The 72,089-nt window shown below is 38.7% G+C and overlaps 1 protein-coding gene across 1 annotated transcript; it reads left to right on the top strand.

Annotated features, from left to right (window-relative positions):
* The first annotated feature begins 20,170 nt into the window (after positions 1-20,170).
* On the top strand, positions 20,171-42,248 carry LOC122793377 (cyclin-dependent kinase 4 inhibitor B-like). The gene is made up of 2 exons (XM_044061330.1): positions 20,171-20,662; positions 39,800-42,248. The coding sequence occupies exons 1-2, from the start codon at positions 20,516-20,518 to the stop codon at positions 40,055-40,057; spliced, it is 405 nt and encodes a 134-aa protein (XP_043917265.1). The 5' UTR covers positions 20,171-20,515; the 3' UTR covers positions 40,058-42,248.
* The last annotated feature ends 29,841 nt before the right edge of the window (positions 42,249-72,089 follow it).

Below are 72,089 nucleotides of genomic sequence, written 5' to 3'. Positions count from 1 at the left end.
CAACCCAGCTCTCACTCTCATTATTGCTTTTATCAGCCTTTTCTTTAGTTTACCTCCTGTCCTTCTATGAGAAATCACTTTATGTCCAAACTTTCCGTCCACACAAACACACTACAACATTTCTTAACCCACTTAAATCACATCCATATATTTCTACTTCCCCTAACTATCAACAAGCTAAATTCCATAGACTCACACATCTCAACTATGTCTTGCCTTCTGATAACAAAGCTAAAATACTAACCCTTCTTAAATGTAAACTCATAAACAAACCCAGTAATCCTACCCTACAAGATGGTGATATTCACCCCAACCCTGGTCCAACTTTCACTTCTCCCCTAGTGTCTATACCCAAACTCAATAACACCTTACTAATAGGACATCTTAACACTCAAAGCATAAACAACAAAGTACCTTACCTGCATGCCCTCCTTCACACACACTCATTTGATATTCTCTGTCTCTCAGAGACCTGGCTAAAACCTATCACTAAAGACACTGAGATTATTCCCCAAGGGTACAATATAGTAAGACTCGACCGTCCCAACCGCAAAGGAGGTGGAGTTGCAACCCTCTTTAAAAATCATCTGAATATCACTACCCTCCCAGCCTCTCCAACTCAAGATAGCAAGGTAGAAGCCATCATTACCAAACTCCAATTAAATTCCAAAAAATCCCTTTATATGATCTGTATGTACCTGCCACCTGGTAACAATATACCTATACTAGAAAATTATCTTAGTTGGGTATCTGCCACTTACCCCCAAGAAACTATTATACTAGGTGATCTGAACATAGACTGGAATACCATTAATACGGAAAATCCATCTTCCCATATTAACCTGCATGGTTTTACCCAAACCATTACCTCAACTACTAGGCTCAACAAACATAGTAATAGAGAAAGCATATTAGACTGGATACTTATAAACAAAGTCAAAAATACTTACAAAGTAGGAACCTTACCAGATGATGTTAGTGATCACTCCCTAACATTCATAACAAGGGAAAAGGCTGATTGTATAAATCCAGGCATTATAAGAAAAATACGCACCATCAAACATTTTAATGTGGAACTGTTTCAGTCTGAACTTAATGCATGTAACTGGAACCCCTTAAAAACACTTCCTCTTGAAGATGCAGTATTTTACTTTAACACAACTTTTTTATCCATTCTTGACATACATGCCCCTGAACATACTATTAGAATGAAATCTAACACAGCCCCTTGACTCTCCCATAAAACACTTATCCTCAATAGAAATAAAGTCTGGGCCACTTGGAGAGCCCATAGAAAGAACCCTGATCTACTACAATTCCGCCAGCTTAGAAATCTAGCTAAAAAGGCAATAATAACTGACAAAAAAAAATTCTACTGCGAATTACAACAAACTCATCTTAACAATTCTAAACTTTTCTGGTCATCAGTTAATAGACTCCTCTCCCCAGGAACCTCCGAAACACCTCCCCCACTTAATGCTGACCCTGACACCCCTCAACAAACTGCAGATGCTTTTAACTCCTTCTTCACGGAAACTATACAAGCCCTAGCTAAACAACTTAATGCCAACAACTTCCACCCAGCAAGTAACCTAACAAACTCTGCCTTTAAATTCTCTCTACAACCTATCTCTACATCTTACATATACAGACTCCTTCTCAAACTAAAACCTTGTACCCCCTCTTCTGATAAGCTCCCTTCACTTTTTCTTCAAAAGGCTGCCAAGGTTATCGCATACCCCATATCTACTCTCATAAATCGGACAATCAAAGAAGGAACCATCTCAGATATTTGGAAGGTCTCTCACATTATCCCACTTCATAAAGGTGGAAACTCCATTGACTACTCGAACTATAGACATATTGCTCTCCTCTCTCCTCTAGCTAAAATTATGGAGAAATGTATCCATCATCAACTTGTACAACACCTCTCTCTTCACAACATAATTGCAAACTGTCAACATGGCTTTAGACCACATCACAGTACTACTACTGCCCTGCTGTCCTTTGTAGACACCATCAATCATAACCATAACAACAACCTACTCTTTTCTGCCCTCTTCATTGACCTCTCTAAAGCATTCGATATGGTCAACCACTCTTTATTAATTAATACTCTTGAATCCCTCTCTTTTGATACTCCTGCCACTAAATGGTTTACTTCCTGTCTTACAAACAGAAAACAGGCAGTTCTCTGGGATAACCATATTTCTTCTCTTTTGCCTGTTTCTATCGGAGTTCCACAAGGCTCTATTCTTGGCCCACTTCTCTTTTCCCTCTTCATTAATGATCTCCAAACTATAATCCCTCAAGCAACCTGCATTCAATATGCAGATGATTCTAAACTAATCTGCTCAGCATCCTCCACCCCAGAACTTATCTCTCTTACTCAAAAAACCTTTAACACTGTGGAAACATGGTTCTCCAGCTGATTCCTCCTACTAAATGCTAAAAAAAACAAACTTCTCCTCTTCACCCCCACTTCCAGGAAGTCCCCCTTCACCATCTCTTCTAACAGTACCACCGTCATCTCACCTGACTCCACAACTAAACTTTTAGGAATTACCATTGACAACAATCTCTCTTTCAACCAACACATTAACAACACCATAAAACTAGTCAACAGAAAAATAGGGTCCTTATATCGTATTAGACCATTTCTTACACCTACAACTAGAACTAAGATTGCTTACTCCCGTCTTATATCTACCCTCCTTTATGCTTCACCCATTTTCACCAACCTCAAGAAAACCAGCCTTAACAAACTGGCAACCTGTTATAATAACATTGCCCGTTTTGCTACCGGTAACCCCTACAGAACCCATCACTGTCTCAACCTGAAACAACTAGGCTGGCTAGAGCTTCAGAACTTTCTTGCAATCCCTCAACTCATTATTGCCCATAAAATACTGTACCAACCAAACAACACCCCTATACTCTCTCAACTCATAACCCTTTATAACAATCTTAACTCTCTCCGCTCTTCCAATAAACTCTTGGCTAGTTCTGTAAAAGCAAATAACACTGCTGGTGACTCTCTATTCACCAATTCAGTAGGTACAAAATGGAATTTGTTACCTATGAACATAACAATGATCACATCATTGCCTCTCTTCAACAGAAATATCAAACTGCACTTCCAAAATCACTGGCTTTGCCCCTGCAGTAAACCTGACTAACCTTTCACTTGTATAACACATCTTTAATCCTCCTCTCACTCTTGTGTGACTCTTTCCTCCACTACCTTTCTTTTCTTATCTCACTTCATCTTACCTTAGCTTCTGTATCTGTTAACAGTCTTAACTTGATCTCTTTTTCTAAACTCTTCCCTTCTTAACTTCTCCTTTTCTTAGTACTCTCTTTGTCTTCTCCTTCTTAGCTCCTTTCCTTTGTTACCTCTATCTTACTAGTATTATTATCTTTGGGTGATCTTATTTTGGACTGTAACTGAGTTTAGTAACTAAGTCATGTAGTAATAATTCTAAATTGTAGAGTGTTGTTTTTTAGTTTTTACAAATTTTTTTTTTGTGGAGCTTTTCTCCCCGGGCCTCTACTGAAAATGGAAATATCTCCAGATAGACTAGCCCGGTCAACAAATGTAAAATAAATAAATAAACACTCTGTATCCACAATTTTCTTATCTATGTCAGCTACATATCATAGCAGGCAGTGGGCATCAAATGCACACAGATGCACACAAACACACAAATTGTCACAATATGAGTTCAATAACAAACAATTACACTAACTCCTCTCACAATGTCCCAACAAACATGCAAGCACACAGACAAACATCCACACAAATGCATCGACTTCACCTACAAACGCACACAGGCACACACACACATGCACACAGACAGGTATGCGCAAATATAGTACTACAACACTCTGTATCCACAATTTTATTATCTATGTCAGCTACATATCATAGCAGGCAGTGGGCATAGGTTCATAGGTTAGTACTAGGCTAACTGCCCTTGCGAGTCATTGTAAGCCTAGCCAATTGTCCCTTGTGAGGCTCAAACCTTGCACCTTGTTTTTGTAAGGCAAACACCTTAACCACTAGGCCACCCTCCCATTGTTCATTTTTTTTTTTTTTTTTTTTTTTTGCACACAGATGCACACAAACACACAAATTGTCACGATATGAGTTCAATAAGAAACAATTACACTAACTCCTCTCACAATTTCTCTCACAATGTCCCAACACACATGCGAGCACACAGACAAACATGTACACAAATGCACTGACTTCACCTACAAACGCACGCGTGCACACACACACACACACACACACACACACACACACACACACACACACACACAGAATGCATAAGTGCAATGTGGATTAATGTCATGTGCACCTCTGCACTTTGTGCACTGCTCTGCCTGGGTCTTGCACAGCATAGTCTTCTGTGAATATGAATTGTGTTGTACTGCAGAAACATCTGTGCTGAGCAGTGCCCCATGATGCGCCACTGATGTAAGATGGGGACACCCCCTCACTATCACATTTGCATACACCTTTGAATACACTTCCTGATAAGTGGGGTGGTCTGTAGGAAATGGGAACCTGTGGTCTAGCACACAAAGCCCCCAGCATGGTTTGTATACTATGTAATCTGTTATGAATTTCACCTGAGACTGAAAATGTGTAAAAGTGTTACATTTATTAAGAGAGAAGAAGAGAAAAATGTAAAACTACACAGTAAATTATGGCTTTCATTTAAAACACTTTATATTAATGATGAAAACTACACTGAATAATTCATGGTGTTCTTAAGTGACAATTAGCAAAACAGCACTAATGTATCTAGCAATTTATCATATTTATTAATCATTGTCAGGATTTGCCATTCTGTGTAAGAAAAAAATGCCTATTTTATTATTATTTTTTCTTGTTTATTTGGCTTTGTAATGCTTCTGTAAAACTGTTGAGACAATCTGTACTGATGTCACTTTATTCTTAATAAATTACTGTATTGTTATTTAATTACTGTGCTTTATGTTGGTTTTATTAACAACTGTCTACTTCACTGTGCTTTATGTTGGTTTTATTAACAAATGTATGCATCACTGTATGAATAACATAGATGGCAGGTGCAAAGATGCTACTCTGTCCTAAACATTGTGTTGTGATTGATTTGTCATGCCTGCATCCTGATTTATATGTTGAAGTGGCACATAGAGTTTTTAACAGTTCCCTCCAATCCACTGTACCACTAAACACACACACATATACAAGCAAACATATGTCACTGAATTACCAGCAAGTCCTGCTAATGCATATGTAGAAATTAAAAAAAAAATCCCCATATAATCTTCAACAAATGGAGTAGTTCAGCTTTATCCATGTCCATGATAACCATTAAGTTAGGCATGAGTGAAGCAGTTAATGCCTTCTGATATCATGGGGTTATCTGGATGGCTTATCAAAGAAGTGACGCCCATGAGGATAATACTCAGATAGCTCAGCTGTTTTTGTCAGGTGTATACACGCAAAGCAATGTAATGTGGCAGCCACCTCTGAACTGTACACAAACAACCACTGTGCTGCCTGTTTCTGCACAAATGTTTACTAGACAAGCTGTCCTGCAGCCTGCAAATTAGGAATGCAAAGTGCAGCCTTGGATGTGCCACTTCCTATTTTGCATTAAAAAAAACATGCAGATGGATCAGATGGATTCATTGAGTATGTGTGAAATGCAGCCACTGACTTACAATCCTTATCCCAAATCACTTTCAACAAAGTAGAGAACTGGCTCACTAGTTGCCGTCTACTATTAAACCCGAATAAAACCAAACTATTACTCTTCTGCCCTACTCGCAAAGCCCCCTCACCACCTCTCACTGTAACATCTAACAATGGCACCATAATTTCCCCAGAACCATGTACTAAACTACTAGGCTACTAGGGTTAATCATCGACAACAACCTGAAGTTTGATGCTCACATACACAAAACTATCAAAACAGTTAATAAGAAACTAGGCTTTTTATACAGGATTAATCAATTCCTAACCCCATCTGCCAGAGCGGTTATTGCCCAGACACACCTGCTATCAACCCTTCTTTATGCCTCACCCATCTTCGTAAACCTAAGCAAATCAAACCTTAATACATTTACTAGCTACTGCAATAATATAGCCAGATTTGCTACAGGCTCATCTTATAGAACCCATCACTGTTTAAACCTTCAGTCCCTAGACTGGCTAGAACTACCATATCAACTTCAATATAACCAACTTATAGTCGTTCACAAAATCCTCTTTCAACCAAACAGTACACCCATACTGAAAAATATTATCACCCCCTACAATAACCTAAAAGCCCTCCACTCTTCCAACAGAATGCTAGTTAGTACAAACTACTAAAGCCAACAATTCAACTGGTGAATCACTATTCTCCAACTCTGCTGGCAAAAACTGGAACTTGCTTCCTGCTGAACTTACTACTCTGCCCACCTTATCCCAATTCAAAATTTCTCTAAAGAAATACCTAAAAACGCACTGGCTTTGTCCCTGTACAAACCCTCACTAACCCCACTCAAACAGAAACGATATATGACAATGTTGCTACAAGTATAAAACTCTGATCCTTTAACTGGTCAGAATTAATTTGTCTCTCACCTGCTGATAAGATTTGACATAAAGTTGATATTATATATGTTTGCCACCTTAAGGCTATGTGTTTCCCCTTTTCAGATAAAATCTCTATTTCCTTCTCATCTATTAACTTCCATCCATTTCCTGTCTGTACTTCGGAAAAACATGTATCTGTGTGTATATATCATTAAACAAATATCTATGTTGTTATAATACAATGTAAGAATTTCACTGTATTTACACTTGTTATGTTCATTTGGAGCTTTTCTCCCTGGGCCTCCACTGAAAATGGACATGTATCCAGTCGGACTTTCCCGGTTAACAAATGTAAAATAAATAAATAAATGTGTGCCTATCATGAGTCTGTTTGTATGCTTATATGTCAGTTGGACAATACCTCTACCTCTACAACCATGACAGAGTTGTGTCTACAACCCAACGAGCATTGAGTGCTGTTTTTGAGCTATGGAATGTCCTCACAATAGTCTGATTACTTAACCAAATGGCAGAGCTGGATCTCCCTGCACCCTTTTATTCCCAGATGTCTAATAATGTAATTTTGTGAAGGTCTAAGGTCTTATTCATAGGTTCTTAGGGTCATAGGTGTTTACTAGGCTAACAACCACAAGGTCCTATTTAAGCCTAGCCATGCATTCCAAATCTCTGACAAGTTCTCATACCCTTGATAAACATAAGCAGGGGCCTGGGAGATGAACCAGTTATAGGTTGTCTGTGTCCATTACAGACATGGGTGCCAAACCAGGGATGAATTTCTGGTTCCCCATCCAATTATCCAAGTTGCACTTGAATTGGGTTAGGGAGGGACTCCGCTTCACATGGATGGGGAGCCTGTTCCATAGATGTGGTAGTCTCTGGGATACATACCTGTCTCTGCAGCATGTCCTGCAGTATTTATATCACAGGCAAGTTCTAAGTCTTTAGAATGGGTAATTCTGATGCTGTTTGTTGATATGCATGAAGTCTATCAAGAGTGGGGTCTGACAATGCCCTCCCATGTCCGGCATAGATCTCCCCTCAAAAGCCTCTAGGAGACAGAATACAGGGATAGGGCCTTGAAGTGGTCTGCATAGGACATTTTACTTATTTTTTTAGTGAGGAACCTCTGTTGATATTGCAATTGTTGGATAAGCCTGGTTAATTACTTACCAAAGGGTACACAGTACTCAATGATAGGTCTGATGAATGCAAATACAGTGGAACAATTACTTTTCTGGACTTAGATGCCATACCTTTGTTTATAAGTTGCACAACATAGAATGATTTCCTCACTACTGTAGACATGTGAGGATCAAAGGCTAGATTACTATCAACTCCCTGACTACTGGATCACCTCTAAGGGATGTGTTGTCAATATGATAGCTACCAGGGATGGAGGACTTCCCAAAGGATACAGTTATGCATTTCTTGGCATTTACTTTTAGTCATTCCACACTTCTGGTTAACTTGGCAGTCTGTCTGACTGCTAGCTGGTAGGCATCCCCCCCTTCACCCCACCCACTTACTGCCCCAGGAAAAGCACTGATGTCTCTTAAAACGTCAGCAGTCAGTCAATGCTTAAATGCAGTTTGGTCGGCTGTATTTGTTGTAGTATTTGCTTACTCACATACTATCTTATGTTGATCAGGTTGATCTAAACATGGCCTATTTTTCATGGAAGAACTAAGCTAATATTAATACAGACTAGGGGAATTTTGGTCAGAACACTAGGAAAATTCCCCTCAGTAAGTGCTTCGGGATCATTTACATCTACCTGAGTCCCCATCAGTTCAAGTAAATGTATTGCTAACCTTCTTTTGTATACTGCACCATATGAGTCCTATTCTGAAACAGTGTCATTCTGTGCTGGGCAGATGTGTTTACAAACAGCTGGGGGAATGAAAAGCATTGCAAACTCTATAGTTTATAAGTACAGTAGAAGATTTTACAAGGAATTTGCATTATGTGCTCTTATTTGTTGCAATGGAGTTGAATACTCCATCACCACCATGCATCCAACAATAGTAAATGTCAATATCCATCCACAGTATGCTTACAAGACCTAGAGCTAGGTAAAAATGAATATGTTACTGAAGGAAGGAGCAAAGCAGATGCCACACATATGCCATGACAGACCGTTTTTAAACTAAGTTGTTTATTCTGTACAATGAGATGTTCTAGAATTTAAATTTAAAAAGCCCCAACACATTCACCATGTGTTTTTTTAACATTATGTTTTTGTCAAATGGCTTTTTTCAGAATACTCTATTAGATAAATAAGCTTTTTGCTTAAGCCTGCCATTCAGTGGGGGGTGGGGTTATAGTTCCAGAAATCCTGGCTATGCCCTAATGCGAACACACATTTTTTCTTTTGTATGCTGGCAACAGATGACTAATAGTAGTGGATTATCCACTCTATATGCATGAGTGTAAATTTACACTGCAAGCAGGGAAATGGATTCTGCATTCATTATTTCACATTACAAAGTGATGACCATATGCATGCACCCACTGAGAGTGTGGTATTAGTGCACTGCATAACCGTTGGCTGTAATGTGTCTGCTTTGTTATTTGCACAAACTGTTCTGCATAGATCATACTCACACAACCATCCGCCCACACAATGTACCACACAGTTAATGTGATAGTCTCTGCAACACAGAGTTTTTAGAAACCAGTGTGTCAGAATTTTCTCTTGCAGCCTGATTCTTCCATCTCTTCTCTGACTAGTAGCCCTATATAACCATGCTCCCTTTCCTTCTTTCAAACTAGTCTACTATATCAGTCCATCTTGTAGAAACATAGACCCTTGTGATTTTATTCTCTTTGTGTTAGTGTCCTCTTACCCAACAGTAAGATGGCCGATCACTGTAAAGTTAGGAAAAACATAGTTAGCTGTTGAAAAAGGATGACAATAATAGGACACTACAGGAATTGATAGTCATGACTCTGTGGAATGCCAAAGGTATTGGTTAATTTTAAGCTGAGCTCTGTCAATGAGCATATTGTTATGAGGGGATTATACTTACACTTATGTTTCACAACCTCTACCACAAAAATTGTCAGACATTTTCTGTCATTGTGAAGCCACATATTTGGGTGTCACCATGCTCCATGCAGTGTTTGCAGTGCATAACAAATGGAAATTCTTGTTGTTTTATTGGTCACAACTCATGATCGTGTCCCCATTTAGCATCCTGAGCTGTACTCTTACCATGTCATACAACTTGTTAAGATTTGGAGATGAAAGTAGCCTGTTTAGAAATGCTGTTATTGTTGTTAACAACAAATGACAATCCTCCCTCATGCTTTTCCTGCCTGTAAATGAACATTTTGTAAACCTCACTGTGCGTGCCAATTTGCCATGTATTAATATGTAGTGACTGTATATTTTACTTATTGTAGATTTTTACTATTATACCTGCTTTACAGTTATTGTCTGTCCATATTGTAACTGTAAGCTTTACATTTTTCTGTGTTGTATGAAACTGCTAATTTTGTAAGTGGAGCTTTTCTCCCTGACCTGCTCTGAAAAGGAGCTATCATAGCCCAGTAGACTACCCCAGTCAACAAATGAATAACAGACTCAGGGCAGATCAGGAATATTGACAACAAAAGATTTATGGAAAAAATATGTTTGGGAGGTCTGGTGTGGATCTTATTATTATTTGCCTGAATTTAACTGTTTTATTTCAAGCCATTCTTTCAAAAGTGCTGACCATTGCACTCTGGCTCCTTTTCCTGGGATGGACCAAAGGCCACATTTCTGAATGCCACTACGAGCATGTAGGTACTGGCTCAATGGTAAACATAGCGGACAGTATGCAAGTTTAAGGTTTACTGCTGAATGATGGGTGTTTAGGGGTAACAGTTCAGTGCTTGATACTGTGGGATGTATAGTCAGGACTTTCTTTGGTCTATAGTTATGTGGTCATTGAAGATAATACCAAACCAAGTTTCTATATTTCTAATCTAAAATATTTGTTTAAGCAGATAAATCCAATAGTGCCTCTTTTCACAGATGACCTGGTAGCACTATCTAGACAAGTGTTTGCTCAAAAAATCACACAGTTTACAAACTGAGATTGTGAAAACCAAACCCATGACTAAAGACAGAAGCTCTTTAACAGTTTGTAACCTTAGTCTTCTGAGCTATGCGGAGACAATGCTTATTTAGCAGTTATGTAACACTGTGGAAATATAGAGACAAGCCAGGATTCTTTTCTATAAGGTGAGAACAAGAAAGAGATCAGCAAAAAAGGTGAAAGCATTCTGTCCTTGAACAAGCTGCCATAAACATCCTGTCAAGAAACATGCAGCACAGCTGCTCACTTACAAAGAAAGACCTTCTGTTTCTGTGCATCTGTGGAGATAAATATTAAGTCATAGATGCTGAACATTCAGTCATTCATATTTAACAGGCGTTCAGTCACACATGTCAGAGTCCGATACTGAGCATGAAGTTGCCTTTTTTGCAGAGCTCAAAAATATCATAATTGTATTCATATTACAATTGTTTTCTGTTTAATGGATATTTTACTGAATCGGTATTCAGTAACAAGTTCTGGTTGAAAAAGGGCCTTTACCTAGTCCACATATTTGTCAAAAAAATAAATAAATAAATAAATGACTCATATGCTTTGATGTTCTGCGGGTTCTCAATTTTTTAAACTTCAGTAAATGACTCATTCGAGATGACTAAATGGGGAGAGCATGAGAGAGCAATGTTTATATGTAGCTGCTACAATGTAGAAAAGTGATTATATTTTGGTCTTACTACACAGAAGTGTTATCTAGTATGTACAGATGCACAAGGCAAAGTGAGACAGCAACACAGACAGGAGAAAAGTATATCTGTGCTTACAGTGTTTTTGGGTGGGGATAAGAATAGTCTGACTACCTTTAGTCGACCAAATGCACATATCAGTGACGCTGTTATGTGTCATCATGATGTGTGTAAACATATAACTGATGTTTTTATGTGTGTGTGTGTGTGTGTGTGTGTGTGTGTGTGTGTGTGTGTGTGTGTGTGTGTGTGTGTGTGTGTATGTACACAAATATAGTATGTATTTACATGCATTTACAAAGACACATGTATGTAGCTATGTATGGTAAAGTTCTGCACCTAGTGATGTGGAATCCTGTAAATATCCAAATCTCAGTAGTTTGTAGCTGTTTCACTCAGGAGATAACCATTTCATTTGTCCATCTCAAAATGTTTGAATATCCTTTATGAAGTCACCTTTAGTGCACTGCTTTATTCACCCACTCTTAGCTTCAAATAACTAGCATATTATCTTACCCTAAAAGGTTTCTTAATTTATGTTGCTTAATCAAACCAAACACTGATAGTCAAGGTTTATGAGTTTGCTTAGTTGTTTATGTATTTTCATTTGGTGTAATACATTTTAGCCATTTACCATTCTCTACAGTCCTTATAATTGCTCATTCTACTGTGTCATTGCCACAGAGGGTTAGAGGGTTTCCTTCAATGGGTCACTCATAACCCATGCTAGTGACATAGTTATGAATGTTGTCTGACGTGTATTTAATGAAATACCTCTTTTACTGGTGATTACTGTTGCTGCCTTACAGCTCTGTGTTCAGTTCAGTCCTCAGTCGGGGTGCCTTTTGTGTGGAGTCTACATGCCCTCCCTGTGTCCAAGGAGTTTCACCGAGTGCTGCAGTTTCCTACCACATTGGGGTGTGCGTGTGTGTGTGGGGGGGGGTGCCCTGTAATGAGCGAGTGCCCCACCTGTAATTAGTTTTTTCTGTATTTTTTTCTGCCTTGCCCTCATTAAGTGCCAGGACAGTCCTTATCTCTTCTGCAGCCCTAAACTAGATTACATGAGTAGTCTAAGAATTAATGAACCTCTTATAAAGCTACGGTAAATGCCTAAGAAGAATTATGTCATGACAGACTCAGCTAATGATGAAGGGAAGAACTTTTTTCCCATAGTATTTATTTAATCACAGACTGTCTTAGGAGAAGTGCTACAGCAGTAAATCTTCCCATGGCTACTTATCTGTGCCATTCAGTCCCTGATTTTGAGGAGTGACAGAATTAATACCAAGTATGCAGACACAGAGTTCTGTCTGCATTTTTGATATTACATCAGATCTCTGTAAGGTGAGTAAAGGTCTCAGCTAAGGGTGTGACTTGTCTTCATTCCTGTTCAGGACTTTCATGGATAAGGTATCAAAGCACAGCCAAGGTCTGGGAATTGTCCATTAAGGCGACAAAGGAGTTGCATCTTTGTTGCTGCCCTCTTAACCTCAAGTAACTGTGACCACCAGTTTGCAATGAGGTAACTGGCAGCTGAGAGTAAAGTGGCTAAAATGGAAATCAGCACCTTCAAATCAGAGGTTATGGTCCTCGCAAAGAATAGAGTGGATTTTTCTCTGCAAGTGAGGATAGAGCAGTACCTTGTGTGGTGTTTTTTTAAGTATCTTGAAGTCATTTTTGTGAGTGAAAGTATAAGGGTGTCCTGAGACTGACCAGAATATAGATGCAGTGGTGACATTGCTACCAGTTTTATGGTGGACTGTGGTACTGAAGCAAGGAGCGATTCACAGGCTGAAGCTTTCATATTAATTGTCACTCTCTGTCCCTATCCATGCAGTCATGGGCTTTGAGTAGTGATTGAAATGATGAGACCACAGATACAAGTGGAAGAAATTACATTCCTGTGTGACATAGTTAGTCTGACTTTCCATGATGATATGAGGAGTTCAGCAGTCCAGGAGGAGCTTGGAGTACAGCCCCCTGCTCTGTTGGGCAGAGGAATTGTTTGAGATGGTTTGGTTATGTAGTGGAGAGACCCCTTAGTGGGCTACCTAAAGGAGGTGTACGAGGCATGATCTACTGGGATTAGTTCCTGGGGCAGACCCATAATTTGCTGGGAATTTATAATTCTCAGCTTATACCAAGGGATCCAACAGAATAAGTTGCAGATCATTGCTGGGGGCAGAGAAGTCAAGTCCACTCTAAACAGCTTCCTATGACTGTGACTCCCACGGACAAGTAATTTAGAAAAATAATGAATAAATACATAGATGGATGAATGCATGCATGAACTGGAAGATGGAAAGAGCAAGCAGGTATGATGTATTTATGGTTGCATTGCTAATTATAATAGCATACTTACTAGGGCTTGGAATATGTACTGAACTTCATCTTCGGCAAGCAGTATTAACTGGGGTTTAAGCACTTTTCAAGCAGTTACAGTCATGAATGGTATGGTCCTGAAAAGACCTGGAACCAGCACTATATATATAAATATATATATATATATATATATATATATATATATATATATATATATATATATATGTGTGTGTGTGTGTGTGTATATATATATATATATATATATATATATATATATATATATATATATATATACAGATAGATGGATAGAGAGATAACTTCACCAATGTTGGAGTATTTTCTCCTGAACCATGGTATGGGAACAGTGGATGCCCATACTTTACTTTTGACTCTAGATAATGTCTGACATTTGCCGAAGGGGCAAGTTGTAAACTAGGTTTGGACATTCATTTAAAAAAATCACTGATGGCAATGAAAATGAGTTGAAAGAGTGGACAATAAACACTCTGAAAATCATTTAGTGGACAATAAACACTCTGAAAATCATTTAGTCAAAAACTACATCTATGAAAAACAAATTCACAGAGCATACCAATACAATTCTTGAGTGAAGTGATTGGGAACCTCATATGTAATGACAACCACAGAAAAATAAAAGTTATAAATATGATGTCCCTACAGAACAGCCAAGATTATAGTTAGGTTAAACACCACCATACTGCGTTGTATCCATGGATGTATGCTTCCTAATATCTGTAAATAAATAATGATGACTGCAACCTTGTTAGAATAACACTGGATATCATAAAGTGATGTTAAACTAACCTCCACCCAAGAAAAATGCAGCTTGAATAAAGCAAAGAAAGGTTTACATGTGTGTGTGTGTGTGTGTGTGTGTGTGTGTGTGTGTGTGTGTGTGTGTGGGTGTGAGAGAGACATTTATTTACATTGTCCATACTGCATTTCAATTAAAGAATGTACAAAGTAGCATCAGAAAGGCAGTCCCAATGTAAATCATATTAGGTTTAGTCCTTATTCCAGTTGCCACAAACATGCATTCAGCAGAAAAGACTGTTTTTCCCAAAAACACTATTACAAGAACACAATAGCTGTGTTTTTATTAACCAGCAATATGACTATTGTTTCTGTTTTTACCACCATCAGTGGTACAACTGTTTGCAAACTCACATTTTGTGCTACCAACCTCATGTAGCACCTGGAAAGTTACCCTGGGCCTGAACATTCTTCTCCTTCTCGGCCTAGGCCTATTGTCAGCAGCACCAGCAGCTTTGGCTTCAGCCTCTAGCACATGCAGATGTATAATAGCTGCAGCAGCCCCTAGCATTGTGTTAGTTAAAATTTGCTTGTCTTTATTCCAATGGTATTGAAGGATAAAGGAAAAAACAGGATGTAGGCTAAATGGATACTTTATACATTGCTGAATAGCTCCATCATGCTGGATTGGTTGATTAACATGCAATTCACCTGTTTATGCTATAACTTACATCTATTAAACACACCTGTTACCTGCTCATTAGTGCACTATGCGCAGCTATGCACACCTCAGCATAAAGAAGGTAAACATAGGCAGAACTGATATATCCTCCGTTCTTGGGATATCGTGCAAACATGGACCATACAAAGTGAAGGAAAGGTTGCATACCCTGTAATCGAACCCAGGACAATCTACTTTCCAGCTATAACATGTGCATGTGCTACCACATGAATAGTTACAATAACAACCCAGATAAATCTGCCATTCATAGGTTCATAGGTAGTTACTAGGCTATCGGCCCAAGGGCCTAAGTAAGCCTAGCCAACAAGGTTCCCTGGCTTATGCCACCCAAGAAAGTTATTTTCCCGTGCCCCTGTCGAGCAGAGCCACAGAAGTGATCCCCGGGGTGTATTTCCTATTTCCCATCCACTTATCAAGATTTTTCTTGAAGAGTGCTAATGAGGAACTTTGCTTGACATAGATGGGTAGCTTGTTCCAGAGTATGGGAAGTCTCTGGGACAGGAATCTATCCCTCCAGCATGTCCTGTTTATTGTGGTGATAAGGTTTAGGTCCCTAGACCATGTAACTCAGAGGGATTGGGATTTCTTTAGGTGTAGCATGTCCAACAGCTCTGGGTTTGACATAACTTTACATGTTAGGCAGAGATCACCTCGGAGTAGGCAATATGCTACAGAGTAAAGCTGGAGTTTTTTGAGTCGGTCAGTATAGGTCATCTCTTTGAGGCCAGTAATCCTCTTTGTGAGGTACTTCTGTGGCCTTTCCAGCTGCTGCAGATGTATTGTGAGGTACATTCCAAAAGGGGCATTGTACTCTATAGTGGGCCTAATGAGTGATGAGTAGAAGGGAACAATGACTTATTTTTTCCTAGATGAGAACCCTTTTGTGATGAGGTGTGCCACGTAGAAGGATTTCTTGACTACTGTGGTGGTGTGATTATCAAAGGAGAGGCTACTGTCCACCTGGATCCCCAGGTCTCTTATCACACATTCACCATTAAGCAGACTGCCGCCTATGTGGTAGTTCATGAGTACAGAGTTTTTACCAAAGGGGATGACAATGCAATTTTTGACATTGAGCTTGAGGCCATGGCTCTGACACCAGGCATCTGTCTCAGTGAGGCCCTTCTGTAGGATGTCCACATCATTTGGGGACTCAGCTATGACTCCTAGTTTGCAGTCATCTGCGATTTTCATTAGCCAAAGGCCTTCTGTGTTAGCCTGTACTTCAGAGAAGTAGATACCAAACAGGAGAGGTCACAGGACTGAACCCTGTGGTACTCTACTTGTCACTGGTTTGAAGCCAGATTTGGAGTCTGCAACTTTTACAGTGTGGGTTCTGCCAGTGAGCCAATTGGCAACCCATCTTGTGACATAGGGATTTATACCTAGTTTAGTGAGTTTAGCTATAATACCAGAATGGGGGATGGTGTTGAAAGCCTTGGCGAGGTCAAGATAGGCTGTGTGAACCACTTTACCCTCATCTACAGCTTTAGTGACTGCCTCAAAGAAGTCGGTCAGGTTCAGGAGGCATGATCTGCCTTTCACAAACCTGAACTGGGTGGGGTCCAGAGTTTGGAGGTTACCACTGTCTCTGTTTATGAGTTCCATTATTATACGTTCCATAGCCTTACAGACCAGGCTCATCAGGCTAATAGGACGATAGTTATGCCCCTGTACTAAACCTGACTAATCATCTTTCTCTTCAAACTAGGCACTGCCTACCCTATACTTCTCATTAACAAGTTCTACTTTCCTTATTAACCACACTTACCTTTTCCTATGCATAACCTTTTTTCATCCTCTGTGCTTACTTATAGTGTGACAACTCTTTATTAATATAATTATACAATAAGCTGCCTTTTTTGTTATATTATGTATTCTACCTACAATTTGTATTGTACCTGCATTTTGCACTGTGAAGTTTTCTGCCCTCTTTGATAATTTCTGTGTTAACCTGTAATGTTCATTGTAAATATTAATGTTTTTGTTATTTCTTTTTTTTTATCCTCAGAGCTTATCTCCCCAGGTTATAGTATGTATTCGACCTGCATTTTGTATTGTACCTGCATTTTGCACTGTGAGATATTCTGACCTCTTTGATAATTCTGTGTTAACCTGTAATGTTTATTGTAAATATAAATTTTTTGTTATTTGTTTTTTTTTTCCACGGAGCTTATCTCCCCAGGCCGCTACTGAAAATGGACATGTATCCAGTTAGACTAACCCGGTCAACAAATGTAAAATAAAAATAAATAAATAAATAGTTCCTGGGATCAGTGGTGGCTCCCCTTTGTGGAGTGGGATAACTGTTGCTGTGCGCCATTCAGTGGGCACAAAGCCTGATGTGAGACTATGATTGAACATGGTGCTTAGGTGGGGAGCCAGTTTGTTCTGAAGTGCGTGTAAAATGCAGCCTGGGATGTTGTCCGGTCCTATGGATGCTGTGTTTTTGGCTTTAGAGAGTGCAGCTTTTACCTGCATAGTTGTGATTACAGGGTCTCTGCATTCTTCCTGTATAGTTATAGGAAGTGAGAGGGCAGTAAAGTTAGCACTGAATCTATCTGCCAGGACGTTGGCAATATCATTTGGTTTCTCCCTCTGTTTCTTGTGATTGCTCTAAGCACCACATCATACAAACAATGGCAAAAAGTGAAAAAAAAAAAAAAGGTAACCCAGACAGAGACCACACATTTTAACAAACAAATGATAAGGATAGCACAGAACTTAGGAATTGTGCACTGCTTAAATGCACTTTTACCCTTCACAGCCCTAAATGTTCACCTCTGCAAGTGTAACCTGACCCCCCCCCCCCCCCGATATCAACATTCACTGTTTCAATGCATTCCTACACAAAGTGAACATCCCTATACGGTTACTCTTTTTGAGATTCAACAATTCTAATGAGCTTTCACCTAATTTACATCTTCACCATGCTGACAGCCCAGAATCTACATGTTTAGTAACCATGTAGGCAGGGAAACTGCATGGGAGGCCAATGCTGTAACAGAGGAATACTGTAATCCATCAGCTGCATCCTGCATTTGCTTACTTTACCGCATAATACTCTGATTCATGCAGGTTTGGACATTTTAGCAGCCTGCATTACTTACAAGTATATTCTTCATTTGGAAGTGGGGGAGTGAAGCTGCATTTGTGTCATAGCACTTAAAATGACATTCTTATGATTCTTACACTGATTTTCTAGCATCCACCCTGTATAATTGGGCCAGAATATGTGTGGTGTTACATGTTAAGGGCAGTTCTGTACAAATGTAAGAGCTTTTACTTGCTTTTGTTTCCGTGTAGACTCCTTTCCGTGGTTGTATACGGAAAGTTTTGGAATATATGGCCAACATGAACACAGAGTCTACACGGTCACTTTAGAGGTTGTTGAATTGCTTCACAGTGTTGATTTGCTTCATTAGCATAAAATTCAGTTACTTATGCAGTAATTTGCATGACACAAAACTTTCTCTATTTGCATGTGAGTGTGCCCCGCTGTGTGGAGTTTAGTGAATCTAAAATATTTTGCACCCATGTGCACATCACGCCTCAATACACACACTATAAAAATTATCATGTAAGCTTTATTGAATCCCCACCCCGCTCTCATGTTCAACAGAACACATAAGGTCACTCCAGGCTCCCATGACAAAAGTTAATATAACCTGTTTTTATGGCACTGCATTCATCTCCAGGTTAGTATCAGATTGTTGGCAGGAATGCCTTGCTCTCAGAATGGACTAACTGTCAAAATGCTGCTCCTTCCTACCCCCACCAGTCCAGTGCCCAAGACAAACTGCATTATTTCCAAAGCATTTGATAAGGTATAGTCATCAGTTCTTTTCAGTTTTGTTTTGTTTAAAAAACATAAAACCTATGAAAAACATAATCCTGCACTGCTGTTATGGCCTCAGACCGGAAAAGACTCTGCATTCCTTTATAAAATGACATATTTCACTTTTTCTAAATGATGTTGAATTAAAATTATATTAAAATCTTTTTATTTATTTTCCTTCATTAAAATGTGAGATGCATCTGCTCCTTTGGATTTGTATAATGTGTAACTCACTCAGCACAGTTCTTACAAAATTTTATAAGAATACATTAATCTTTTCTGGATGTACTACCTTTTCCCAATACAGAACCAAAATAGCCCCATGCACTTTGCCAATGCAACCTTTTTGAAAGCAGCGACCAGTGAAGAGGCTAATAACTTTACCTCTACTGTTTTGTCATAAATACAGTAATGTCAAAATGTGCACAAACGTATGTCCACACACCCCGGAAGGTACTCTTCTACGACATCGCAAGCAAACTTTGGGATACCAGGTTCTGAGTTATTGTCCCCAACATACAACAGGCAAAATGAAGATGTACATACTGCCCAATGACATTTAAAGTATAAACATTAGATAATTATTACTGTAGCTTGTTTTCTCTTTTTTTCTGCTTTCAGGTTGGACTATTTGCCAGCTGCCACTCATTTAATGTCACACAACGCGGACTACACAATTTTGTTGAAGAAAGCTCGAGAAGTATATGAACAAGGTTACACCGATATTGCATGTGAGCCTCCCTCACTAGTATTTAATTTATAAATGGCATTATCATACATGTGGACCATGACGTGGTAGTGGATTAATATCACGTTTTCTGTTTAACTATTTAACTACAGGGTCGTTGTTACTTTGTTGTCCACACGGGTTTATGCATCCGATTACTAAAGCACAACTGGGGTCTTCATTTTGCCTTGTATGCAGTTGCACGATTATACAAACGACAAACCCTAACAACAAAACGCTGTTTACTGCTTGCTCTAGCTGTTTTCCATTTAATTCCAGCCAACGATACCGGAAGCAGGCTCATGAACCACAGTGCGCGTGCGCCTCACATTGCCCAAACCCCTCCTCCTGACATGAAACATTCGATCCCGAGTAAGGCTGATGTCATTCGGCATATTTCCAGTCTTCAGACGAGGGTGAACTTATTCAGCAGGGCTGCGTTACCGGCAGGTTAAATAACTAGATTTTGTGTGTGATCCTAATAATATCAGTAACAGAAAAACTGGGAACATCAATGTGCGGACACAATACTGCTACAGAAAACAAAAACAAAAGGATACTTCCCAAGTTTAGAACTACACACCTGTTTACCTGTACAGGGTTATAGAGGACTGGAGCCAAGACATCTTACACTTTTGCATTGTAGTGTTCTTTAATTCACCTGTCTCAGACGGACTCTGTGTAATACCCACGTAAGATTCATATCCTGGAGGACTGGTGTAGTGATGGTTATTTTATCTTCTTGTAATATGACTGATGGCGATCGACTTGCAAATGCTGCTGCTAGAGGTGAAACTGAAAAGGTAGAAGAGTTACTGAAGGAAGGTGTACACCCCAACACCCTCAATCGCTTTGGACGGACCCCGTTGCAGGTACGAGGCTAGGAATAACAGGAGAGAAGGTTAGGACGGTATTAAACAAAAAAACGTATGCAAATTAAAACAAATAATTTTGCATTCAAATAATATCACTGATAATATGAAAGTGTACAGCATGGTTATGGTAAATTCATAGTCTCGTCGTCCGTGTCTGGGTGGTTGTTTTTAGAGTCACATGATGATATACTAAGGCACATCAAGGTACATAAAGCTTTGTAGTCGCACATAGCGAGCTTTGCCCACACATATACACGCACGTAGCCATGGGGACAGTACTTTTACTCTGCAACAATGAAATCATTTTGGGGTCAAAATAAATGTTTAACAGTATTAAAGCGATCAGTAAAAAAATATATCATCTGAGTAGCAGGCCAATTATTCAAACAATCACGTATCTGACCGTGTGAAATATCCATTTCTCTGCATTATTTTGTTGCATTTTCTGTGTTTTTAAAATATAACGGCATTTTATTAGTTTTGACATGTTTGTAGTGCAGATAACTTTTCCTGTGTGGTTCCACTGTTTAAACATATTGTTCAAAAACAGATTAGTTACTTACTTGTGGATGGGTGGATCTACGAATTAATTGCATTCGTGCGCGCATTTACTTTTTTATTTATTTAGACCTAATTATCAAACTTGCGTGTTGCCAAAAGTAATGTAGGTAAGTGTATTGTATTGATTGGGTAGTTCCTGGTAATGGCTGAATGAATCAGATCAGAAAGGATGTGGTTCTACAGCTACAATCTCTTCAAGTTGTGGACATTGCAAGCGCATTTGCTTAAAAGGCTTTTTAACAAACGACTTCTTACATTTACTTTTGAATTGCTATGTCTTTTCTCCGCTTTTTTTTTTTTTTGGAACTTGCACTTTTTTCATTGCTGTTTTTGTTTGTTGTTCGTGCATAATTCCTTTTTTTGTTTCCAGGACTTCTGAGATGTTGATTTAGGTCTTTATTAAACTGTGATGCGAAAAGCTGTTTTGAATGATGTAACTATAGTAAGATTGCATATTGGTGGATAAGATCAGTGATTGATTACTGTTTACGAAACTTGAATGAAGTGTAACAGTGTTAGAATGGTGTTATATCTTGAAATACTTATGTAAGGCAATGAGCAAAGTTTGGCAAATTGTGAGTAGTAATAATGTTGATATTTAGAAAAGAAAAATCACTTTGATGCAGAAGTCTGCAGTTTCCTTTATACTATTTTGGCAACTATTTTATGATTTGTCAGTTTAAATCCAAGAGTCCTGCAATGCATGTCCTTACACAATTTTCTATATCCTGGCAACATCTTTTGACTTCTTCGTACCTGTGAGTAAATAGTTACATAAAGTCCAACATAGATTGTACCAACGCGAGCTCTAACACAGATGATTATGATTGGTTCGCCAATCATAATTTGCATATTATGTATTCAAGTCCCAGACATGGATGCCAAGAAATACACATCAAGAGTGAAACTCGTGAGGCGATTCCTGGCATCTGTGTCCAGAATACTTAATAAAGGGATATGACAGCAGAAGTGATCACAATTCTTTGTAGCGCATGAAGTAGTATCTGCCCGATGTACTACTAGCTAAACTAAAAAAGAAAAAAATTTCTAAAGGCTTATAAAGACATAAAACACATAGCGAGTGCCTTCAAGGTAATGAGTGTAACAATGTCCCTTATGTTTAGTCTCACCTTCTATACATTTCAACTGTCCAGATTTTTGCTTCATATTTTGGTCTGTTCCTCATAAAATGTGTGGTTTTCTGACAAATCGCTGAGGACTGAAGTCACTAAATAATGACAGGCAGCTGAGGTTTCAGACTTCCTATCCTTCAGAAAGTGCAGGCTAACACAAATCCTGTTATTCTAACAACTTTCTAAGTTTATAAATCACAAACACATTACCAACACAGACAACTAGCAGAAGTAAATTGTTTTTTAGTCTTCTGCTGTCGTTTGCTGGTCAGCAAGGGCAGATTTGACAGCCCACCGTGAGACCCGGTCTTAAAGCAGGGGTGCTTAGCAACTAGATCGGATCTCGCACTATAGTAGCGCTTCACTGATTCGTCACTTGCCGGATATCGAAGAATAATCACCACTCTCCAAGCATTACATGCATGTTTATGAAACTGACAGCAATTTCTGATAGAAACAAGCAAGGTGTCTATTAGAAATGCAAACGGTATGCTCTGCTCATCATAACACTAAACACTTTATAAACTTCAAAAATCATACATTTGCAGGGCCAAAGGAAAATTCAGCTTGGAATGTTAGTAGCTGAACTACTGAGAATATCTAAGTACCTCAAGTCAATGAAATCACACCAGACTATTCTATTCGTAGTAGTTTGTTAAATATATTTTAGGTATACCTGTCAACTGGCTCTGATTTTCAGAGATGTCTCTAATTTTGACTCAAATATTAGCTCAGTTCTTCTTAATCCTCCTAAAATGTGTGACTTTTGGAGAAAAGGTGGTGAATTTCACTTAAGAAAAAATGACAATAATTGGAATTATACACTTCTTTTACTTCAGAAAATGTATATTAATTCATATTTTCTTAATCTGCCAATGTGTCGAGTTAATAGTATTAATAGTTTAAAAGTGTACATGATTGTTCCTGATTATTTCTGGATTTGTCCCTGACTGGTTGAGAGAATTCTTGATTGGGGGAGATACAACAAAATACATAAAAAGGCTACATTCTCTATGGAGATGTTGTTCTTATCTGCTGGAACACATACTGGTTAACTTGGAGTTGAATCTATAGCTTACTCTGATTCTATTTTTCATTGTGATTATTTCAACAGGCCAAACTATGATATTCACTCTACATAATGCTTTTAAATAATTGTGTTTTGTCAGTCACACTGCATATAATGTCATGTATCTATTGTCTTTATATTCCAGTCCAAATCGTGGTAGTCACTCTCTATATAATAGATGCATGCATTGCATTTTGTCATTCAATCTGTATATAATGTCAAATGTCCACTGAGTTTACTTCATCCAGACTGAGACAGAAACAGGCTCAATGTTTCACGCAACACTGTTGTATATATTTGTCTATATACTAATGTACATAGTTTTTGACTGGTTTACAATTTGCTTTTCTCTATACATTTTTGTTTGTTTTATTCCAATTAAATTTATTGGGGTAAAAAGTCCAAAAAAATCAGTGATTTACCCCCATTTGACGAATTCAAAATAAAGTAAACAATACAATAAAATAAATGCAGTCCTTGTCATGCATACATACATTTTACAATGAGTGATGGAAATAGCTGATGGCTACTGATTTTTTTTCTAAAAACGCATCGTTTATAATGGTAGTTCAAACATACATAGACAATCTTTGAAAAAGTACACACTATTGAGTCATTTCTTTATGTGTTGCAGTATTTTCCTCACTTTTGTCTTATACAACCTGAACTGACTGTTGTGTTTTGAAGCCCCTTTAACCTCTCATAAGAGATCATAGCTCTCAGCTGAATCAGAGACAAACCTCATCTGACTTGGGGACAAATACATAAGTAATCAGGGACTTTTTTAAAATGGCAGCACTATTAACTTGAGATGTTGACAGAATAAGAGAGTGTGCATAAACATACAAGTTCTCAAGTAAAATAAGTCTACACCCCTAATTACTATCATTATTTACTGAAATATAATTGACTACCTTTCTCCAAAGGTCACCAGTTTTACAAGAAATTAAGAAGGACAGAGCTAAAATATGAGTCAAAATCAGGGACAGCTGAGAAGTACGCAGGACATCATCTTGCACTTCCGTGGCAGGGCTAGATCCTGGTGGTGTAAACCTTGGCTCAAGGAGATTGCCACTGATGAAGTAACACCCCAACCCTATGTGCAAAATGGGAAAAAGGCATTGAGGATGGATGGCTGGATCTTGCCCCTGAGTCAGACTCCAGAGTAAATTTCTCTTTGGAGAGGCTGCAGTGTAGGAAAGTTAAAATCGCTGAAGACCAACAATTTTCCGATTTTTGTTCCAACAAGCAGTATCCTGAAACATTGGCTGCAGCCTCTATCTTACTCAGTTTTTGAAACTACCGAACAGTATGCCTTGCTCTGATCATTAGTCTACAGTACCAGTAGGCAAAATTACTGTACTTTAAAAAGGCAAGCAGTTTGTGAGACATATGTTTATTAATCAAAATAAAGATATTGTGATTTAGATCTACTCACCTGCATTTTAAATAAGTGCATGCATCCCACCCAACAGCAGCAGTCCATCCCTTACACTTCCATCTTGTTGGGCATGCAGACGGGAAATAGCACTAGACTGCTATTTCGTTTAATTAGATATTAACACAGTTCCCACATATTTAAATCTGATATTCTGAGAAGCTCCAGTTTGTGAACCTGAACCTAATAAATAAGTCAGAAGTTACCTTAATTGTTCTAAGGAGCCATCCAAGGGTATAGTCAGGATTTCTGCCCCTCTCTACACCATCTTACATAAAGACTGCCACCCTTTTTCATCTTCTTACAGTTAACCCCCATAAGTTCACAGAGAATGACATTTAGTTACATGGCAAATTAACAGTTCACACCCAGTTCTTGATTTGTTATAACAAGGACTCATGCTGTAAATTATTTACTCTAAGATTAAGGTAATTAAGGACATATTATTAAAGGAGAGCAAATACTATATTGCACTTTACTTAGAAGCCTGTACTCTGATAAGTAGCTACTCAACCACATCATATTCCTTTTCTTTTTTTGCTGGCTTACTGCACCCTTTTTATTTCATAAATGTTTGAAGAGGGGAGACTTACTGCCCTTATGGTAGACAAAACCTTATACTTGAAGAAATAACAATGGTATTATTATTTCTATTAGTTTTACTACTGCTACTAATTCCGGCACGATTATTACTTAAATATTGGATACCGCTGGCTACACCCATGCCAGCATGGCAACCATACAAAGATACTGGCTTCTGCCTTCTGGGGAGCAATTTGATTTTGCAGTATGGAAGTCATCAAACGCTTCGGCATACATGAGGGTTGTCCCAGACCATGAATATATTTGATTGGAGTGTCCATAACTTTTACTGCAAATGACAATAAATAAATAAATAAATAGAAAACAAGGTTGTTTGCCAGTATATAGTACAACACCATTTATGTCAGATTCACAATGTCTGAATAATGAAAGACATACAGTGTGTCTAATACAAATGCAACATGAATAAGCGGGTCTATATTAAATAAGCGAACACTTAAAAAAAGAACGCTTATTCATCGACCCTAATTCAGCGATTGCTGAAATTGTCGAACACTCGGAACAGCGATTTTTTTTCCCCAGGGGGAAAAAAAACTTAAAACATTATTTAATGTGGGAGGCTGTGCCCCCCACACCCCTCGAGATCACACCACAGTGGTAAACTCCCAAAACCGGCCCAGCGGTTTTTTCCCTGAGAAAAAATGTGCTGTTCCGCGGGATTTTCAGCGTTCGCTGAAATAGGGTCGATGAATCAGTGTTTGCTTTTTTAAGCGTTCGCTGATTCAATATAGACCCGAATAAGCCACGCATTAAAAAAAATGAGAGGCACGCGCATGTCCATATGTGTAAATCTCTTGCTCTCTATATACATATATCTAATGTACAGAAACTATTATATGAAGACACACGCACGCACACTTCGGAATAAAAAATCAAGGAACTGAGGTCTAAGGTCACATCCAATAGAATTAGCATTACTCATTGCAAAGCTGCTAAAGCTACTATTATTTATTTATTTACAGTTTGTTTGCCAGGATAGTCCATTGGGCCACAAGGAGTCCATTTTCAATGGAGTCCTGGTGAGAAAAGCTCCAGAAAAATACAAATACATAGTACACATTGCACATATACATTACATATTATCTCATAGGAATACAAAGTAGATATGGTAAGAAAAGGTTTAACAATGATAGAATGCATCAGTATAGTTCATTAAACAGCAGCAAAACACTTTTTTTATGATGGTGCTAATAGTAGCCAGGAGTTTTGAATTTCTGTTGCATTTTAAAAATAATTTGTGGGAAAGATCAGACTGTACTGCACTATTATGCCTCTAATTATGTCGTACTTTAGCGTTTGTATCTATGTGCACATAAAGCATTAAGATGTCAGCAGCCAGTGCAAATAAATGATAGCAACTATATAAAGTTTGGTTCAGCGCAGCCATGGAAACTTTGGCTTTGCATTATCAATGATGGATCTCAGTGTACAGAAAGTAAGCAAGTGCTTGCACCAATCCTCCAGTTCTTCTTGTATGCTGCTTCTGGGATGGAACGATTTATCAGATTATTAAATAAGCAGACCTGGCCAAATGTTTGAACTGTTCACCAGTCAAGCATGTCAGGAAGCACTGAGCATGGAGGTTGTTCACAACGTCTCAGCCCTGAATGACAATTTCAGCACTTAGCATCACCGTTGGAAGCAAACTGGATGAACATTTAAAACAGAGTAGTCACAAAAATGATCTTACCGACTGTTTCTGTAGTATTTTTTTCCCTGGCTCAATGCTAAAACACAAGAACGTGTGCTGTAAACACATTTTTTTATTTGTTTTTGCAAACAGCATCTAACAGATGTGTGTATGTATGCATGATAAAAAAGGACAGACAAAGCATATAAAACATTGGATTCTGTCTAAGGCGATCACATCATGTGCATTCGCACTTCTGTCATGTGTAGACCATACTTTAAGCACTGCACCAGAAAAGCTAGAATTGACGCGCATTGACTTATTGTCACTTATTAGAATGTAAAACGCACCTGCCAGAACAAAGAGCAAGAAGCACTTTGGTATGTATGAGCCAAATCAGAATTCAACAGTATCGATCAGGGGTAGACAGCCCCAGTTACAGCAGTATTCCTGCTTGGTACACCAACAAAGGGGAATATTTTGATTAGTGGCATCACAACATTACTTTTCTGACAGTATTTTCTTGAGATGTACTTACTATGATGACCAATACAGGTTTAAATAAGGTATACTCCACTTCCCCATTTCATAAGTATCACCCCAACCCTATAGTTTTCTTTTTGCTTGTAAATATCTTTCAAGACATGATTTTTGGCCGCCTTCTGTTCAGAAAAAATGTGCTTACTCTTGTATATATTTACTCATTCCTTAGCTGAAGGTTGAGCGTCAAGCTGGCACCTCGGTGTTTCGTAAAAGTCTACTGCCAATCATTAGCAGACCGGAGTTCTGCTGTGGTGACCCCTTACCGGGAAAAGCTTAAAGACAAACCACAACAAAATATCTAAGTTGGTTCAGCTATCACCCACCCTTTCCTTTCTCCTCCTTCTTGTTAAATGCCTCTCTAGGGCAATGTATGTATACATAGATATTTCTTACAACACCCTATGTCCAAGACACTTAGTGTACTAAAATGCTTAGTGAGTTTACAAGACATAAATGCCAATGCAGTACACAAACAAGAGTGTTCAGCACCAATCACCAATCAATACTTTGGTTTGTACCTGTAAAAAGTTTGCACAGAACCTCAGCCCTGAAAGAAGGGCATTCACAGTGGAATAAAACGGACCGGAAACACACGTGTGTGACAGGTACATTTATTTCCCCTACAGCTGCATTTTTAAAGACCACAAACACGCTAACACAGGCCAAAGCTCGCTATGTGCGACTACAAAGCTTTATGTACCTTGATGTGCTTCAGTATATCATGTGACTCTAAAAACAACCACCCAGACACAGACGACGAGACTATGCATTTACCATAACCATGCTGTACACTTTTATATTTATCAGTGATATTATCTGAATGCAAAATTAGTTTTTTTAATTTGCATATTTTTTGTTTAATACCGTCCTAACTTTCTCTCCTGTTATTCATAGCCTCGTACTGCAATGGGGTCCGTCCAAAGCAATTGAGGGTGTGAAAGATATTTACAGGCAGACAGACGAACTATAGGGTTGAGGTGATACTTATGAAATGGGGATGTCGTATATACGTTATTTAACCTTGTATTGGTCATTATAGTAAGTACATCTCAAGATTTGCAAAATACATCTCAAAATTTGCAAAATACTGTCAGAAAAGTAATGTTGTTATGCCACTAATCACAATATTCCCCTTTGTTGGTGTACCAAGCAGGAATATTGCTGTAATTGGGGCTGTCTAGCCCTGATCAATACTGTTGAATTCTGATTTGGCTCATACATACCGAAGTTCTTCTTGCTCTTTGTTCTGGCAGGTGCGTTTTACGTTCTAATAGGTGACAATAAGTCAATGTGCATCTATTCTAGCTTTTCTGGTGCAGAGCTTAAAGTATAAAAGGGTGAATGCACATGATGTGATCACCTTAGACAGAATCCAATGTTTTATATGCTTTGACTGTCCCTTTTTTAACATGCATACGCACATCTGTGAGATGCTGTTTGCAAAAGCAAATAAAAATGTGTTTACAGCATAGGTTCTTGCGTCTTAACACTGAGCCAGGGCAAAAAAAACTTTAAACATAGCAATAGTCATAAGGTCATTTTTTGTGACTACAGTGTTTTAAATGTTCATCCAGTTTGCTTCCAGCTATGATGCCAGGTGCTGAAACGATCATTCAGGGCTGAAAAGTTGTAAACAATCTCCTTGCTCAATGCTTCCTAACATGCTTGACTGGGGAATGCTTCAAACCTTTGTCTGGGCCTGCATATTTAATAATCTGATAAATCGTTCCACCCCAGAAGTAGCATAGAAGAACTGGAGGATCGGTGCAATCACTATTTTTTGTACACTGAGATCCATCATTTATAATGCAAAGCCAAAGTTTCCATTGGCTGCACTGAAACAAACTTTATTCCTATCGAATAGTTGTTATCATTTACTTGCAGTGGCTGCTGACATCTTAATGCTTTATGTGCACATAGATACAAATGCTAAAGTACAACATAATTCGAGGCACAACAGTGCAGTGCAGTCTAATCTTTCCCACAAATTATTTTTAAAATGCATTAGAAATTCAAAACTCCTGGCAACTATTAGCACCATCATAACAGTAGGTTTAGCAGCTTTGCAATGAGTAATGTTAATCCTATTGGATGTGACCTTAGACCTCAGTTCCTTGATTTATTCTGAGGTGCGCGTGTCCGTGCCTTCGTATAATATTATGTGTACATTAGATACATGTGTATATATATAATATATAGAGCGAGAGATATTCACATGCACGTACCTACGCACACGCGTCATTTTTCTAATGCATGGCTTATTCATGATGCATTTATATTAGACGCACTGTCTGTCTTTCCTTATTCAGACGTTGTAAATCTAAGATAAATGGGGTTGTACTACACAACAACAAACTACCTTGTGTTTTTTTTTTTTCACCATTTACAATAAAAGTTATGGAGCCTCCAATCCAATACATTCATGGTCAGGGACGACCCTCATAGCTGCCGAAGTGTTTGATGACTTCCATACTGCAAAATCAAATTACTCCCCAGAAGGCAGAAGTCAGTATCTTTGAATAGTTGCCATGCTGGCATGGATGTAACCAGCAGTATCCAATATTTAAGTAATCGTACCCGAATTATTAGTAGTAAAACTAATACTAATACTAACAATAATATTATTGCTATTTTTTCAAGGAAAAAGTTTTGTCTACCATAAAGGCAGTAAGTCTCCCATCTTCAAACATTTATGAAATAAAAAGGGTGTACTAAGCTAGCAAAAAAAAAAAAAAGTAAAGGAATCTGATGTGGTTGAGTCTGAGTAGCTACTTATCAGAGTACAGGCTTCTAAGTAAAGTGCAATATAGTATTTGCTCTCCTTTAATAATATGTCCTTAATTACCTTAATCTTAGAGTAAATAAGTTACAGCATGAGTCCTTGTTATAACAAATCAAGAACTGGGTGTGAACTGTTAATAATTTACCATGCAACCAAACGTAATTTACTGTGAACTTATGGGGGTTAACTGCAAGAAGATGAATAGATGAATAGGGGTAGCAATCTTTATGTAAGATGGCATAGAGAGGGGCAGAAATCCTGACTATACCCTTGGATGGCTGCTTAGAACAATTAAGGTAACTTCTGACTTATTTATTAGGTTCAGGTTCACAAACTGGAGCTTCTCAGAATATCAGATTTAAATATGTGGGAACTGCGTTAGTATCTAATTAAATGGGATAGCAGTCTAGTGCTATTTCCCGTCTGCATGCCTAACAAGATGGAAGTGCAAGGGCTGGACTGCTGCTGTTGGGTGGGATGCATGTGCTTGTTTAAAATGCAGGTGAGTAGAACTAAATCACAATATCTTTATTTTGATTAATAAACATATGTCCCACAAACCACTTACCTTTTTTTAAAGTATAGTAATTTTGCCTACTGGTACTGGTAGACTAATGATCAGAGCAAGGCATTTCATGGACTGGACTTACTGTTCAGTAGTTTCAACAACTGAGTAAGACGGTGGTTGCAGCCAGTGTTTTAGGACATTGCTTGTTGGAGCAAATTTCAGGAAATTGTTGGTCTTCAGCAATTTTGACTTTCCTACATTGCAATCTCTGCAAAAAAATTTTATTCTGGAGTCTGATTCAGGTGCAAGATCTATCCATCCTCAACCCTCCTTTTTCCCGTTTTGCACATGGGGTCAGAGTGTCACTTCAGCAGTGACATCTCGAGCCAAGGTTTACACCACCGGGTGGCTAGCCCTGCCGCGAAGGTGCAGGATGACCTCCTGCATACTTCTCAGCTGTCCTTGTTTTTGACTCATATTTTAGCTCTGTCCCTCTTAATTTCTTGTAAAACTGGTGACATTTGGAGAAAGGTAGTCAACTATATTTCAGTAAATAATGACCGTAATTAGGGGTGTAGACTCATTTTACTTGAGAATTGTGTGTTTATGCACACTCTCTAATTCTGTCAACATCTCAGGTTAATAGTACTGACATTTAAACATGTCCCTGATTATTTATGGATTTGTCCCTAATTCTGATAAGGTTTGTTCCTAATTCAGCTGAGAGCTATGATCTCCTATGAGAGGTTAACTGGGCTTCAAAACATAACAGTCAGTTCAGGTCGTATAAGACAAAAGTGAGGAAAATACTGTAACAAGTAAAGAAATTACTCAATAGTGTGTACTTTTTCTGAAGATTGTCTGTGTATGTTTGAACTACCATTATAAGTGATGCATTTTTAGAAAACAAATCAGCAGCCATCAGCTACTTCCATCACCCATTGTAAAATGTGTGTATGCATGACAAGGAATGCATTTATTTTGTTGTATTTTGTTCTGAATTAGTTAAACGGGGTAATCACTGAATTCATTGGACTTTTTTTCAATAAATTTAATTGGAATAAAACAAACAAAAATGTACAGACAAAAGGAAAGTGTAAACCAGTCAAAAACTATGTACATCAGTATATACACAATAATATGCAAGAGTGTTGTGTGAAACATTGAGCCTATTTCTGTCTCAGCCTGGGAGGAGTAAACTCAACAGACACATGACATTATATACAAACTGAATGATAAAATGCAATAGATGCATTTATTGTATAGAGAGTGACTACCATGAGTTGGACTGGAGTATGAAGACAATAGATACATGATATTATATACAGAATCACTGACAAAACACAATTATTTAAATGCGTTATACAGAGTGAACACCAGAGTTTGGCCTGTTGAAATAATCACAATGAAAAGTAGAATCAGAATAAGCTATGCAGCTTCAACCCCGAGGTGACCAGTATGTGTTCCAGCAGATAAGAACATCTCTATAGACAATGTAGTCGTTCTATGTATTTTGTCGGACCTCTCCTGTCCTAGAATTATAGCTCTCAACCAAGCAGTGTAGATCTCAACAGAATCAGGGACAAATCCATAAATAATCAGGAACCATCAGGTACATTTTTAAACTATTAACAGGAGACATTGACAGATTAAGAAAATATGAATTAATGTACATTTTCTGACGAGTAAAAAAGTGTATAATTCTAATTGTCATTTTTTCTTAAGTGAAATTCACCTTTTCTCCAAAAATCACACATTTTAGGGGGGATTAATAAGAACTGAGCTAATATTTGAGTCCAAATTAGAGACATCTCTGAAAATCAGGGCCAGTTGACAGGTGTACCTAGAATATTTATTTATTTATTGACATTTGTTAACTGGGTTGGTCCAGTTGGATATTGTGGCCCTTTTTCAGTGGAGACCCGAGGAGAAAAGCTCCAAGAAAAACGGAGATTATACATGCAGAGAAATGATAACATATGCCTTAATGTGAGCAGGAATTGAATAAAAATTTCAAAAAAGACATTTTGAAGACAGCAAAACTGGCAACATGTACGTTAACATCTGATTAACGTGATCAACAGTTGAAATTATACAGTAGTATTTAAAAGACAAAAAATAAAAAGAAATAAATGTAAACATGTCTATCCTATGTTATCAGGGTTATGATTTATTTACATATTTACAAAAGGAGTTAGTTCTAATCAGATTTAAGTATCAAGTAGAAATAAGTATCATCAAGTAGGGGGGAAAGTTTGTAGAGAGGGGGGTAGCGAGAAGCGTACCCAAAGGAGGAGAGAGAGGGTTTAGGTTGGGTCCTGACAGGGACAGATTTTGGAGTTAAGTAGATGGAGTTTTAATTTTTAAGTGGGAAGGGTGAGTGGTGGAGCATATGTCCCTAGGAAGTTTGTTCCAAGTTTGGGCAATGGAGTATTTATATAAGAGTTTGCCTACAGTTTTTTTGTATTGGTACGTGTGTAGCAGTAGCTGATTTGAGGTATGAAGAGTACGAGGAGGTGTGTAGATAGAGATTAGGGAAGAGAGTGCAGGACCAGATGAAGGTTTATAAAGAATGAAGTGTAGATTTGAAGTTGTGATAGCAGCAGTAGGTGGGGGAACTCAAGCCAGTGGAGGGATGTAAGGGGAAAGCAGTGATGAGTATTGTATGGAGAGTTTGTGATGAATCTAGCTATCTTATGATAAGTTTGTTGGAGTTTGTTTAAGGTTGCGGATTGAATGTTTGTGAACACAGGGGCAGCATAAAGAAGGGAGGGGAGGGGAGGAGGAGGAGAGCTTCATCAATGGAGAGTCTAGTGCTTGGAGTTAGAATTTTTTTGTAACGATAAAGTAAACCTAGTTTCTGTTTTTTCTTTTTTATGCATTGGAGAAGATGCATATTAAATTTAAGTTCATCATTGATGATGACTCCTAACAATTTAGTGTGAGTATCAGGTTTAATGATTGTGTTATTTGAGGAAGTGATAGAAAAGGAGGATGTGTGGTGAGTCAGAGAACGGGGAAGAAATAGAAGGAGTTTGGTCTTTTTTGGGTTAAGGATGAGTAAGTTACTGGTTAGCCAGAGTTCAGTAGAGTAAAAGGTGTGTTGAGTGAGTGTATAGAGTTCAGAGATAGAGATGAGAGTTAAATTGTTGGCATATTGTATGAGAGAGGATCATTTGCATGATGTACGGAGGTCATTTGTGAAGATATTGAACAGGAGGGGACCCAAGATGGAATCTTGGGGTACTGTTGTTGAGACAGCTAGGAATGGAGAAGAGGAAGAGAGCCATTTAACATACTGTTGCCTACAGGATTAGTAACTGGAGAACCAGGAAAGGGAGGAGGAAGACATATTAAGACAGGCAAGTTTAGATAACAGTTGTGGGTGGGACACAGTATCAAATGCTTTGGAAAGGTCTAAGAAGAGACAGGATATGCAGTTGTTGTTATCTAGGGCCTCAACTACGGTACGGGTAAAGGATAGGAGGGCTATAGTAGTGCTATGGCTGGGACAAACGCCATGCTGGGTGGGTGTGAGAAGATTGCTTTGGAGGAGGTGTTTTAGTAGCTGTGAATGGATGCATTTTTTGAGAATTTTAGATAGGGGGGATAGGATGGCTATGGGACGGTAGTTGGCTGGGTCAGTAGAGTTGCCATCTTTATGTAGGGGTATAGTGAAAAAGGATTTACAAAGGGTGGGTACAGTGGATTCCTGAATGGACCTATTTATTGGTATAGACACTGGGTATGCAACTGAGTCAGCAGCCAGTTTGAGGAAGGAAGGAGGTAAATTATCAGTGGAAGGAGAGCAAAGTTTTTTAGCTTCAGAAGTAGACAGCAGATGTAGGAAGTGGGAACAGGATGAAAGGTGAAGGGGGTATTATTAGATGGGTAGAGAAGGACAGGTTGGGTTGTAGTGTTACCATTGGATGGTAGGAGTGCTTGAATAGTGCCGATAAAGTGTTTGTTCAGTTGGGTAGCTGTTTCTAGAGGAGGATGTATTTGGGTAGGGTGAGGGGTTAGAGGGGCAGCCAGGAGAGAGAATGTTATTTATAATCGACCAGAATTTACGTGGGTTAGTTTTGCTATTCAGTTGAACTGTGTTCGAGAAGGACTTTTTGTCAGCACTGGACTGTTTCTTTGTAAGATTTCTGAGATGTCTATAGTTCTGAAGGAGGGGTAATTCTTTAGTTTTGATCCAGGCTTTCCAATATATTTAACAAACTATTAGGAATAGAATAGTCTGGTTTGATTTCACTGACTCGAGGTACTTATTCTCAATAGTTCAGCTACTAACATTCCAAGATGAATTTTCCTTTAGCTCTGGAAATGTGTGATTTTCTGGAATTTATAAAGTGTTTATTGTTATGATGAGCATACATTTCTGCTAAACACCTTGCTTGTTTCATTCAGAAATTGCTGCCAGTTTCATAAACATTCATGTAATGCTTGGAGAGTTATGATTATTCTCCATTATACTACGACCCGTCATTAATATTCCAAAATGTCCATGCTGATTGGTCAGCGTGCCTGTTGGAAATCAAGACTTATACTAATGGAAAAAGGTCCTTTTTCCATTAGTATAAGTCTTTTTTTTTTTAAACAACGGAGAACGGAAGAGCTCCATTGCTGTTATGTTACTATGTTAAATGAGTTTAACATAGCGAGATAGCTTAAAAAAAAGCAATGGAGATCTTTCTTTCTCCGTTGCTTCCACACACAGCTCTGATGTACTGTGTAAGCATACACATGCGCAGTACATCAGAACTGCTGCAGAATACTGGACAGCTGTGGAAGGGCAGCAAGGAGGCATTATACAATGCCATTATTTAAGAAAAGCAAGTATTTTTTTTCTTAAATAATGTCATTGTATAATAGCGCTGGGGTGCCTTCTGTGCGGAGTCTGCATGTCCTCCCTGTGGTCCCGTGGGTTTCCTCCGGGTGCTCCGGTTTCCTCCCACATCCCAAAGACATGCTGCAGGTGGATTGGACACTCTAAATTGGCCCTAGGTGTGCGTGTGAGTGTGCCTTTTGTGGAAGGTTGGGCGCCGGGCTGGCAACTCGACACCGTAAAACTCCACTGCCAATCAATGTGCGGACAAGGTGATCCGCTGTGGCGACCCCTAACCGGGAAAAGCCGAAAGAAGAAGAAGAATGTCATTGTATAATAGCAATAACCCACTTCTGGGTGTGGGTAATGCTGGATTTACCCATGGTTGTCTTTGTTTGGCCACTCGGGCTTCACCCTTGTGACCAAACCACACCAACCGTGGGTAAATCCAGCATTACCCACACCCAGGCATTGGTTATTGCTTAAATATCCGGCAAGTGACGAATCAGTGAAGCGCTACTATAGCGTGAGACCCGATATTAGCAATTGTTAAGCACCCCATGCTTCACATGTTAAGACCGGGTCTCACGGTGGGCAGTCAAATCTGCGTTTGCTGACCAGCAAACGACAGCAGCAGAGTAAAAAAAAAAATTATTTTTGCAGCTGTATGTTCCGGTAATGTGTTGGTGACTTACTGTATAAGCTAGAAAGTTGTTAGAATAACAGAATTTGTGTTAGCCTGCATTTTCTGGAGGATATGAAGTCTGAAACCTCAAATGTCTCTGTCTGTCGTTTAGTGACTTCAGTCCTCAGCGATTTGTCAGAAAACCATACATTTTATGAGGAACAGACCAAAAATATGAAGCAAAAATCTGCACAGTTGAAATGTATAGAAGGTGAGGCTAAATATAAGGGACATTGTTACACTACCTTACTGAAGGCGCTCGCTAAGTGTTTTATGGCTTTGAAAGCTGTTAGAAAATGTCTGTTTTTTTTTCACTTTATCTAGCAGTACATGGGCATCTACTACTTCATGCGCTACAAAGAATTACGATCACATCTGTTATCATATCCCTTTATTACATATTCTAGACAAGGATGCTGGGAATCGCCTCACAAGTTTCGCTCTTGGGGTGTATTTCTTGGTATCCACGTCTGGGACTCGAACATATTATATGCAAGTTATGACTGGCGACCCGACCATAATCATCTTTGTTAGAACTTGCATTGGCACAATCTATGTTGGACTTTATGTAACTACTTAGAAGTCAGAAGAAGTTGCCAGGATATAGAAAATTGTGTAAGGACATACATTGCAGGTCTCTTGAATTTAAACTGACAAATCCTACAATAACTGACAAAATATAATAACACAAACTGCAGACTTCTGCATCAGTGATTTTTCTTTTCTAAATATCAGCATTATTACTGACAAACTTGCTCATTGCCTTACATAAGTATTTCAAGATATAACACCATTCTAACACTGTTACACTTCATTCAAGGTTCGTAAACAGTGATCAGTCACTGACTTTATCCACCAGTATACAATCTTACTATAGTTACATCATTCAAAACAGCTTTTCGCATCACAGTTTAATAAAGCATCACACTTGTGCATATTTCCAAGGTACCCCTTTTAAAATGCTATAATAGCAGTACACTAAACAGGGATTTTGCAGACAATGAATGACTTTAATCCAAGACAGTTTTCAAGCCAGTATTAGGAAGCATATTCATTAACATGAAATGAAGTAACCATGATTTACTGCAGTGCTGAAGCAATGTCAGTCTGTAGAACAGCAAACGTTTGTCACCTATAACGTTTTTTGTAATTTAACAAGTAACTCCCTGTCAGCCAAATGCTAAACCAGAAGGCATGTCAGCTGCATTGTGAAAGGATTCCACAACATTCTCTCCTTTCCAAATATTGTATAGTGATACATTTGCTCTTTATTTCCGTACAATAAACTCATTACAGGAATGCTGCAGTAATAGATGATGTGCACATGAGCCTCTTTCAAGACTGATTGTTTTTGTTTGGTTATGACATAAACATAGTTAGCTAATTAGTAAATTAATATTATAACTGTTTTCCGCTGACTATTATGGTTGAAAGATAGCATTACAATTCTCTTCTTTTACCATATTTCCAAAATGGAGGTCATTAATGCATATGGTTAAAATGTTGTTGGATATGCACTAATTTAGTACTTACTTACATTTCTTAATCATGAATGTCCAGTTGAGAGCAGCCAGTTTTCAATTAAGTCTTATTAAAAATCACACCATAACAAGAAAATACCTAAATCAACATATCAGGAGTCCTGGAAACAACAAAGGAACTATACACGAGCAATAAACAAAAACAGCAATGAAAAACACTCAATAAAGAGAAAAAAGTAAATGTTCCAAATAAGTAAACATTGCAGAAAAGACATAGCAGTTCAAATGTAAAAGTAAGACATCGTTTGTTAAGAAACCTTTTAAACAAATGCACATGCAATGTCCATGATTTGAAGAGATTGTGGCTGTAGAACCACATCCTTTCTGATCTGATTCATTCAGCCACTACCAGGAACTAGCCAATCAGTACAATACACTTACCTACATTACTTGTGGCAACACGCAAGTTTGATAATTAGGTATAAATAAATAAATAATAAAGTAAGTGCTCGGCCTCGCATATCCATCCATCCACAACTCCAAGTAACTAATCTGTTTTTGAACAATATGTTTAAACACTGGAACCACACAGGAAAAGTTATTTGCACTACAAACATGTCAAAACAAATTGGATGCCGTTATATATTAAAAACACAGAAAATGCAAGAAAATAACGCAGATAAATGGATGTTTCACACAGTCAAATGTGTGATTGTTTGAATAATTGACCTGCTAAACACATGCTATGTTTTACTAATCACTTTAAATACTGTTAAACATTTATTTTGCTACCAAAATGATGTCACTACTGCAGAGTAAAAATACTGTCACCATGGCTGCGCGTGTGTGTGTGTGTGTGTGTGTGTGTGTGTGTGTGTGTGTGTGTGTGTGTGTGTGTGTGCGCGCGCGCGCACTCATTACAAGGAACATTTTAACAACAGCACTTATTAATGATAAACAAATTTTGGCAACGATGAACTGTCTGACTTACGAACAGCTATGAAATAAACATAATTGCATATTTATGCAACTCTACATTTGACTTTCTTGTGGTTGCAATTTAATTCAGTCTGTCAATAGAAATGTTTAATTATAGTGATCCACAGAAGGTTAAATAAGCAAACATGTAAAGTGGGTGAGCAACAAATACTTTAAGCATTACCGATCTATTCTAAGTAACATAATTTCCCAATGATGGGGTGATTAATGTCACATAATATATAGAACCAAATTCAAATGGCAATGCAGTGGTGTTAACTGTAACTAGCAAATGATGAAATAAGTTGTACATCTAAAACTGAACACGATACTCTTATACACTCTAGATATTGACATATATGCAATCCGTTGCTAATGTGACTTGGAAGATATACCACTGACGGTGGTAACGCTTATTGTATATATGTACAATGTGTTTCATCACTCAGCCATAAACAAAACTGTCTGCCTACTGAGTGCCTAAAAATTATTGGTGGTAAAATTTATCGTTTGACAGGTTAATATCTGCTGTCTTTTGAAAACAATTACCATATGTGCTGGTTTGTACTTCTGCAATTTTCTCATATTATATCATAAATGGTGTTTATTAAAAAAAGGGACAATGTTAGATGAATAATGCATTGTGTCAAGATGTAGATATAAACAATATCGAAACTAGTATGTGCTGTACTCAGTGTAGGTCTTGCCTAGCAAGGGCAATAGCCCAAACCATGAATTTCATTAATAAATAACACATTCTATAATGCCAGTATTTTAACGTGTCAAAAATAAAGTCACGTCTGAAAAGTGAATTTGTAAAATGTGTTCTCATGACAACTTCAGGTAGTGATTAAATCTGGTTAAGTAATCAGAACCTTTTTTTTGTCTCTAGTGTATGATGATGGGGAATGTACAAATTGCAGAGCTTCTGCTGGCACATGGCGCTAACCCCAATATAAAAGACAGCTATGACACATCCCCAGTACACGATGCCGCCCGAGCAGGATTCCTGGAATCTGTGCAGCTTTTAATTAAGTATGGTGCAGTAGCTAATATTCGAGACTCATGGAATAAGCTTCCAGTAGATTTGGCAAGAGAGGAAGGCCATCAGGATGTAGTAGATTTCCTTAAATGTTATTCATCCTCTTAAATTTTCTAACCTGAAGGAAACACAGACAAGTTTTCATCATTTTTCTGGCTCATGAAGGTGACAAATTGTTCGTTTCATTATGTATGAACTGTATTGATAGCGGTTTTGCTGTTGTTGTTGTTTTGCATGCCTTTCAGACTTCAGCTGAAATACATCTTCAGTCTAAGAATGGTCCATACTAGTTACTGAGAAGTGATACAATTAAGTGTCACTGTCATTTTCATAAAGAACGTGCCATAATGAATACACTAAAGAAAGAGGAAGTGTTCAATTCCATATCATGTCTGATTGGGATGCACTATAAAAACACATCAAATAGAGAGGAAAATGTGTAATCCTCCTGCAAAATACATTGTGGCAAATTTATAGACAAAAGGAGTAATAAAAGTTCACCTCCATCTATGGTTTATGACTGTGGAATCTATTGAATCTGTATGTTTGTTGAGAAAGGGCGACATGCTAATATAAGCCACATCAGAGCTGAGATGAGCTAAGCATCTGATTAGATTCTATGAAATATATTAAAACCTAGGGTCAGGTTAATACGTTGCTGTACTGCACAACAGTTGTACATTTGTAGCATGCACTGACTGCTTTGCTTAGCAGACTGTTTATTCTGACTGTAACTTCTTAAATTCACATGGGTGTTTGATTGTTTATAGAGGACAATGTGTGCTTCCTAGTGTTAAAGCGTGAGCCATCTATGGTTTCCCCGCCAGTTTATTATTGTACTCTTGGCTGTATACGCGTGTGTGTGTGTGTGTGTGTGTGTGTGTGTGTGTGTGTGTGTGTGTGTGTGTGTGTGTGTGTGTGTGTAAAACAAAATGAGAGAGACGCAGATTAGGAAAGAAACATGATGTGCCAAAAATTGCACATGTGACTGCAACCCTGCACTGTAAAGGGCCTGTTAGGTATTACTGGATAAAGCACTTAGACAATTTATGCAAACAATAAATAATGAATAAGAAATCAGTGCATTTACTGTTCCTATGACTTCTGTGAAGCAGTTTACTTTGCCTGTCCGTTGTAGAGTCCTTCATCTGTACTACCAAACTACTGAGCATTTCTAATAAAAGGAAGCAGATCTTATTTATATTTGCAGGACAGGTCAGCGATGGTTTACAGTTCATTTTTTTCTTACAGCCCAACTGGCAAGAGGATAAATGTATGGTTTATGTGTTTGATTGACAGACTGAGAAATCTATGCAGGATAAGGGATTGGGCTGTACAGCATATGTGTTGAAAAAGGATGTACAACAATGTAGATAGCAGACATTAAGGTAACAGGGTGGAATTCATACTCAGGCTACTCAGAAGTGCAACTTACCTGCTCTGGATTGGTTGCATGGCTATGAATTGCTCCACTAAACAGTTTGAACAACTGCTCACCTGAGAAAGATACCTGTAAGAAAACACACGAGTATGTGTGCGCACACACACAAACATACAAGCATGTATACCTGCACAGTCAGACACACACACACACACACACACACACACACACACACACACACACACACACATACATGCCTTGCTCAGAGTGTCATGTGCACCTCTGCACTTTGTGCACTGCTCTGCCTGGGTCTTGCACAGCATAGTCTTCTGTGAATATGAATTGTGTTGTACTGCAGAAACATCTGTGCTGAGCAGTGCCCCATGATGCGCCACTGATGTAAGATGGGGACACCCCCTCACTACCACGTTTGCATACACCTTCGAATACACTTCCTGATAAGTGGGGTGGTCTGTAGGAAAAGGGGAACATGTGGTCTAGCACACAAAGCCCCCAGCATGGTTTGTATACTATGTAATCTGTTATGAATTCCACCTGAGACTGAAAATGTGTAAAAGTGTTACATTTATTAAGACAGAAGAAGAGAAAATGTAAAACTACACAGTAAATTATTGCTTTCATTTAAAACACTTTATATTAATGATGAAAACTATACTGAACAATTCAGGGTGTTCTTAAGTGACAATTAGCAAAACAGCACTAATGTATCTAGCAATTTATCATATTTATCATATTTATTAAGCATTGTCAGGATTTGCCATTCCATTTAAGAAAAAAATTGCCTATTTTATTTTTTTTTTTCTTGTTTATTTGGCTTTGTAATGCTTCTGAAAAACTGTTGAGACAATCTGTACTGATGTCACTTTATTCTTAATAAATTACTGTATTGTTATTTAATTACTGTGCTTTATGTTGGTTTTATTAACAACTGTCTACATCAGTGTATGAATAACATAGATGACAGATGCACAGATGCTACTCCATCCTAAACATTGTGTTTTGATTAACTTGTCATGCCTGCATCCTGATTTCCATGTTGAAGTGGCACATAGTTAGCTTTTTTAACAGTTCCCTCCAATCCAGTGTACCACTAAACACACACACATACACAAGCAAACATGTGTCACTGAATTACCAGTAAGTCCTGCCAATACAAATGTAGACTTTTCAAAACAAAAAAAAGGAAAATCCCCATATAATCTTCAACAAATGGAGTAGTTCAGCTTTATCCATGTCCATAATATCCATTAAGTTAGGCATGAGTGAAGCAGTTAATGCCCTCTGATATCATGGGGTTATCTGGATGGCTTATCAAAGAAGTGACGCCCATGAGGATAATATTCATATGGCTCAGATGCTTTTCTCAGGTGTATATACACAAAGCAATGTAATGTGGCAGCCACCTCTGAACTGTACACAAACATACAGTACCACTGTGCTGCCTGTTTCTGCACAAATATTTACTAGGCGTGCTGTCCTGCAGCCTGCAGATTAGGAATGCAAAGTGCAGCCTTGGATGAGCCACTTCCTATTTTGCATTAAAAAAAGCATGCAGATGGATTCATTGAGTATATGTGGAATACAGCCATAGCATGTGTGCTTATCATGAGTCTGTTTGTATGCTTATATATCGGTTGGCCGATACCTCTACCTCAACAACCATGACAGAATTATGTCTACAGCCCAACTAGCATTGAGTGCTATAACATGGCTCTGTTTTTGAGGTATGGAATGTCCTCACAATAGTCTGATTACTTAACCAAATGGCAGAGCTGGGTCTCCCTGCACCATTTTATTCCCAGATGTCTAATAATATAATGTTGTGAAGATCTAAGGTCTCATTCATAGGTTCATAGGTGTTTACTAGGCTAATGGCCACAAGGGCCTATTTAAGCCTAGCCGTGTATCCCAAATCTCTGACAAGTTCTGATACCCTTGATAAATGTAAGCAGGGGCCTGGGAGATGAACCATTTACAGGTTGCCTGTATCCATTGGAGACATGGGTGCCAAACCAGGGATGAATTTTTGGTTCCCCATATCTAAGTTGCATTTGAATTTGGGTTAGGGAGAAACTCTGCTTCATTTGGATGGGGAGCTTCTTCCATAGATGGGGTAGTCTCTGGGGTACATACCTGTCTCTCTCCAGCAGGTCCTATTTATATCACAGGCAAGGTCTAATTCTTTAGAATGGGTAATTCTGGTGCTCTTTATTTTGTGGATATCCAGGAGATCTATCAAGAGTATGGTCTGACAATGCCCTGTATGCCAGGCATAGATCTCCCCTCAAAAGTCCGTAGGAGACAGAATACAGGGATAGGGCCTTGAGGCGGTCTGCATAGGACATTTTACTTATACCCTGTATTCTTTTAGTGAGGAACCACTGTGGACATTCCAATTGTTGGAGAAGCCTGGTTAGTTACATACCAAAGGGGCGACTGTACTCAATGATAGGTCTGATGAATGCCGAATACAGTGGAACAATTACTTTCTTGGACTTAGATGCCATACCTTTGTTTATAAGTTGCGCAACATAGAATGATTTCCTCACAACTGTAGACATGTGATGGTTAAAGGCTAGATTACTATCTATTGTGTCCTTAAGTCCCTGACTACTGGGTCAACTCAAAGGGGTGTATTGTCGCTATGATAGTTACCAGGGACGGATGACTTCCCAAAGGATACTATTATGCATTTCTTGGCATTTAGTTTTAGTCATTCCACACTTCTGGTTACCATGGCAGTCTGTCTGACTGCTAGCTGGTAGGCATAGCCTGCTTCACCCCACCCACTTGCTGTCCGAGGGAAAACACTGATGTCTCTGTAAATGTCAGCAGTCAGTCAATGCTTAAATGCAGTTTGGTCGGCTGTATTTGTTTTAATATTTGCTTACTCACATACTCTCTTTGGCTGATCAGGTTGATCTAAACATGGCCTATTTTTCATGAAAGAACTAGGTTGATATTAATACAGACTAGGGGAAGTTTTGCCAGAACACAGGGGAAATTCCCCTCAGTAAGTGCTATGGGATCTTTTACATCCACCTAAGTTACCATCAGTTCAGGTAAATGTATTGCTAACCTTCTTTTGTATACTGCACCATATGAGTCCTATTCTACAACAGTGTCATTCAGTGCTGGGCAGATGTGTTTACAAACAGCTGGGGGAATGAAAAGAGTTGCAAACTCTATAGTTCCTATAAGTAAAGTAGAAGATTTTACAAGGAATTTGCATTATGTGCTCTTATTTGTTGCACTGGAGTTGAATGCTCCATCACCTCCATGCATCCAACCAGGGCCCCCAGCAAGTTGTCAAGTTGGGGGACCCCGAAACTTCCAGTCCAGTTATCAATCTGTCACTGTCACCCCTCCTAAGCAACCTTTTAGCTCTTGCTGTAGAGCTTTAGGAGCAGTATGCATAGACTGAACTGTAGATACAATGCTCTTTCATTATGACAGGACTGTGTACAACACCGGGTTGGCCCATCTCACAGAGGGACATTCACAGTGACTGGCATTTAGTTACAACAATGATACATTAGAACAGCTTTACTTGCAGGACTGGAGTACTGCTTAAACCCCTTACTTGTTGACCACATTGTTTATTTTAGTGCTACCCAGAATAGTTATGTATCTGCCTGTCATTAGGGTCTATATTAAATCACCGAACACTTAAAAAAGTGAACAGTGATTCACCGACCCTATGTAAGTGAAAGCTTACAATGTCGAAGTGTTTTTTTCCCAAGGGAAAAAAATCGCTGTTCCAACAACAACAAAAAAACAATTTCAAACATTACATTAAGTGGGGGGCGCAGACCCCCTACTTAAATATACCAACTCTGAGACCACATTACAGTGCCGAAAATGGCAAAGTACCAAAGCGGCCAAGCAAATTCTTTCCCAGGGAAAAAACTTGCTTAACAGCCGCTTCGATATTTTCTGTTTTCCACCTTTTACGTTTGACTAAGACACATTCGAAAGAATGTGTCGTTGGTCTTCTAATATAGACCATGTCATTATTGTGTTTGCACAAATAAAATCAGTGATATTTTTTGCAGACATGCTCACACTCACACAATGCACATTTTGCCTCCAGGGAAATTGGAGGAATTCCATTTCACCTGCTGCATGTTTTTGAGGTGCTGGGGTTAACCAGAGCACATGGACAAATGCATACACAGAAATGGAGGGCATGCATACTCTACATAATAAAAAGCTACAGTCAAGAACTCAACCAGAGCAAAGCACTGTGAAATGGCAATGCTACTCAGTGTACCACTGTGCAAGGAACAATTGTTTTCATACACATCCTCCTCCTGACAAACTATCAAAGATAGCCATCTACCATATGTAAGATCTATGTTTGTTATGATAAGTGAAAGAAAACATGGACAAACAAATTGTTACTATTACATGCCATGCAACCACATTCCCCCCTAACACACACACACACACACACACACACACACACACACTCTCTCTCTCTCTCTCTTATACACACGCAATGTTGATGATGTTTGTCCTAGAATAAATTTTTGCCAGCTTGTTGCTCCTAGTACAACACACACTCACATGCAAAAGCCATAGTGAAACTAGCTTTACAGTGATTTCAGCAAATAACAATACATTTTTCAACACTAGTATTGCCGCACCAGATTAGTGACTATTTACCAGTCATCAAACAGCAGCAGGAGTAAGTCACTTTTATTTACCTCAGTGAATAGTAATGCATACCTGCCGCTGCCCTAACTTTCAGATAATGTTCCAGATTTTGCCTCATAATTTTGCTCTGTCCAGCATGAAAAATCTGATTTCCTGGTAAATCATTCAGAATTACAGACTGTTAGTAAATCCAGACATCAGAGTTTCATAATTTTTATTGTTCAGAAAAAAACATGTTGATGCAAAATATGTTACTCTGTTGACTTTTTAAGTGAATTAGAGTAAATGTGTTCCTGATTTTGAGCCTTTATTCTGCTATTATTTTTGACTTTACCCAGAATTCTTGGACAAAGATGTTGAGAGTTATAGAATGTAGTGTTCTGTCAATATTTATAAATCTCCCCAAAAGAGAAAACCATCCCTGAAAATCAGGTCCATCATGTTTTAAAATCCTAGATAAATGCTGAGATTGGTCACTCTAAGCTGCTGACCTTCAGTGTTTACCTTGTTCACGATCATTCATTGTCAGCCCTATCTTAACATAGTCATATCAGAACCCTTTTTTTGAATAAAGCATGTGATCAGAAAATTAATCGTTTTTTTCTCTCCTCATTTTCCCCCAGCAATCAGCAACTTTTCTGGGGCTCCTACACAGTTGATGATTGAGTGGCCCCTTGCAGCCACAGGTACTGGTAGTGCAGGTAACTAAAGCTGTTTGCAGTTTTGGTTCTAGAGGATGGAATGCCTATCACCATGATTTAAGTCAAGGGCACTATGTCAGCAGTAAAATATTTAATGAAATTGTGAAGTCTGTAACTTGACAAAACACTGTGACCAAAACCAGAGATATATTTGAATTGTAAAGGAGATATAAATAAGAGTTATTATTGCCTTCCTAGTTTATTAAGTAGTCAAGATTGCTGTACTAGCTTTTGTTTATTTAACAAACACGTAAAAAAAATCAAAATAAAATAACTTGCTGTGATTGGGGTCCCCCAGGAACAGGTGGCCCCCAGCGACTGCAAGGTTCACTGGTGCCTAAAGCCGGCTATGCATCCATCGATAGTAAATGTGAATATCCATCCACAGTATGCTTACAAGACCTAGAGCTAGGTAAAAATGAATATGTTAATGAAGGGTGGAGCAAAGCAGATACCACACATGCCATGACAGACAGTTTTTAAAGTAAGTAATTCTGTGCAATAAGATGTTCTAGAATTTAAATTTATAAAGCCCCAACACATTCACCATGTGTTTTTTTAACATTATGTTTTTGTTAAATGGCTTTTTTCAGAATACTCTATTAGATAAATAAGATTTTTGCTTGAGCCTGTCATTCAGTGGAGGGGGGGGGTTATAGTTCCAAACTTCCTGGCTGTGCTCTAATGCACACACATATTTTTCTTTTGTATGCTGGTAACAGATGACTAATAGTAGTGGATTATCCACTATGTATGCATGAGTGTAAATTTACACTGCAAGCAGGGAATTGGATTCTGCATTCATTATTTCACATTACAAATTGATGACCATATGCATGCATCCACTGAGAGTGTGGTATTAGTGCACTGCATAACCGTTGGCTGTAATGTGTCTGCTTTGTTATTTGCACAAACTACTCTGCATAGATCATACTCACACAACCATTCACCCACAAAATGTATCACAAAGTTAATGTGATAGTCTCTGCAACACAGAGTTTTTAGAAACCAGTGTGTCAGAATTTTCTCTTGCAGCCTGATTCTTCCATCTCTTCTCTGACTAGTAGCCCTATATAACCATGCTCCCTTTCCTTCTTTCAAACTAGTCTACTATATCAGTCCATCTTGTAGAAACATAGACCCTTGTGATTTTATTCTCTTTGTGTTAGTGTCCTCTTACCCAACAGTAAGATGGCCGATCACTGTAAAGTTAGGAAAAACATAGTTAGCTGTTGAAAAAGGATGACAATAATAGGACACTACAGGAATTGATAGTCATGACTCTGTGGAATGCCAGAGGTATTGGTTAATTTTAAGCTGAGCTCTGTCAATGAGTATATTTTTTATGAGGGGATTATACTTACACTTATGTTTCACAACCTCTACCACAAAAATTGTCAGACATTTTCTGTCATTGTGAAGCCACATATTTGGGTGTCACCATGCTCCATGCAGTGCTTGCAGTGCATAACAAATGGAAATTCTTATTGTTTTATTGGTCACAACTCATGATCGTGTCCCCATTCAGCATCCTGAGCTATGCTCTTACCATGTGATACAACTTGTTAAGATTTGGAGATGAAAGTAACCTGTTTAGAAATGCTGTTATTGCTGTTAACAACAAATGACAATCCTCCCTCATGCTTCTCCTGCCTGTAAATGTACATTTTGTAAACCTCACTCTGCATACCAATTTGCCATGTATTAATATGTAGTGACTGTATATTTTACTTATTGTAGATTTTTACTATTATACCTGCTATACAGTTATTGTCTGTCCATATTGTAACTGTAAGCTTTACATTTTTCTCTGTTGTATGAAACTGCTAATTTTGTAAGTGGAGCTTTTCTCCCTGACCTGCTCTGAAAAGGAGCTATCATAGCCCAGTAGACTACCCCAGTCAACAAATGAATAACAGACTCAGGGCAGATCAGGAATATTGACAACAGAAGATTTATGGAAAAATCTATGTTTGGGAGGTCTGGTATGGATCTCATTATTATTTGCCTGAATTTAACTGTTTTATTTCAAGCCATTCTTTCAAAAGTGCTGACCATTGCACTCCGCCCCTTTTCCTGGGATGGACACAAGGCCACATTTCTGAATGTCACTACGAGCATGTAGGTACTGGTTCAGTGTTGAACATAGCGGACAGTGTGCGAGTTTAAGGTTTACTGCTGAATGATGGGCGTTTAGGGGTAACAGTTCAGTGCTTGATACTGTGGGATGTTTAGTCAGGACTTTCCTTGGCCTATAGTTATGTAATCAGTGAAGATAATACCAGTTAGAGACGTAGTTGTAGTCCTGGAAACAGAACTCAAATTGGGAAGAACAGGAGTCCAAAAATGGATTTGTCTTCACTATATCCCTGGAAATACTATGAGCTGTTGCCCTTGAATATCATGCAATGCTCCAAAATCTTTCCATATACACTCTATTCTTTTATTTCGGTCAGTTGTCCATGTTGATTGATTGGAACACGTGATTCATTGAGTTATTCTTCACTTCCTGATTCTCTCTACATGTAAAATACCATTGGGCAGTATTCCAGCTGTTCCCTCCCATGGCTCCAAGATGTGCTGTGAGTGAGTCAGTGTGCCTCCAATCTGCCTGCAGTTGTGCATACTGCAAGGGTTACTCTAGGTGACTGTGCATCCTGTGATGGTTTGGTACCCCCTTCAGGATTAGTTTTACTGCCTTAAGCCCACCAAGTACTGGAGTAGGCTGTCTCTCCCAACAACTGTGAAGTGGATTAAGTGGGTAATCAGGCAATATATGAGCTTTTCCAGCTATACATCCCCTCCATTCTAATCAGTTTCTACTTCTGCAATGAGTGAGAGCCTACACCCTAAACCAAGTTTCTATATTTCTAATCTAAAATATTTGTTTAAGCAGATAAATCCAGTAGTGCCTCTTTTCACAGATGACCTGGTAGCACTGTCTAGACAAGTGTTTTCTCAAAAATAACACAGTTTACAAACTGAGATTGTGAAAACCAAACCCATGACTAAAGACAGAAGCTCTTTAACAGTTTGTGACCATAGTCTTCTGAGCTACGCTGAGACGATGCTTATTTAGCAGTTATATAACACTGTGGAAATATAGAGACAAGCCAGGATTCTTTTCTATAAGGTGAGAACAAGAAATAGATCAGCAAAAAAGGTGAAAGCATTCTGTCCTTGAACAAGCTGCCATAAACATCCTGTCAAGAAACATGCAGCACAGCTGCTCACTTACAAGGAAAGACCTTTTGTTTCTGTGCATCTGTGGAGATAAATATTAAGTCCTAGATGCTGAACATTCAGTCATTAATATTTAATAGGAGCTCAGTCACCCATGTCAAAGTCAGAGCATGGGAGTTACCTTTTTTGCAGAGGTCAAAAAGATCATAATTGTATTCATATTGCAATTGTTTTCTGTTTAATGGATATTTTACTGAATTGGTATTCAGTAACAAGTTCTGGTTGAAAAGGGGCCCTTACCTAGTCCACGTATTTGTCAAAAAATAAATAATTAAAAATAAAAAACACAAAATAAATGACTCATATGCTTTGTTGATGTTTTGAGGGGTTCTAATTTTTTTTAACTTCAATATATGACTCATTCGAGATGACTAAATGGGGAGTGCATGAGAGCAATGTTTATATGTAGCTGCTACAATGGAGAAGAGTGATTATATTTTGGTCTTACTACACAGAAGTGTTATCTAGTATGTACAGATCCACAAGGCAAAGTGAAACAGCGACACAGACAGGAGAAACGTATATCTGTGCTTGCACTGTTTTTGGGTGGGGATAAGAATAGTCTGACTACCTTTAGCCGACCAAATGCACATATCAGTGACGATGTTATGTGTCATCATGATGTGTGTAAACATATAACTGATGTTTGTGTGTGTGTGTGTGTGTGTGTGTGTGTGTGTGTGTGTGTGTGTGTGTGTGTGTGTGTGTGTGTGTGTGTACACAAATATAGTATGTATTTACATGCATTCACAAACACACATGTATGTAGCTATGTATGGTAAAGTTCTGCACCTAGTGATGTGGAATCCTGTAAATATCCGAGTCTCAGTAGTTTGTAGTTGTTTCACTCAGGAGATAACCATTTTGTTTGTCCATCTCAAAGCGTTTGAAATATCCTTTATGAAGTCACCTTTAGTGCACTGCTTTATTCACCCTCTCTTAGCTTCAAATAACTAACATATTGTCTTACCCTAAAAGGTCTCAATTTATGTTGCTTAATCAAACCAAACACTGATAGCCAAGGTTTATGAGTTTGCTTAGTTGTTTATGTATTTTCATTTGGTGTAATACATTTTAGCCATTTACCATTCTCTACAGTCCTTATAATTGCTCATTCTACTGTGTTATTGCCACAGAGGGTTAGAGAGTTTCCTTCAATGGGTCACTCATAACCCATGCTAGTGACATAGTTATGAATGTTGTCTGATGGGTATTTAATGAAATACCTCTTTTAATAGTGGCACCACAGTGCTTACTGTTGCTGCCTTACAGCTCTTTGTGTTCAGTTCAGTCCTCAGTCAGGGTGCCTTTTGTGTGGAGTCTACATGTCCTCCCTGTGTCCAAGGAGTTTCACTGAGTGCTGCAGTTTCCTACCACATTGTGAAGTGTGTGTGTGTGTGTGTGTGTGTGTGTGTGTGTGTGTGTGTGTGTGTGTGTGTGTGTGTGTGTGTGTGTGTGTGTTTGCCCTGTAATGAGCTAGTGCCCCACCTGTAATTATTTTTTTCTGTATTTTTTTCTGCCTTGTCCTCATTAAGTGCCAGGACAGTCCTTATCTCTTCTGCAGCCCTAAACTAGATTACATGAGTAGTCTAAGAATTAATGAACCTCTTATAAAGCTACAGTAAATGTCTAAGAAGAATTATGTCATGACAGACTCAGCTAATGATGAAGGGAAGGACTTTTTTCCCATAATATTTATTTAATCACAGACTGTCTTATGAGAAGTGCTACAGCAGTAAACCTTCCCATGGCTACTTGTCTGTGTCATTCAGTCCCTGATTTTGAGGAGTGACAGAATTAATACCAAGTATGCAGACACAGAGTTCTGTCTGCATTTTTGATATTACATTAGATCTCTGTAAGGTGAGTAAAGGTCTCAGCTGAGGGTGTGACATGTCTTCATTCCTGTTCAGGACTTTCATGGATAAGGTATCAAAGCACAGCCAAGGTCTGGGAATTGTCCAGTAAGGGGACAAAGGAGTTGCATCTTTGTTACTGCCCTCTTAACCTCAAGTAACTGTGACCTCCATTTCCAATGAGGTAACTGACCGCTGAGAGTAAAGTGGCTAAAATGGAAATCAGCACCTTCAAATCAGAGGTTATGGTCCTGTCAAAGAATAGAGTGGACTTTTCTCTGCAAGTGAGGATAGAGCAGTACCTCGTGTGGTGTTTTTTTTTTTTTTAAAGTATCTTGAGGTCATTTGTTTGAGTGAAAATATAGGGGTATCCTGAGGCTGACCAGAATATAGATGCAGTGGTGACATTATTAATGGTTTTGTCCTGGACCAGTAGTGAAGCAAGGAGTGAGTCACAAGCTGAAACTCTCAAGACTAACTGTCACTCTGTGTCCCTATCTATGCAGTCATGGCCTTTGAGTAGTGACCACAGATACAAGTGGAAGAAATGAGATTCCTGTGCAGGGCAGTTAGGCTTACTCTCCATGATGAGATGAGAAGTTCAGCAATCAGGAAATGCAGAAACGGTCCTTGCATACTAATCCTTCTTTCATGCAGCTGGATGGTATCTCCAGAGCTAGCACTGGTTTTGCCGATGCCATTCTACATGGCTTCTTAGTGGGCTCTGCTGCTGCTTCCTCCTCCCAAGTTTCCTCTTAAGCTTTGGCACTCTTCCATTTGTAATGAATACTGCAGTGGCGAATGTAAGGACATAGTGTAGTGGTGTAAAATCTACCATAACAGTAGATGTCCTTGCCTTCACCGCTGCAGCATTCACTCCCTCCCTCCAGCCCCCTAGCTTTTTCTGTTTCCTTTTTCCTTCTTGGTTGTGCAGGTTCTCCTTGGTTTTCCTTGGACTGCTGTTTCTACTGGGGCAATCAGCTCTTATGATGGTGCACCTGAACGTCACCTTTATGTGCTATGCTATGCAAGGAGTGTGTAGGTGATGTTCAGAGTACCTTAAAGCAATGGCAGACATTGGTAAACTGGCCAGACAGTGGGCTTCATGGCAGGGAATTGCATTTGTAATTAATACTGCAGCAGTCAAGGCAAGGACACCTACTGGTATGGTAAGATTTTACACAACTGTACTGTCCTTACATTCACAGCTGCAGTATTCATTACAAATGGGAGCGTGCCAAGGCTCATCAGACTGCAAAACTTAGGGAAGTGTCTTCACCAGAATTATGGAACTTGAGGAAGTGTCATAGGAAATGTAAGCAATTCTTTCAAATTAAAATTTAAAAATTGAAGCAATTTACATTCAACATGCTAATATTCATAATGAATCATAAAAGAAGGAACGACATTAAACAGAAGCTTCGGTAATATAAAGCTATCAGTTTATTTTCATTTAATCTCAAAAGTTACATAAAATAACATTTTCTGTAGAAAATTACTATAGAAATGTAATAATGATGATAATAATAGATTTACACAGGCACTCATAGCTCTCAACCTTTCATGTCCAAAACGAGGAACACACGCCCTCATAATGTGGAACAAACGGGCAAAATGTGGACCACATATTAATGGTTTATTAACAACTTCAGCTAGGAAGGTCATAGGATGGTAATATGCTGGTTTTACTTATAAAGCAAATATTTTAATGAAGTAATATGATTAATTTCTATTTACCATGGATTTCACTTAAAAATTCCTAACTGAATGTGTTGCAGACTTTTCAATGTGTAACTTCGAGGAACATGAACTTTTTAAGACCTCAAATGAGGTACATTCCTCGTAATGAGAAGTATGCAGGCACTACAGACAAGAAACAAATTTGAAACAATAAAACACATGGGAGTCAACACAGGAAGTGGATAATAAAGTACTAAAACCTAATAGTGCCATACTGGAGTCTAAATAGGTATTATTTATGCATATTCTCAATGGCATTGTGGCGCAGCTTCTTGATGGTGCTGCGGTAGCGTCGTCGCCTCACAGTAAGATGTTGTCCCTTTTGATTCTCAGCTAAAGTGTCTTCTGTGTGGAGACATGCATGAATGAGCGTACCTTCATTGAAGGTTGCACGTCAGGCCTGGCAAGTTGGTACGTAAAAATCTACTGCCAATCATTTGCGGATCGGAGTTCCGCTGTGGCGACCACTTAAAAAGTTGTGGCTTGTACAGTCTTCCGTTTAGTGAATCAGTTCGGCATTGAACTGTCCAAACAACGACCAACCATTTGAAACTAACGTAACGCTGCTCTAAAGATTTTGTTATTCTTTTAAAGTCCGAGAACATATCCGCAAACGGAAAATGAATGTGTTTGTTTTTTGGCGACCTCCTTACTGATAACAGAAAGTTGTTCGTAGATCCTGCACCCCCTACCCCCACCCCCTTTGTTATTAGGTGTTGAGTTAAATTAATTAGATAACATGTAAAACTGCCTTCCTGGAAAAGTATCTTTATTACAGAACAGCTGCCATCTGTTTTCCCCCTGAAACACTGAACGGGTTAACATAATATCCCTCTCAGCCTTCTCGGTTTTCACATAATGTCCAGATTTTTGCCTCGTTATCTTTTGTCTGTTCTTCATAAAATGTGTGTTTTCAGATAAATCACGGAGGATAAAATTCACCAAATAATAGCAGACATTTAAGTTTCAGACTTCACGTCTTTCAGAAAAGACATGATAATGCAAAACCTGCTATTCTGTCAACTTATTGAGTCTGTAACAACAATATTTAAAATATGTCCCTGATTTTGGGGCATTGTCCCCCCGATTATTTTGCCTTTGTCTAGATTTATTGCACTAAGAGTCTGAGGTGTGTGTTTGTCTCCACTATTTTAGGCTTTCTCCAGATATTTTTTTTTCCGCCATTGGGTTGAGAGATATGAACATAGGTCTTGTCGAGCTAGCTTTTAAAATTCCGTACCCTATAACGGTGATATTATATTAACTTCATAATGATTTACTTTAGTCTTTTCATGTTAGGGTTACCACCTGTCCCTCTTTTCGAGGGACTAATCCACATCTTTATTAAATAATACACAAATTCAAAGCAACAAAATGAGAAACAATAATAATATAACAGCTTGAATTAAACAAAAACATACATAAAAGGTACCGTTTCTGGGCAGTCGTGTCCTGCCAGAAAAGATTATAAATGGCCTCAGATTTTAGGACAAAAATATTTTTAAGTTTTCTTTAATAGTTGTATAAAACAGTTATTTTTGTATCTGAATCGCCTAAATGTTATAAGAAATAGAATAAGCAACTCAAATAATACAAAAATAAGCTTTAATTTTGGCAAATGTCCTTTGCACTGGCCGTGGGTATGTTTTGTCCTGCAAAATCTCACTCTTCTGCAAAAAATGTCCCACTTTGGGCATTTGAAAAGGTGGCAACCCTATTTAATGTATCTGGTTAATTAGCATTCTTGGTGTTCCTGAATTAGCTATAACCATTGTTTTTCTGTGGAGGATTCACTGCAAAGAAACTAAAGGGCCAAACATAGCTATTGAAGTTTAGCAAAATGCGGACTGTTTTTATGTTATTTATTTGCATAAATAAAATAAAACAATAACAAAGATGCAATGCAAGGAAACTCATGGAGACATTTTCACAGTAGTAATTAATTCCTAAAATTAGGGGTGCATTCAGTACTTGATTTCGTCATTAAATATCAACTAAAACTGCCATTTATTTTCCAAATCATTCCCTCTAGTTTATAGATGTATTTTCGAAAAAGTAGTAAATTGGCACCATAGTTTATTCATATGAAAAGAGAATGTGTGTTGTGGATATTTCCCTGGAAATTCTTTTATTCTTTGACTTGTTCATTTTCAGCGTTTATCTCAGGAAAAAAATAATTTTATTTCCAAGATCGTCGCATGCATTTTTTTGAAGGATATGAAGTCTGATAATCAAACTAGTTTAATGATTAAAACTCAAAATTTGCCTACTATCGTAGTATCTTAATATGGTGATGAGGCTCAGTTCCACATCACTATTTTTTTTTAAAAAGGGATTTGAAATAACCAGCTTTATTAGGCAAAATACCTGACCTAATTGTGTTACCATTACCTGCTGTATGTTATTTATTTCACTGTATGTAATCTGTGTGGCCTCAAACTCTTAATGTTAGGGTTAATTCGTTTAACTGTCAGTTTAACTCATATTTGCTGAGTGTATTAACTAAAATAAATGTCAAATGGCCACACATACTTTCCAACCATTTAGTTCAAAAATCAGCGACAAATCTAAAAATGGCGGACAAAGAGCCAAAATTCAGGGACGTAATTTAAATATTATTCTTATATAAAAACTCGTGTGTTTTCTGCAGTGTATGATATCCGAAATTCAAATGTCTGTTATTATGTAATAACCGAGTCTGCAGTCATCAACGATTTGACAGAAAACCACAAATACCAGGGACATTCTGCGAAATCAAATCAGCTGAAAAGTATCATTTTTTTTCTCGTTTGTTTATATTTATTCATTCATTCTTTCATTGATTCATCAGTTGACTGGGGTAGACCACTGGTCTCATCTGACCATTTTCAGGCTCAGTCCGGGGTATACACTAAGAGAAGTAATACACGGAAAAGGCACAAACAACCAGCAAATAAATACATTACTAAAGATATACGTCAACACTCAAACTGCGGGCATGTCAGCGAACTGCAAATGAAACATCACATCAGTGAAGTTCACAGAGGACAGCAATACAAAAGAAATAGTGTATAATGGGGGCACTGTGGGGTTTAGTACGGCGAAAATCGTTGAAACTAGGGATCAAAGTGAGAGAGAAGGAGGTTATCCTTATTAGGTTTTGAGCTCATGGAGTAAGGGTCCATGGAGGTGAGGAACAGAATTAAGTGCTGGAGATGTTTTGAAGCAGGTGTAACGAGCCTCTTTGAAAAGAGATAATGATTTAAATCTTAGGTAAGTAAAACCAAACAATGCTTCCTTCGGCGTCTGTCTTACAACGCTAGAATGACTGTTTTGTTCATTTATCAGATCAGTTCAACACACGTGACTGTTTTAAATTTAATTATATGAGATCATTTCTGTTCATTTAAAAATCTCACCTGCCTGATAACTAATGTCCATATTCAGAATATTGTGGGCGTTTTATCGTTCTTCTCTTTTCAGCTACAGCTACTATTTAAATATGTTGTATTTATTTGTGACATGCTTGTACGCAGCTCACTGAAAAGTGAGACCAGCCTCATTATGGAGATCCAGATTTGTTTCAGAGGCGCCAAACTAGCCTGAAAATGGTGTACAAATAAAACATGAATTAATTGATATTGTTTTGTGGAATGTAGCTTCCATTCTGAATGTTCTCTTAGGATTTATTATTTATTATATATCAATGTAGTAATACTACTAGTAATCATCATCATCATCGGCTGGATGAAATCGTGGAGTTTCAGGGAATGCAGTAAAATATGTTCCTCTTCCAACGCAAGTTAACATTAATAGGCAGAAAATGCAAGTACAACGGGTATTTACTGAAAGTGATTAAATTACAAAAAGCAGGAATTGCACATTATATCATACAGAATCAAGAATGCAAAAAAGTACATAATACAAAATAACACAATCTAAGCTAAGACAACAAGGTTAACAAATATTAGAAAAAAAATGGTGAGCTTTCCAGATTTTTGCCTCATATTTTTGGTGTATGTCTCATAAAATATGTAGTTTTCTGGCTAAACACTGAGGACTGAACCAACTAAATAATGGCAGACATTTGAGTTTCACACTTCATATCCCTCAGAAAATGTGTACAAACACAAAAAACTGTTATTCTAGCAATTTTCTAATTTTGTAACAACATCTAAAATATGTCACTCTTTGGGGCTTCCCCCACCCCATTATTTGTGGCTTTGCTCAGATTTCTTTCAGTAAGAGGGTAGGCAGTATGGTTGGGAGAATACTGAATTGCTTTCCAATGCTGAGAGATGCCAGTTTTCACGGAAAAGCGTTTGAACACTAAGTGTGTGGGTAAGTGGAGGTATCGACGTCTGTGTAATTATATTTGTTTATTTACAACTTAAATGCATTTTCTGTAAGCATCATGATATGATAAGCACATAAGTGAACATAGCCCCAAAGTTATCGTTAGAGTCATGAGATGAATTAAACTTATTGTAATAATAATAATTGAATTGCAGTGCAACATAGTTAGAAAGTGTATTAATCGAGATTTTCAGTATCGCATTGGAATCCACTGAAGAATGAAGTCCTGCAAGTGAAGAGCTGCACAGATGTCACTCCTGGCAGGAGGAATGGAAAGTAAAGAGTTAGTTTGCTCGTGCAACAGCAGTTGGATGTGAGAGTTTAGAGTGCTAGAACGGGGAAGAGTGAAGACATTATTAATCCAAAATATTGTTTCTGTTTTGAGACATTTACCCTTTTGGCTTTATCCCTGATTCTGGAGCTAAGTTTAGATGGTCTAAATGACCTCGTGAAGCCATTACTGCACTCGCCCTCAGCGGTTAATCCATGCAACAACCCCTTTCCCACGGCCTCGGGGTGTCACTTCAGCAGCGACACAATCATCTTGAGCCAAGGTGCACGCCGCTGGATGGTTGCTACCCTGCGAAAGTTGCTCTTTCAAAACCACTCACTCCTACGGGCAGTTTAGAGCATCCAGTCCACCTACTGCACGTTTTGGAATGTTAGAGGAAATAGGAGCACCCGCGAGTTGAGGGGCATGCAGATTCAGCACGAAAGGCACCGAACCAGAGAACCTCTTGCTGTGAGGCAACAGCATTCTCCGATGTGCTGCTGGCATACATCCAAGGTTCGGTAATTTACCGACGGTAAAAGCAGGCATTGCTTCTGGCACTTCATTGATTAGTGCATTACATTAAAATCACCCAATCCTTCCGAGCTACACGCTCTAGGGACCTAAACCTTGTCACCACAATAAACAGAACATGCTGGAGGGATAGATTCCTGTCCCAGAGACTTCCCATACTATGGAACAAACTACTTGTCTATGTCAAACAAAGCTCTTCATTTGCACTCTTCAAGAAAAATCTTGATGATTGGATGGGAGATAGGAAATTCACCCCGGGGATCACGTCTGTGGCTCTGCTAGACAGGGGCACAGGAAATTAATTTTCTTGGGTGGCGAAAGCCAGGGTACCTTTTGACTAGGCTTGTATAGGCCCTAGGGCCAATAGCCTAGTACCTACCTATGAACTTATAATCAAAAGGATAATGTGGTGATAGTAATACAGTTGGGGTTCTGCTTATACGTTCATAGGTGTTTACTAGACAAAGAGCACAAGGGCCTTTTTAAGAAGATCATTGCTGCTCCATAATGGTTGACTAAATAAAAACAAATGCAAAAGAAAAACTAAAGCGTTTATATGTGGTGCATGTGTCAAAATATCGAGGCAGCTCTCAACAACTTACTCCAAGAAACAAGGACAGCAAAAACTTAGTGTTAGGGTGTATGTTAACGGAGTCATTCCACTTAGTTAATAACTGGATTAAAATGACCATGAGTTTCCACTTATTTAAGTAAGGGCACTTTAGCTTAATTGATAAATCGGAGACTGCAGGTTTTCAGAAATAAATGAATGCATGGATAAATAAATGTAATTTTATGTTTATGTGGTGCTAATTCTCCCTTTTTTGTCACAAAATCACACGTTAAGAAGACCAGGACCAATTTCCGTGGAAAGTGATGGATATCATCGAAGATCGGTGACTACTGAGCTACTGTGTGATTGCAGATCTGCATAACTAAATGAACTCGGATGTTAGCTGTTTTAATTAAAGACTCGTATTTAGAAGCTAAACGTGATCATGCCTGAGCTGTCTACAGCAGAAGTAGTGAAAAGAAAGCCGAAGTGCAACTATTAAACACAAACACACTCGTTGCTAAGACATTTGTTACAGCTGAGGCGCATACCTCTCAAGTGACCCCGATTTTGCAAAATGTCCTCGACTTTACCTCATATTTTGTCTCGTCCCTTGTAAAATATTTTGAATTTCTGATCAAACACAGGTTATTATAGTCCGTCAATGACAGGCATCAGAGATATAATTTTTATTGTTCAGAAAAATGCATGCTGGTGTAAAACTTGCAGTTTTATTACACTTTAAGTGAATTAGAGTAATATTTAAAACAGTATTCCTGATGGTGGGCCTTTACTCCTCCTCCACAGTGTTACTGACATTGCCCATAAATATTGAGCAAAGAAGTTGAGAGGCATGCCTGAGAAATTTAAGTATTCTGATGGGAGATACCACTTACATGTGGGTTTGGGCTTATTTTAAATATTGCTCTTACAAAAGTAGAAAGTTGCTAGAATAATAGTATTGCATTAGCATGAATTTTCTGAAGGATGTGGAGTCTTAAACTCAAATGTTTGTCATTATTTAATGACTTCAATCCTCAACTATTTGCTAGAAAAGTACAGATTTTAGGAGGAACACACCAAAAATATGAGGCAAAAATCTGTACAGTTGAGAGGTATGGGTGGGGTATAAAAACATATAAAAACACAGTGACAACATGGCAACCTCACACATTCGTGTTTTATGGTGATGCTTAGGATCAACTGTTGACATTCAAGGCACTACTGTACTTGTACTGCCATTTCAAAGTAACATAATTTTGAGAGTAACAAAACCACAAACCTTCCTGCACTTTTCGCCAGCAGTCTCTGCAATATTCTTTTTACTCGTTAAATCAAATTGTGAGCTTAGTTCAATAACAGGAAAGGACTTTTAAGCAGGGGCTATTACTTCTTCACTATAAAATTAGCATCATTATTTCCAAATACAACACAAGCTAGCAAGTATTGCTATAATGATATGCCAATGTAGTCGGCATTCATCAGTCCTATCATTGAGTACAATGCCCCCTTTGGTACGTACCTAACCAGGCATATCCAACAACTGGAACGTCCACAGAGGTTCCTCACTAAAAATTCAGGGCATAAGTAAAGTGCCCTGTGCAGACCACTTCAAGGCCCTATCCCTGTATTCTCTCCTACAGGCTCTTGAGGGGAGATCCATGCCTGGCATACAGGGCATTGTCAGGCCCCAATCTGCTGGATCCCCTGCATATCCACAAAACAAACAACACAATTACCCATTCTAAAGACTTAAACCTTGCCTGTGATATAAATAGGACCTGCTGAGAGATAGGTATGCATCCCAGAGAGGTTAGTTTGCTTTTTATTTATTGTATTTTGTATTATTTTATTGCCTTTATCTATTTTGTATACTGTGATTTGTTTTCTTTACACTGTGTTTTACTTGTATTCTGTTTTTAACTGCATATTAAAACTTGAAAAGAGACAACAACTTTGTCTCTTGTGAGTCAGACAGAAATGTTTCACACCCTCTCACCTGGTTACTGTTGTGCTCTTAAACACCACTGTCTTTCTAGTTGCCTGCCCCTTATGCTAATTTGACCATATATCTCATTTCCTCTCTGCTTTTACTGGCTGGTGTGAGTAAGCACAAAATTATCATTTTGTGAAATCACTCCCCTTCAACTATTTAAATTTATTGGCCATCTACTTCCATAGTACCAAAATACAAAAGTGACCACCCCTTTCAATCTATCTTGCTGTTTTAAAAATAGTCACTGTCCACCAAAACGTAACTTTTTAGACAGGCATCTATCTCCTCTAGTGCACACTGCAGTGTTTAGGATAAACCATTATTTTTCATTTTACCTTTAAGCATCTATGGCAAGACCGCCAGTTATTTGAGAGCCCACATTCTGCCTCTCAGTAGTCATCTTGGGACTAGTGATTCTGTTTTCTCCTGATGAGAGAAGGAGTGCAGTTACATTATTTCCTGGAGATTGTTGATCACCAGAAGGTGTAATAACTGCTTTATATGTGGCAGCTTGGAATCTGCGCTTATATTCTGATCCTGGTGAGAGTGGGAGCAGAGTGCATTGATTCCTGACTCTTTCTGGTTGGAGAGTGAGTGTCTGTGCTTAACATACCTGATTGGTCTGGTTGCTATTTGAGGCATCTACCAGAAAAAGACTACAAGCCTACAGACCCTTGCATCATCTGGGGCAAGACTATGGATCACCAAACAGGCCATGGTCTGCTTCTCTTCTTGGGATTGGTGCTAACATTTTGCTTCTGGTGAGAGAAGAAGCAAAGGAGTATTGTATCCCAACAGGGTGAAGCTGTGCTGAGACCAGCATTAGTAGTAGCCAGGCAGTAGCCATTCATGCGACTCCCATCTTTTCATCATTCCTGACAAGCTAATTCTTTATTTTCAGTAAGTACTGCTTGATTTCTTTTTAACTTTAGAATATCTGCCTAAATACTTCATGCTTAAATTTTCAGGGTCTATGTACTAGTTTCCCCTCAAGTGTTTGGCAGTGCTCTGTACAGACTCAGACATCTTGAGTGACATTTTTCCTGTAAAAGGTATATATAAGGAAACAGCTCCAGCAATTAGTAATAATTACTATCCCTCCTGGCATGTCTAAAGGTCAGTTCCCTGTGGTTTCTCCTATTAACCTGGTGAACTTGGGCATTCTAAGGCAGTGTAGCAACTGCCTCATGTACACAGACAATGCTCTCCTCTTACCTCCCAACACTCAGACTTGTGAGAGATGCACTTATATATCCAAATTGGAAGCCATGCACTCTCGAGCCAAGACCAGAATAGCTGGTCAAGAGGAGAAGGTCAACACCTGCACCACACTACATACAACACATAGCCCTCCAGAACACCCACCATCACAGCTCTCACATAAAAACACAAACCATGCAACCACCTTCATGGAGGCTCTCAAAAGAAATCTACTAAAACAGCAGAGACCTCCAAGGCAGAAATGCACTTGACCACCACAACACAGCACAAACCATAAGACACATAGCTCACCTACACAGTGTGCCCCTCAACCTAAGTCCCTAAGGTAAAACAGCTTGCCCAATACACTAATCATAGGTGACTCAATAGTGAGGCACACTGATATCCCACTCACTAGGTCAAATAAGGAGAAGGTAACAGTCAGCTGTCTATCAGGTGCCAGAATCCAACACATAACACACTCACTCAGGCCACTCCACAACAAGTACAAGTATCACTCTGTCACTGTCCATGTGAGTGTAAATGACCTGAGACACACCTCCCTGGACTACATGCAAAGAGACATAGAGGAGCTCTTGGATTATGTGGCCTAGGCAGATATGACCCTAGACCTGAGCAGCATCCTATCATTGCCCAGAATGATAGCGCAGTACAAGCAGAAAATTATTGACTTCAACAATTGGTTAAGTTTCTGGTGTCATTCTAAGGGGATCCAGTATCTGTCTGCTTGGGATGACATGACTGACAGACCTCGATGCTTTGCCAGAGATGGCCTGCATCTGTCACCCCTAGGTTTCCAGATACTGGCTAAGGCTCTTGCCACCCCTATAGTGCCTTTTTAGGCGATGTTCCAGAGACCAAATTACCACCATAACAGCTATAAATAAATGCAATCTGAGAGCCATGCTGCTCAACACTAGAAGTCTAAATCTCAAGATGCACTTGCTCAAAGCACTCTTCAAAATGGAGAACATCGACATTTGTGCTGTAACAGAGACCTGGTTTAAAGCAGCAGAAAGTACCCCTGCACTACCAGGCTATAACTCATTACACACCTTTTGTCCCCAGAACATGGACTGAAGCTCCAAAGGCAGTGGTGTCTCCATATTTATAAAGGATATGCACACCTCCAGACTAGTAGCCCAGCATAATGCATCTGACATACTTCAGGTACAACTAACAATGGGTAAGACAGTGATTCGGGTTGTAGCCTGCTATAGGTCCCCAACCATGTCCCAAGACTCTCACTCCACATTCCTAAGCACCCTGGAAACTATTAAGGTCAAACCCAACACTCTCATACTAGGTGACTTCAACTACCCCACTATCAACTGGGAAAACTACTCATGCACCAATACACTGGCCCAAAGCTTCCTGGAATTCACCAGTTCTAATGCCCTGGACCAGCTCATTCTTACCCCCACTAGAAGAAGCAACATCCTTGATCTGGTTATTACTAACATGGGCAGCCGTTGCTCTACACCAATAGTCAATTCCTGCCTGGTTAGATCCAACCATAAACTAATCACCATGGAAATCCACATCTCACCCCCCGCAACGGTAACCATCATTAAAAACTTTTCCAAAGCTGACTTTGGACTCCTAAAAACAAAAGTGGCTAACTTCACAGCACCCATGTCAATGGAAAATAGATGCATGACTGCCAAATCATACACCAATGCACTGCATGAACATGTACATAAATGAATGGAACTAGCCATACCCAGCAGAACCAAGATGCTCTCCTCCAAAAAAAAGGAAGCCAATCTGGTGGTCTCCTGCCATTAATAAACTCTACAACAGAAGGAAGAAACTGTTGCAGAAAAAGGTGAAGTCCCAAGACTGGAAAAACGTTATTATTAGCCTCAACAAAAAGTTGAGATCCCTTATCAAACCCCCCTAAAGCCAGATATGAAAGCAGAATTGCAGTAGACACTAAAAACAACCACAAGGCCTTCTATAGTTATATCAAACATCTCCACAGCAATACCCAGGTTTGCTCTGAGTAACTGCACAATGGTACCTCCTATACTGAGCCAATAGATATTGCCAACATACTGGCCAACAGATTGAGTGCCAACTTTACCCCTCTCTCCTCCCTCAAAGGACCAATCACAGTACCGGAGGAATGCCAGGCACCTAGCATTACTGCAGCAAAAGTTAAAGCTTCATTGTCCAAGGCCAAGAATACAGCTTCCAAGGGACCTGACAATATTCCTGGATGTGTTCTACATGAACTACAAAGTGAACTTGCACCACATCTGTGTGCTCTGTTCAATCACAGCCTCACCTCAGGCTTTGTCCCTACCAAATGGCGCACTGCTACAGTCAAATCTCTCCATAAAGGGGGAGTGACTACAGACCCTGGGAATCATAGCCCCATTAGCCTGATGAGTCTGATATGTAAGGCTATGGAGTGCATCATCATGGACCCAATTAACAAGGCTATAGGGAATCTCCAAACTCTAGATCCCATGCAGTTTGATTTGTGAAAGGTAGATCATGCCTACTCAACCTGGTTGACTTCTTTGAGTCAGTCATCAGAGCTGTGGATGAGGGCAAGGCAGTTCACAAAGCCTACCTTGATCTGGCCAAGGCCTTTGATATCATTCCCCACTCAGGAATTATTGATAAGCTCACCAAACTAGGCATCAACCCCTATATCACTAGGTGGGTTGCACACTGGCTCTCAGATAGAACCCACAGTGTGAAAGTAGCGGACTCCAAGTCAGACTGCCAACCAGTCACGAGTGGAGTCCATAGGGATCGGTACTGAGTTTTCTCCTGTTTGGCATCTACTTCTCAGAAGTCCAGGCCAATACGGATGGACTCTGCCTGACCAAGTTCACAGATGACTGCAAGCTGGGAGCCATTACTAACTCAATTACAATGAAGAACTCCTGCAAGTACGGCAGGTGCAGGGCCCCAAAATGCAAGATCCACAAAAAATACACAGGCCAGCACTCAAAGGCATAAGGTGCACCTTATGCCATTGAGTGCTGGCCTGTGTATTTTTTGTGGATCAGCCATTACTAACTCCCCAAGGGATGTAGACATCCTACAGAAAGGCCTCACTGAGACCAATGACTGGTGTCGAAATCATGACCTTAAGCTTAATGACAAAAAATGTGTCATCGTCCCTTTTGGGAAAAACTCATTTCCCACTAATTACCACATTGATGGGAGCCCAGTGAATCTGGGGACAGGTTGACAGCAACCTCTCCTTCGACCACACATTGCCACTGTGGTCAAAAAGTCCTTCTATGTGGCACATCTCATTACCAAGGGTTTTCCATCCAGGAAGAAAGGGGTCATCATCTCTCTCTACTCTTCTCTCATAAGCCAATCATCAAGTATAATGCCCCATTCGGCATGTACCTCATTCGACACATGCAACAGCTGGAAAGGCCACAAAAGTACCTTATGAAGAGGATCCTAGGCCTTAAATACATATCATACATGGACAGACTCAAAAAACTCCAGCTATTCCTCTGAGTCATATCGTCTACTAAGAGGCACTCTCTGCTTGACTTAAAGCCATGTCTGACCCAGCTCTGTTAGAAATGCTACATCTGAAGAAATCCCTCCATACCACACGCTCCAGAGACCTCAACCTCATTACCACAATCAACAGAACAATGGAGGGAGAGGTTCATAACCCAGAGACTGCCCATGCTCTGGAATAGACTTCCCATACATGTCAAGCAGAGTACCTCACTGGCCCTCTTCAAGAGAAATCTTGATGAGTGGATGGGAAATAGAAAGTTCACCCTGGGGATCACTCCAGTGGCTCTACTTGATAGAGGCACTGGGAACTAATGTCGGGCGGTATGACGCCAGGGCACTTCTATGGGCTAGGCTTGTAAAGGCTCCAGGACCATTAGCCTAGTACACACCTATGAACTACCCCTTCTATGAAACAGGCTACCCATCCATGTGAAGCAGAGTTCCTCCCTAACCCAGTTCAAGTCCAACTTGGACAACTGGATGGGAAAATGGAATTTCATCCCTGGTTTGGCACCTATGTACCTAATGGACACAGGTAACCTGTAAATGGTTCATCTCCTAGGCCCATTCTTACACTTATCAAGGGTATCAGAACTTGTCAGAGATCTGGGATGCATGGTTAGGCTTAAAAAGGCCCTCGTGGTTGTTAGCCTAGTAAGCACCTATGAGCTAGAAATCTAACAGGGCAGTAATTTACTGTATGAATACAATCAGTACCGAATGGAAATTGATTTTGCCCCAGTCCATTTTATGGCTTATAACTCGTCAGTACTCAGACCTCTCAATAGTACCTATTATCGGGGTACGTGCCTGTTTTCAGGCTTGATCTACCCCTTCTCATGGTGTACTTATTGGAGGGTGGGGTACGTTCCTATTTTCAGACTCAAATTGACTGTTTGCATGATTTTTTTTCAGACACCTGGTCAGAAATAGTTTTGAAGCTTTTTTATATATTGATTTTTTAATGCACTGGAATTCAGACTACACAATCAACATTTTGCCGAAGGCACAAGTAAATTAAAAAAGAAGACTTACGTCTTGCAATTTTTTTCAGAAACAAGACTACATTACTTTGTGAGGTAGATGTTTACAATATCATGCATAAAAGTGTATAGATTTTATAGTGCGTCCTTTTATAATATGCTGATTGCTGACATTTTTTCTGTCATTGTTGTCACTCAGTTTGTATTCCTGATACAATCCCACTGAAATGGAATGAGTTATGGCATTCAAATGTGGCCTTGCTTCTAATAGATTTACTGATGTTATACAACCAGTCCTTTTACTGGCACATACCTAATAAAATATATAAACTAAGCCTATACAAAACAACCTACAAGTAACTATATATGGTCTCCGTGGAGTTTATGTTGTGAATAATAAGAACGTGCTCCTCTTTCTGAGATTCTGCTTCGTTTTTTTAAAGGTAAATGCCATGTTTTTTAATGCTCAGAAGTTGAGAGATATGATTGGATTTACTAACTTTGTACCTGTGGTCACCGTCTGCGGATTGAGAACTGAAGTATCCTCAGTTCTCAAGAGTTGTCACAGCATACAGTTTTATGTACTTGGGAACTGTCGTTGTATGATGTAATCTCCCTGGCTTTCAAACTCTATGCTTGTTTTCCTGGAGTTGCAGACATTTTGTTGTATCAGTACAGTAAAAATATTTTCTATTAGTGTTTCACTGGTGAGATTGCCTGGTAAAATGGCTGCATACTTCTCAAATGCAGGGCATTATGAGGAGCGATCATTATTTTAAGACAAAAAAAATCAGTGTTCCCCTCTGTTCTACGTTGAAAGGATTTGAGACGCACTTTTATTAAGAATATTCAACCAAATGACTATGTTAAATAACGCTGAGCAATATTGAATTGTATTACTTAATCAAAATAGCGTTTTGCGGTATGAAGGGACAGTTGGTAACCATGCTATTAGCTTCCTAAATGAAGATGTCCGTAAATATTTGTATGTGTTCCACAGTTTCCCCATTATGTTCCACGTTGTGAGAAGTAAGTGGGGGTGGAAGGTTGGGAGCTATGAAGAGCTTCAAAAAAGATTACACTACACGTATATAATCAGTATGCCTTCCTGATAAGGGAGATCTGGAGACTGAAACTAAGATAAGAAAAAATGTCAACCAGGGCAGGTTTTTAATCCTACGATGTGTGGCTCTAATCATTAGAGTCTAATGATACCAGAAAACAAACGTTTGAAGCGTTTCATTGGCGTAATTCTCGTAGATAACTAGTCTAGACATGTTTTGTGAGCGTCGTATCTTCCTTTAAGTCTGTTGAGTATATATACACTGTACTGTTTAAGGCAACCTATGTACCGTGCAACACTACCCCTTACCGGTGGCTTAACGTTAAAAAAATGCATCTGGTGTGATGAGCCTTCTCGGTTACCATATTCCAAAAAAAGGAACGAATGGAATTGTGTTGTTAGGGAAACTGGTGTTGTTTTCTGGCGGCTTCAACACTAGTATTTGAATTTATATGAGTTGAGATTTTTAATCTTGTCTGAATAATCCCAGATATTGCATTCTCTATTTCCACCAGACTGTTTATTCAAAAGATAAAAAATGCACTTTAAAAATCATGTAATCCACCAAACTTAAATTGGAAAGCTACACAAAAACTTATTTCGCAAAAGGGCAAAATGAGGAAGCAAACGTTTCCGCGTTTAATATGTTTTTTTCCCTCTGTCATAAAAGAAAATGTCATCTTCTTAAAATGCGAGAAGTCGGAAGCTAGTCATGGTCGCCTACATTTGAACGATACGATAAAGCAGTTAAAATGTTTGCAACTATTTTGTATCACAAAGGAATCGAATGATGAAGTTAGTAATATGTAGCACATTTTAAGTATTTGACTTCGAGGTAATCGCTAAACCAGTAGATAAATATATGTCTCAATTATGTTTTCTTGACTTGGCTTTGTTGGCAGTGAGGCATACTGTTTTTTAGTTAAAAAACGTTTCTGTGGTTTTGCTCAAAGGGCAAACCCCCGTTTCCATAAATGTGACTTAAATCAAGGAAGCTTCAAGTTATTGTTGCTTACATACATTTTCGTTCCAGTCAGATAGTTGCCCCCCCGCGCACACACACACACACACACACACACACACAGTTACAAACTTTAAAGCAGCCTTTACTTTCCCTTTTGAAAATGTAAGAGTGGGGAAGAGTTTTGGTCGTGTGGTTTGAGGTCTTATATATGCATCATGGATTCAAAATTATACACATATCCCTGAAAAAAACAGAAACTCAGACTGCACGACCGATTTTTTACACGATAGACAGGCAAAAAGGCAGATATAGGGAGCGACATAGATAAATAGGGCTGTGCCTGCAAACGGTCTATAGTGATCAGAATATCATCCCGCTAAACAAATCAAAATAGCTAGCTAGCTACCTAGATAGATAGACAGAAACAAAGAAAGAAATACTCACAAATGTCTGTGTTTCTTTAGATTTGATGTTGAGAAGACCTTTCACTGAAAGTTTTCCAGATGCCTGGAATCAGATTCAGTCGTTTATATATTATTTTCAGTGTTACTGCGAAGAATGACTCACGCAGTTTCCTTATAGTTTATTAAGGCGTTTCTGCATAAGTGTACACTATGCCATTAAATATACAGTAATCCGTGTTATCTGTTCATCAGTACCGTATAAAATGTTTGCTTCTGTGCGTTAAGCAAACTTCCATACCTCTCAAAACGCCTCGGCTCTTAATGCTCACTCCTAATCTTGCCTCAGCGTTTTGCTCTGCTGTTAATAAAGCTGCTGACTTGCTTCATGAAAATGTGCCGGGCTCAATCAACAAATAACGATAACCATTACTGTTAGGGATGTGTTTGTCATGCATTTAATTTTTCTGTAGAAGCTTTTATAAGTTTAACAAATAATAAGATTATACGGAAATAGCCATTAATATCCATATCCCTTCTACATAGATGAACAGCTACATAATAAAACAATGATTCATAATATGAAATGCTTCTTACTTCAAGTTACCTTATTCAGCCAACCTCCTAAATTTGTAAAGCGAATATTTTTAAAGAGTCCCCATTTAGAACCTTTGGTGCTGATAAATTTTGACTTTGTTCTTGATTCTGGAGTAAGAATTTGAGAGCTACTTGTATGTATGTATTTATTTATTTATTTATTTTGCTTTTATTTGCTGGGTTTGCCAGACTGGGTTTATTCAAATAACCATTTCAGCGGATGCTCGGCGAAAAAAGCTCTAACATATTACGGACCTTTTAACAAACATTCAGTAATATACATGAACAGTCATTAAATAATATACATTTTTACCAGGTATGTACCACGCGGAATGGGTTAATATAATGGGGGTAATCTGGGATTCTTCATTTTGGAGATAAAAAACAAACACATGAATCTTTCAGGAAGCGGCTATATTCTCGTGTACACAACATGCTTCAAAGTGTAGGTAAAACTGTAGGTAAATGCTTGTTTTAATCTGCTTTATTCTTTTCTTGTCACTTTTCCCTGTAAGCAAAACAAATTCCCCACCTTATCAGCCCGAAGGGTGTTTGGTTTCTTTAAAAAAATCACTTTTAAGCCAAGGAAAACAAAAATTCTAGAAAACAAGTAAGATAGACAACTAATATGAGGTATCGAGGGAATGACAAGTTAAAAGATTTGCAAAAGGGTGCTTTTTACCTTAATTGCAGGAACATCAGTGTTCTAAAATTGATTTGTGCTCTTGCTTCATCCTCTGAATTATATTATTATATAGCTGTTTCTCTTAGTGGAACAATGTAACATTGCGTGTAAAGCATGCACATGATAAGACCAACCTTGCAGAAAAAAGGTGTGAAACAAGGTGTTTGCATCGTTTAGTAAGTCTGTCTTATCCTGCAGTCTCCCATAACACGATGTGGAGACCGAGGTTTTTAACAGGTTATTCTGCTCTACCCAACTTCTGCATTTGTATTACTCTTACAAATTTCCAAAATGGGGAAACCTACGCCCATACTTCTCAACTGTTCCTCATTATAAGGAAAGTACCTTATTGTAAATCGTAGAAATGCCATTGTCCTTCCTCAATGTCCAAATAATAAAAGCTCTGTGTCACGCTCATCGTTAAGAATTTTTAACAAATATCCTGAAAATAATACTGAATCATATTCATTTATCAACAGAACTTATTTAAGTATAGATATGTAGTTTTAATCGTATTGGAACATTCTTAGCTCGTTCCACTGGACAACGGAATAAATAAGTAAGTAAGTAGATAAATAAAGTAATAATTCGGTGAAAATGTTCCAAAATAAGGATGTCTTTTAAATGCTGACACTATTGACGTTGGCTTTTCAAAGTAATATTCAGCTTTAGAAGGCATGGAAGAAATGTTTGAAAACGTCAAAATCTGGACGGTTAACCTTGGCAATGTTCCAAGTTTCTGGACGTGGACTACAGCCATACGTCTCAATTTCCAAACACAAAAAGGCAGGACAAAGCCAAAAATATTGTGTGTGTGTGTGTGTGGGGGGGGGGGGGGTCAAAGGCCAAAACATAAGGACAGGTTTTAAATATTGCACTTATAAACTTAAAAAGTTGCTTGAATAAAAGGTGCTGTGAGAGCATGTATTTTCTATAGGAAATTAATCTGAAACTCAAAAGTCTGTCATTATTTAGTGACTTTAATCATCAATAATTTGCCAGAAAACCACATTTTAAGAGGAACGGACCAAACTGTGGGACAACAATTTGGGCATTCTGGGAAAATCTGGTCAGTTGTGAGAAGTATGAATATACCTTGTGGAACCTCGAACCTGGGGGCCGGAAGATCGCACCCTTCTGCTGGCAATAGTTAGCTGGGTCGGGGTTGTCTTATGTCTCTGTGCACTGACTGCGTTGTGGACTTGGCGAAGAAGAAAGCGAGCTGTTTTATTTATTTATTTATTGCGTTTGTTAACCGGGAAAATCCACTGGGCCTAGGAAGAGCCCGTTTTCAGTGGAGGTCCAGGGAGGAAAGCACCATTACATACAAAAGTAAAAAAACATTAATACATAGGACATTTTGAGCAGAACTGTCATTTCATTAATTACATGTAAATGATCCTTGCATGTGATTGCATGCAAGAGTGAA

This window comes from Protopterus annectens, chromosome 2.part0 (assembly GCF_019279795.1).
Source record: "Protopterus annectens isolate FY-2018-M chromosome 2.part0, PAN1.0, whole genome shotgun sequence".
In the NCBI taxonomy this organism is placed as follows: Eukaryota; Metazoa; Chordata; order Ceratodontiformes; family Protopteridae; genus Protopterus; species Protopterus annectens.
The sequence above is the reverse complement of the archived record's forward strand: the minus strand, read 5'-3'. Positions and strand labels throughout refer to the sequence as shown.

What these genes read in the sequence shown, in the direction of transcription:
- LOC122793377 (XM_044061330.1), top strand. Translation starts at nt 20,516, where the DNA reads ATGGTTATTTTATCTTCTTGTAATATGACTGATGGCGATCGACTTGCA. An exon ending in TTGGACGGACCCCGTTGCAG is followed by an intron (nt 20,663 to 39,799) that starts GTACGAGGCTAG and finishes TTTTGTCTCTAG; the next exon opens with TGTATGATGATGGGGAATGT.